The sequence below is a fragment of the Pinus tabuliformis genome, chromosome Q, assembly GCF_031772625.1.
Source record: "Pinus tabuliformis cultivar Carrire ecotype Pingquan chromosome Q, CPIR1, whole genome shotgun sequence".
Lineage (NCBI taxonomy): Eukaryota > Viridiplantae > Streptophyta > Pinopsida > Pinales > Pinaceae > Pinus > Pinus tabuliformis.
In genome coordinates this window covers 1,032,978,204-1,033,050,292 of record NC_142296.1, presented here as the reverse complement: position 1 = coordinate 1,033,050,292, position 72,089 = coordinate 1,032,978,204, and positions in this window count along the sequence as shown.

Sequence of the window (72,089 nt, the reverse complement as noted above, 5' to 3'; positions counted from 1 at the left end):
TCCCACCTCAAGTCCTGTACTTTTTACTGATTGTTCTTGAGAAATATCCCACTGGTTTATTCCACCCAGCTCTAGGATAGTCTCTTGGATTCTTTTCCTCATCTAAATCTCCCTTCATGGCAGATGGGTAACTGTCTTCTGTAACTGTTTCTTTCAATTAATGTAAAAAAAAATTCTTTTCGTTAAAGTATCTGGACTAGTAATTACCAATAATTTAGGTAACCAAATATATGTTTCTTGGCCTCCCAACCTTAGTCATTTATTATTAACATCATCAGGTAATAAAACTAAAGTAACAAATGGTAAAGATCCACTTAGTAACCACAATAATTTTTATGCATCTTGGGGTGTTACAAAATTGAAGGTAATAAAAATAACAAAATTCAATTTGTTATATTGTAATTTTCTTTTTTATTAATAAAATTAGGAACAATTTTTTAAATAAAAAAATCATAATATACATATCATATTAAAATATATAACATATAAATAGTAGGTATAAATTCAGATATATTTTACTATATAAGTTAAAATAATGATTTTGTAACCCTATTTAAATTTAATTAATAAGCATGTATAAAAACTTAATACTTACAATAAACTTATAATATAACAAAAAATTTAACCATTCATATTCACTTTCACTTTACTATAGATATTATTAACTTGTAAATAGGTTTTGTTACAATACTATGAGCCAATATCATGCCTTATTAGTACCACACATCCATAAATCATAACTCATTTAACAATCAAAATATTTTATTTTAATTAAATCTAAAAGAAAAAAAATTATAGTTACTTTTGATAATACCTAATCCCTCTATCCTCACTACTATTAAAATATTCTCTGGATATTTCATAGAGATTAAATCAATGTTTTAATAAAATTAAAATTGAGAATAGTTTTATATATAGAGATCTAAGATTTATATAATATAAATAATATTATTAAGAAGCAACATAGATCCATCTTAACTAAGGATATAATAAGCTATGAGAAGAATCAAATCTCTTGAGGTGAAAATCTTTCTTCAAGTTTTCCACTCAAAAAGAAGTTTGCATCTTGAGAGATTTGATCTCTCTCCGCCCTTGGTTGATCGAGAATTAAGATGGAGCTATGCTAGTATAATAACATAAATACATAAAAATATGCTCATATGCAATTTTCATTCAATTAATAGTGTTAATTTAATGTATATTAATTATTTAAAAAATAAGGGTGTAGAATAAGGTTATTATATTAATTAATGATAGAAAATATGCAAAAATAAAATAAATATAGTTACAATAATAAATAACACAAAGCATAGAATCATGATTATTAAGAAAATTGTTACAAGAGAGAAAACCCACATTCTAAACTAAATTCAATGTATTATTCAACAACTAAATATTTAGAGTGCACTACATAGTCTCCATGTTCTCGACAAGAGATTTCAACAATAACATAAGGATTTTGGAGAAACTTTGGTAACATATCAGTAAGTTAAATTTCACACTCTAGTACCCCTAGCATTTTTAATAAATAGGCATAACAAAAACCATAAACCATTTATGGTTTTCCAATTATGCATGTTGGAAACAACCAATAATTGATTGGCCAACAATTTCTTCTTATCATTTATTTCTTGCTAGTGATTTGCATTTATTCCTAGCCACTACTAAAAATACTTCCTCCACTACACTACAACTATTTGTAAATAGAAATTTCAGATTATCCATAGTAATATTTGAAATATGTCAACGTTTCGAATCCCTAAGAGGATCCATCATGACAATTAATGAAGAAAGATAAGGCAAAATATAGGAATAAATAATAATAAAAACTAAAAAGGAAAAAGAAAGAAATAAAAAACCTAAAATGGTTGGCTGAGAGAACCCTAAAATGAAAGGAAATATAATAAATAAATAAATAATTCTAAAAACATATTTACCTTATTATCATAATAAATATTTATTCTATAATCTAAATATTCATAATAAATCTCTCTCACACACACATGTATATGTATATATAGATATATGTAGATACAAATATAAATATATAGTCTTAAATAAACCTATAAATATTGCTATGTATAATACTAACAAAATATAGGGTGAGGCAAGAGTAGGAGGGGCACTATTTAGCTTTGATGGAAAAATTGGGTCGCAATTTACTTAGGGACTTGTTGTCATGACCAACAACCAAGCCGAGTTCTTTGCTTTGTGCAAAGGTTTGGAAATAGCTCTCGCAAAGAAAATAATATACTTATTGATTTTTAGTAACTCATTGCTAGATATTTTCATTACTCCCACCCACTTGATGTCAAGCAACACCTTATATCTCAGGATGAGGCCAAGCAAAGAGAGGTTATATTTGTGATGAGTAAATGGCATATATGGTTCAACATATGGTTTATACAAAGTATCAAGGAACCCTTAAGCTCTACTAACACATGCAATCATTCATGGCTCAAGCCCTTCAAGCCAATGAAGCAAAACACTTAAATCTTCATCAATTGCTCAACCATGTAGAGAAACAATTGTGTCTTATGGTAACCGTATGCACTTTGCTAGCCAAAAAAAATGGTGGAGTTCTAGTCTTTGTTGCTATTGACACCTCAAAGAAAAACCCTATAAGAGTTTCTACTGCTCCTTCCATCTAATTCATGACTTTTCTAGGTCTTAAGATTTTAAATTTGGTTCTCTAGCTCCTCTATTTTTCTCTTTAACATCTTATTATAATTACTGGATAATATAACTCCCTTACAAAAAAAAATCACACAATATTTTTTAGATTGTTAAACTTCACTTCACTTCAATATGTAACTATATATTTGTTTTTATAAAACAATAAAATTGGCACTCAACTTTCAAAAATATATATATATATATATATATATGAGATAAAATACCATTATTTATTATTTATATATATATATATATATATGAATGATAAAATATCATTATTCGTTGTTATTAAAATTATTTTACAATATGTAAATCTTTATACTATTATTGTGATTGTATAAAAGTGAAAAAAAAAAAAAAAAATTATATATAAAAAATCATATTAAATCACATTTAAAATTTATATTCAAATATATTAAATAAAAAAATTTATTTCATTCCGATGAACTTTTAATTTTGTTTTTTATATTATACTCATTTCTTTTTTAATAAAACAAATTATTTCGCATTTAATGTTCATTCTAATCGTAAAAAAAATAAAAATTCCTTTAAAGCTAAGCTTGCATGGCAAGAGCTAATGGGCATACCATGGAGCATTAAATGCCTGGCTACATGCCACCCCGATCGCTGTTTAACACACAAGATCGCTGTTTAACACACAAGCACGCGGTGATAGATAAATAAAAAATATGTTAAACAGTTATTGGGGGTACATGTAGCCAAACATTTAATGCGCAACGGTATGCCTGTTAGCCCTGGCCGAGCTTGCATACCCAATTTATTATTCCACCTTGAATATCCATTGCAATTATAAAAAGTAGACTCTTAAAACGAAGATTCAATCCACGTTCAAATTATATTATTTCGCCTTTAATGTTCATTCTAATCATAAAAATTAAAAATTCCTTTTAAAGCGAAGCTTCCGTAACTAATTCATTATTCTACCTTTGATATCCATTGCAATTATAAAAAATTAGACTTTTAAAATGAAGACTTAAGGTATGGATATTATTTGGGAAACCAGATTAATTCGAGAAAATTAATTCATTACTGTTATTAGGCAAAAATTACCTTGCTTGGAATTACCTCCTTGATAGTAAGCAAAAAAACCACCTTTCACTCCAAACAATTCTAATACATATTCCAAACCCATTTACTTATTCCAAACCTGTTTACTTGAAATGTTATATATTTACAATATTTTTTAATATAAAAACTATATTATATTTTATGAATTATAAATAAAATCTAATCTGTATTTGACTATTAAAATAATATTATAGGATGATGATGTAATCGGTAATCATTTAATAAATTTAATTGGGACTGTATTATTTCAATCATTTATTAATTTCATGCAATTCAATACCCTTTAAATTAAAAATGCGTATTGTCGAAAGTTTTTCAGAGAAAAAACCGGCATAGATTTATATTAAGGAAATATAAAAAAACCTTCATACATATAGCTGCAGATACAGCAGATAAAGAAACCTCCTGAGATTTAGGAATGAAACTCATATACATATAGTCCGAAGACCACCATAACAGAAACTGGAATAGCTAGACCTATATATGACCTCAAAATGGCCCACAAGGCCCGAAATTGTCCCAAAACAGACCCAGAACCAAAAAGGAGAAAGTCCACATATCCACATATTGATTACAATATATATTACCCATAGAAAGGAACAGACAGATCAGCCGAATAGCAGAGGACCAAATATTGAAGAGGAGATACCAGCAAAATGAGAAGAGAAGAATAAAAACGAAGCTAAGAAGATCTTCAGGCAAATAGCTGCGCCTTGCATAGATTGGCGTTCAGGCATCCTGGCAAAAAAAATCATGACAGGATTGGATTCGCTGAATAATGGCCTGAAGAGGGATCCCCGAACCATTGAAGATGTGATCATTCCGCCAAGTCCACAGAAACCAGCAAGAAATGATGAACAACGATCTCCGAGAAGAGGAATGCTTGCTCCACCAGCAAAAAGCTTCCTGGACAGAAGAGAAAATGGTGAGAGGAAAACCAAACTGCAATGACAAGACGTACCAGATTTTGAGAGTCGAGGCACATTGAAAGAACATGTGCAAGTTTGATTCCCCGTCGTTTAGGCACATAGAGCATCTGCTCGGCCCCTGCCATGATTTCCTCTGTAGAACCTCCCATGAAAGATTTTTATTCCAGAATAGCAGCCAAGAGAACAAAATCATTTTGAGAGGACACGCAGTCTTCCAGAAACAGGTGGGAAACTGCGGCTGAGGACTACCTTCCGTGTTGGAGATGAGATCAGCATATATAGATTTTACATATATTGACTGATTGGGATTTTTGGGGCCCCAAACCAGGGAATCTTTTGAACCCAATTGCAAGATTCCAGAGCTGCATAAACTCGTTTTTGTCATATTCCACTGGGAGAGCATGGATAGAGGGAGGTGCAGATCTTCACCCTCCTTCCAAACCGGGGAAAGACCCGACCACTCCTTTATCAGCTTATCCCAGGTAAAGCAGCCCAGCCTATGAAGGGTGAGGAGCAGCGGCTGAGGAAAAGAGATCTCCCGGGCACCTGTTATAGAATCATAACCAATAAGAATACTGGCCCCTGTGCATATATTCCAGCAGAAATACTTCATGAAGAGGTGTTGAATTTTCCTGAAACTGCGCCAGATGGACGATCCACTCCCGACACCGATAGATCTTCTTCTGTACCAATAAACAATACTCTTACCTCGAAGGTATTTTGCCTTTATAATTTTACTCCATGGGCCGATGCCAAAAATGCCACGGTGAAGTGATTTGCACAGAAGGGCACTTCCGAAGGTGCGCAGATTCAAGAGGCCCCATCCACCAGCATTTTTTGGCTTGGAAATAGCGGAAAGCTTGACAAGATGGATTTTGTCCTGAAAAGAATGACCACCCCACAGAAAATTTGCAATCAATCGGTTCATGTGGTTAATAATGCTAGCAGGAAGATAAAAAATATGGCCCCAATAAACTGAAAGCTGAACAAGAACCGCCTGAACAAGGATGAATCTGCCAGCCAGGGAAAGGAGTTTTAATTCCCATGATGAGATCCTTTTATAAAAACGATCTATTAGCCATAGCCAGTCCACATGCGAGTTCCCTTTTGCTTTTAAGAAAAACCCCAGATATTTAAACCCGTGCTTTATGGGAATAGAGGTGATATTCATCAAATCAGCTATCCAATTAATAATCTCCATGTTTGATTCATTATGAAATAGGAACGATTTTTCCTTATTGATAAACAGCCCTGTAGCTTTTTGAAAGTTGATGAGAATTTCATTTATGCAGATCCATGAAGCCTTGGTAAGCATAGCAAAGATTAGGACATCATCCACGAAAAGATTATGAGACAGAGAGACTTCTTTGCAGATCTTAACCGGCTGGCATCGCTGCTCCACAACTGCTTTATTTATCTGCATACTGAGGGAATTCATAACGAGAATGAAGAGCAGAGGGGAGAGGGGGCATCCCTGACGAAGACCCCTCTCAGCCTGGAAGAAAGGCGAAGGAATTCCGTTGACTAAGACCGAATATTTGACATTCTCAACGCAGCTCATAACCCAGTTAACACATTGAGTCCTCAGACCAATTTTAGCAAGAAGGATTCTTAAAAAACCCCAGTCCACACAGTCGTATGCTTTTTGTAAGTCGATTTTGAGAATGGCCGCATCCCTGTTTCTTTTTAGCATTGAGAACAGAGCCTCTTGAGTCATAGCAACCGCATCCAAAATAAAACGACCCTTTAAAAAAGCATGTTGATCTGCCGAAATAAAGGAATTCAAAATTGGCTTCATTCTTTCCGCAATGATTTTTGATGATATTTTAAACATGATATTGCAGAGCGATATAGGCCTGAAATCATGAAAAGTTTCAGACCCCTTTTTCTTTGGAATTAGAGCTATATAAGTTGAAGTGGTGGCGGAATGAATGCTTCCAGACATCCGGGAGGCATCGACCATGCTCAGCAAGTCCGTTTTGAGAAGATCAAAGAAATGGGAGAAGAATTCAATAGGCCAGCCATCCGGCCCCGGGCTTTTATCCTTTTTGAAGGACTTTATGGCTTTTAAAAGTTCCTCTTCAGTGATTGGCTTGATAAACTCATCGTTTGCAGCTTCATCGAACATTTCAGGAACCATCTCAATGCCCCACATAGCATCTTGAAAATGAACCTCCCTTCTTCTGTATTGATTTTGGAAAAAACTTACAGCCTCCATCGTGATCTCCTGCTGCGTTAAGTAAACATTTCCAGCTCTATCTTTTATGCTCCAGATGTAATTCCTTTCTCTCCTAGCATTAGCAAAATTGTGAAAAAATCTTGTATTCCTGTCACCCTCCTTGAGCCATATGGCTCTGCTTTTAAGGCGCCATGTAGCCTCCTCTCTTAGCAGGATGGTATGTTTTCTCTTCTCCAGTTTCCTTATCGTGCTTTTTAGATCTAAAGAGAGGTTATTTGGATCTGCTGTCTGTAGCAGGAGATCAAGTTCTTTCCGTATGTTTTCCAAGTCCTGTTTCTCCTTTCTCCTTTTAAGATTCTGCCATTCCTTTGTCAGAGCCCGCAAGCTTTCCATTTTAACACGAAAGGGCATAAACGGCGCCATTTCAGATTCAATGAGGCTCTTCCACTTGCTAGAGATTAATTCGTTATATGAAGAGTCAGTTAGATGGAGCCGATTGAATTTGAAAGGATAGCCAAGTCTGATCGGCATTTCCCTCCATTTTAGGAAGATGGGTCTATGGTCTGAAGAGTAATCGTTCCCAATGGATAAAAGCGGCATTCCCATTTTTGCGATTATGTTGGCATGCACAATGGCTCTGTCTATTCTTTTTGCTATATAGGCCTGGCCTGTCCTGCTATTGTCCCATGTTGGCCCCAATTTATCAGGGGCAATGTCCACTAGATCCCTACTTAGTAGTTCTTTCCTCATCCTATCAGCCAGTGGATCCTTTCCCCTGCAGTTGCCCCAACTTTCGTTAGGACTGAGAGTGAGATTGAAATCACCCACCATCAGAAGAGAGTCTAGCTCAAAAATGCGAGACTGAAAGAGGCTTTCCCAGAAGGGAAGTCTATTTTTATATGGAGCATAGATATTTATCAAATTAATAACAGAAGCTTGACCCCTAATATAAGCAGTTATAAGAATTCCTGCGCTGCATCTGAAAGCTTTTGCTCTTATCATTCCTGGGTCCCATAACACAACAAGGCCCCCTGACTGGCCATTTGCCCCCGTGGCAACGATATACCAGTGCGGGAACATTCTCCTAAAATAGGCAACTGACACATTACTAGGATGCATGGTTTCTTGTACAAAAATAATCTTTGGATGTGCCCTGAAAAAGACATCTTTAAGCGCATTAAATTTCGGAGCTGCGCCTAAACCCCTAATGTTCATAGAAACTAGGAAAGTCATTTTGATGATTCCCCAGCCGTACATGCTCTAAGCGGCTGAAATTCAGGAGAGTGAAAGACAGGAACTTCCACAAGTGATAGATTCCTTATTCCATGATCAGTAGCTATAGTTCTGCCTCTGAAATGACGACTTCCTCCTTTAGTTTTTTTCCTTACCGTTATATTTTTTGCTGAATTTGGACTTATATTAGGCGATGCAGCAGAACTCGGCTTATGGATCGTCAGAGGTTCAAATTCCAGAGATGTTCGATTTAGAAGATGGTCAATGTCACTATCAGGCATGTTAGTAGGAGAGACAGCGACCGATTTATCCGGGGAGATCTCATGAAAATGCTCATTCGTAGCTGGATTTTTTAGTTTGGAGAAGTCAGACCGAGATTTAACAGGCGAAGGAGAGGATGAGGATATCTGAATTGGGAGAGAACCAATAACGAAGTCGCTTTGATTCATGGGCGGGGGAGAGGGAACCGGGAGATCCTCATGTGGTTCTGGAATTTGGGCGATAATAGGAGGCGAAGAAACAGCATGCGATCGACCCTGAGAATCATGAAGGGAGCTGCTTGGATCAAGCTGAGAGATAGATTCATGGAAATGAATCTCGTTTTTTTTTATGTGAGTTCCAAGATTTTGATCCATCTGAATGGGGGAATCCCTAGCCTGTAGAGATCCCAGAGAGTGATCGGATTCAGACCTCCTGGCCAAATTGAAAGAAGATTTTTTAACTTTTCTAGGTGCCCGATGACAGCAGTTTTTGATAAGGTGCCCAGTTCTATGACACCAGGAACACCTGAAGGGAATGCCCCAAAAGTCTAATCGTTGATGGATTTTTGTGCTACCCCAAGCAATCTCCAGGTGATCAGGGTATCCTCCTTTGTAAGGTCTCTCGATGAGGATCCAAGCAATTCGCTTGTCCTTCTCTCCTCTACACCAGGGATCTACGTAAACAAACCTACCAATCGCATTGCCAATTGTAGAGAGAGTCTCTTCTGACCATAGCTCCAGCGGCAGATTCGGGAGTTTCACCCAAATTAAGTTGTTTGATGGTGTGTTCTTTAGAGGATCAAAGCCTATATACCATCGAGAAAGAGCCAAAAAACTTCTGCCAGAGACCCAGGGAACATTTAGAATCATCTCAAGATCAGATGTGTTTAAAAAGTGGAAAGAGTACCAATCTTTCATAAGCCGGGAGATGATGGGGGTATACCCTAACAGAGGGGACCATTTTTCCGATAACCATTTCCTCATGACCAAGTCATCCATTTCTGGGAAGTTCCACTTCCCGACCAGTGCCAGGTTCTTCAGGCTGTCTATTCTTTCTGTAAGGGTGGCCCCATCCAAAGAAACGGCTTCCGGTGGAGGAATTGTTTTAACAGGATTCCTAGATTTGTTAAAATAGAGAGAAGGGGAAGCACCTTTACTAGATTTATCGCCTTTTGCCTTGTTTAGCACTTTACAGGCTGGATTAATTATCATGTCCTCCACCGTTGCTTGCCAGCCTGTCATGTTTGTTCCTTTTTCCCTCGTTTCCTCTGCTTGAATAGTGGCCTGAACAAATGCTCTCATGGCTGATGAGTCAGACTCGTCCTCCATCATTTATTAACGATAGGACATAGACAGGCTAAGATGGGATAAATGAAAGCTAGTGCCACAGAAAAGGTACAAGCTTTTATCGCCCATAGACCTTACATTTTAAATGCCCCAGATAGAGAAATGCCTGGATGATATGGAAATTTATTAGACAGATCAAGGAGAGATCTGTCCGTGAGCTCAATCCTGACAAAAGTACATAGCTGGATAGGAGAATTTAAGATCCTCTGCAGAGAATAAATCAGATTAGCAGGAAGAAGACTCTGGAAAGAGGAGAATGGAGGCGGACCTGATGGTAGACTAATAAAAGCTTACTGATGATAAGACAGGGTCAGGAGAGGACGAGAGAGGGAGTGTATAGTCAGGAAAAATTTGAATTTTCCGGTCATCGGAAGGATAGGGAGGCTCTCGACTGAATTCTGGTATACCGTCAGTCATCAAAAACCACCAAATTGAAACAAAGAGGATTCTGAAACTAAAAGCAGGAAGTTAATCCTGACAGATGATGCAGCAACAAATGGGCTGAAATACACACCACCAATCCCCTATTCTGATGCGAAAATCAGTACAGGGGCTATAGAATACTATGGAATTTTTTATCTTATTAAGGATTGTCTTCAGCATCATTGATCATATGTCAGTACTTAACTTATTTCTATACCAGACTGAGCAACAGAGTAATATCATTCTCGCATCAGAAAAATACAGAAACCATGATAAGAAACAGAGATACTAACCTCCTTATGCAATGGCCGGAGCAGCGGGAGAGAAAACGTCCACCAATGATCCAGAGAGAGCCACTCTGACCTAAATTTTATCCAGATGGGACTCGCTTACATCCTCCTTTCGCAATGAAAAACTACAGAGATTCAAAAGCCCATAAAATCCCAGATTTTGAGAGAAAAGAGCACATTTTAGTGTTCTGGAAATTGACTCTGTTTCTACCACCCTCCTTAACAAGATTGCAGAGACTCATAAACCCAAGAGCCTGGGGATAGAGAGGAAGAAAAAACGCAAAAGACATTTTGAGAGCTATTATAGGCACTACAGACCGACGTAAACTCTCACCTACCTATTTCCGGCAACCTACCATGCAATCTATAAACATCAGACGTGTCCAGCTGAGGGAAGAGAGTATCATGCATGAACCCTTTCCAGTACGCAGGGTGGCAAGGAACTTATGGACCTATCAGCACAGAAATTTTAAGATGACACCTGTAACAGTCTAGCTAAGCCTACCAGCTGCAAGTCTCCCAGGAGAATATCTGTCATAATCTATAATAGGTGGCAAAAACCCGTGAATACTTGCTGAAGTCCCCTCCAGTCCGATTGCTACATATATGTTAGTATTCCAGAATTCTTTCACCAATAACCAAGAGACACAAGGTGGCCCAATGTCTATCTAGCTTCAACAATCTGAATGATTACTAGCCAGATGTCTTTTACCTGACTGGATGCCAAAAACCTGATAACCTGTGCGTGGCTGCAATATGAGTTTGAAAAGCTCTCTGGATACCGCTCGCTCTCAATGAACTAAAATTTCTCTCTTAAATATTTTAGGATTTAATTTAGTCTTTAGAAAACAGAAATAAGTATCTTTTATTTGTTTATTAACCTACATAATTAATAATAAGATGCATGACATAAGTATATATAACTAATAACAAGATGCACGATATAAGTAATATATAATTAATGATAAGATGCATGACATCAAGTAACAGAAATTTATTTTAATTCTCAAATTTTTATCTTAATTTATTTATATATTTTTTTAATTAATATTATCTAATAAGTATATAAAATTATTTATATATATAAAAGTAATAAAATAATTTAAAATTAGGTATTTGGGTCTGGAGTATATTTTATTTTTGTAGTTTGGTTAAGAGTTTCTCTTAAACTAAGGAACGATCCAAGATCCATGGGCATTTGGTAGAAGTGAAATCCTGATCCCTTAAAGACCACTAAGAGGTTATTCCAAAGGCATCTGGTAGGAGTGAAATCCTGATCCCTTAAAGACCACCAAGAGGTTATTCCAGAGGCGTCTGGTAGGAGTGAAAAATTGACCCCTTAAGGACCACCAAGGGGTTATTCTAGGTGGGGTAGTTTTCCTTGAATAAGGATGATAAGCCAATCTCCCTTCGCCCATAGCAGCGAGATGAATGCCCTTACTATTGGTTTGACAACTAAGTTATAATAGTTTTCCCACCTTGAAAAAAACAAAAGCAAAATAATTTAAAATAAATATAAGAATAATAATAAAAGTAAATAAAGAATAACGATGGATTAGAATTTGAAGCCATTGATTCTTTTGTATGAATTGTACGAATTTAATACACACAAAACCAGAATTAAGTGCAGAAGTTTATGGCTAGTTTCAGAATTCCAATTCCACTTGACTGTCTAGATTCAATATTTATGTTATTGAAACTGAGCATGTACATACTAGTTTTGGCAATTTCATGGAATTTGCAATACTTGTCGATGATTGTCAATACTCATTTACTTCTATAAAATTGATCCTCTGATCTAATTTCACCAATTTTCATACCATTCCTTAACAAATCCTATCAGTTCCAAGATCATAAGATTTGCCTTCATGAAGGATAGTCTATTTTCTAGAAATTCTAGCAAATAAGCAACAATTCTATTTAATTTAATCGGTTCACTGTTCATTACCAATTTTCATTTTGTTACATCACAGATTGACTCATATGCATGCAATAATGCCTCTTCTTATGTCGATGCAAGTATTTTCTCAAGCAATTTGAATGCTAATCAGTCACGATTATATATATATATATATAGGGTCGAATAGCTGCCTCTCAGGTTGACTTCGTCTTGTGTTGATTCTTTGACTCAAAATAAAAAATTCCTTTTCTTTTTCTTTCAAAAGTCCAAATGGGACTTGACTCAAGTACATTTCTCTTAACTCAAAATATTTTCTTTATGACTCTATAAGCATGACTAACATGCTTTGACCAAAATGAAATAATAATAATGAATATAATAATAAATATCAATGATAAAAATTACATTTTATTAATAATATTAGCAATATTGACACTAGTTACATTTGTAGAGCTGAGGCTTCTGTGATCCATAATAACTTGTCCTAACGATGAACCACACTGGTTGGTTCGAAACGCGTCGACAAATGGTTTCTCATGTGATTTTCGCCGAAAAATCTCTCGCAAACTAGTTACATTTTTCAACACTTCCTCTAAACTAACGAGGTATTCATAATGACACAACAAAGTACTCTCAAGTTGAAATATTCATATAAGAAATGATCTGGATCGATAAGCATCAACAATGATTTACATCATCAGTAACAAGGCCTTGACTAACAAGTTCTATCCCTCCATTAGATCAGAGCACAATGTTGGGAGGCATAAATTTGGACACCACTACCTCTCTAGGCACTTAACCCACCAGGAGGTTCACCAGGTATGTCCTCACATGACCATTTCCTAATCCATTGTCTCAATACTTGACACCCGGAAATTTCAATCCTCATGACTATTCTTACCTTGGATTAATGTACTTGAATTATGGCTGTTAGTCCTAGTCAAAGTACAAATTCTCAAAGAATATCGGTCCCAGATGTTTATCCAATCCACCATTCTCCCTAGTGGTGCCTTTACTAGGCTTATGATTGTTAGTCCTGGCCATAGTACATGACACATGGAGAATATGGTTTCCACCCTCACTTCCTCTCAACTAGGGAGAACACATCCACAAGCATAAGCTTTTCTCAAGAATACCCATCCTTTTCATAGATAATAACATCATTAATTCATTTTCATCACATGACAACTTTATGATTAAGTATTCATAGATTTGTGGCAAAATATTTCCCCTTTTGTCATTTGTGATGAAAGAAAAGAAAAAAGTGAAAGCTAAAAGCATTAAAGATACACTAGAATGATGTATACAAGTCTAATCTCTAAGGTTGAAGTGAAAATTCATGTAAATGTTATATCTACGAGTTGTGCCAAACTTATTAAAACCTCATTCCTTAAGTCCTATATATAATAAAAAGAAAAAGAAAAAAAAACAAGGCCCAATGAATGGTAACTCATGTATTCACTCCCTCTTTGGAAAACATATGAATATATACATTCCTAGTCACACATGATCACATGTTTGTGATGGTTAAATCATGAAGTCCTCTTTTCCCTTTGCATTTTCACTTCATCATTTAAGCACCTAATTGAGGATCTAGGGAATGCTTGTTGCCTAAGGGTTTCATGTCTACTCTTGGTTTACTTATGTCACACTACGATCAATTTATGTGATGGAGTGAAATACTTAAGTTTGTGGAGTTATTAGAACAATGTATTAAGTTAGTCACCACACACACATGTATTACATCTCATTGATCCATATGTGTGAGTTGGAGACTCATTGCTTGAGCACTTTAATGGAGACTACTTTAGGTATTTGATGGTATAGCTTACAAAATCTCTTGGTAAACATTGTGATTCGTCCTTTCTTTTCCTTGAGAGACTTGATAATATTGAAGTCACTCCCAATAATCCATGGAGATGGGGAGTATAAATTACTTGTGCTGGCAATAGAATTGAGAAAGATAGGTTTGCCATTTGCGATATTGGAGTCATAGACATTGGATACGTGGTAGAAGCCCTCGATGTCAACTAACTTAAATCGTATTGTCATAATGCGAAAAGAGGTAAACATATTGGTAACCTTGATGCCCTGATCATTCTAAATAATAGCCATTCCAACCAAGTATCTCTAAGAATCAATCACTATTATTTGGAAATTCCTCCCCCATTTGCTAATTATATGAGGTAGAACCTCACTTAATATTTTTGTTTCTTGTATCAACAATATTGATGGGTGCTTTGTGTACCATTTTTCTTTTAGGAGTCTTTGTTTTCCTTTACTATTGAGGCCCCTCATGTTCCATGAGACTATTTTCATGGATAATTTACACACAAATGAAATATAATGTGAATAAAAAAAAACATGTTTCAAGATTTAAGTGCTTGGACAATGCCACTTTGTGACTCCTATATTTCCTTAACCCATGATTGAATGGTGAACTTGATGGCCTTGAGGGAAATTGACCAATGACAATCTCAAAGAGAGATCACTTTTAACTTTATCACATACAAGTTAATATACTAAAAAAAATTATCCATAACAATTTCATCAAGAAATGAATCATTACATTATAAAAGATAATTTATAAACCTTTTTGGAACTTTTTGCTAAACCATGCTCAAAACCAACATATTTAATATTAATATTTAACAATAATATGGACAATAACAAATTTTCATAAATTAAATAACATGTTATCAAGCATAAGAAATGTCACTAAAAGGCAACTAAAAAGCATGCAACTAATGGGAGTGACCACTCAAGGCCACCATAAGACAATTAATGATCCAAGTGGATGTTGGTGGCCACCCGCCTATCCCACTTGGACCCCCACAACTGTCTCTTTCCTTTTTCCAATTTCCTTAATTGTAGCGTAGTTTACTATTTTTAGCAGTTTTTTAGGTCCTAAACTTCCAGAGCTGTTTTGAGGCCCTAAATGACATTGTTTTGGCAATCTACCACCAATAACTTATTAAAAGTTGTTTTTTCCGTCATAGTCCTCGGAGAGATCTTTCCAACGAGGTATCATGCATGTCAAACGGAGATAATAGGACCAAGTCATGACCCCATGAAGTTGGCTGCCCAACTAACCCTAATGAGGCCCATAAACTCTTGGTGTTACATATCCTCGGGTTAGGGTTTTGGTTGTTTAGGGTTTGCTTTTATTGTTCAATAATAAAAAGGCCCTTAAGCCTCATTGTAAGGCAGTTCAGAGGCATGTAGACGCCACAGCTCTTCTCAGAGATAAGCTACCATCGCCCGAGCTATCTGATTTCCATTCTGTTTGTAAGCATATTTCAGTATTTTACATTAATGAAATGAAGTATTATTTCTACTGCATCTCTGTATTTATGGTTATAAATGTAATGTGTTGTGTTCTTGTTTAAATTCAGATCAATTAATCTATTAAGACCAAGATTAATGGAGACAAATATCTACAAAGGACAAAGGCAAACCTATTTTAAATTTATTGTTTTATTACGTGCAAGTTGAACATCTCAAGATATAATGAAGATCATAATGAATTTTATTGCATTAAGAAAACCAAAGCACATTCTATAACTTATCAAGGAAGAGATGTATAATACCCATCTAAGCGACACAACATGGCATTAAGTTATTTTTATAACTGTTGAAGGCAGAGTATATTGTAATCACTTTGAGTCAAAATGCTTTGACTTTTAATTAATTTGTAAATTTTTAGAAACTATTTCTAAAGTTTATTAAAGTTTTGGGAAAATTAAATATTAAACTCATTTTTTTAGAAATTGAAAATCACTTTCTGAATTATTCAAATTTGAATTTCTAATTTTTAATTGGTGGATGACTAATTTTATGTGGTTTAAAATCAAATTTTCAAAGCTAAAATTTATTATAAAAAAAAAAACCTCTAATCGCCAACATAAATTAGTCATCGTTCCTTATTTATGGATTTTTCCATAACAATATTTTATTTTCTTAAAAAACAAAAAGAGTTGACATTAATTTTTGGGCTTTTACTAACCATGGAAACTAACCTATTTAAAAAACAAAAGCAACAACTCTCCATATTACACTGATTTTTCCCTTAGTGATTTTTATTATTGAATGGATTTGGTTTTATTATTATTAGATTTATAAATTTGTTTAAGCATTCAATAATTTTATGTGTAAATATAATTCTGTAGATTTTTAATAAATAAGTGTCTATAAATATAATTATTGTAAAATCTAGATTTTATAGACACCCAACACAAGTTTCCATTATCATTGGGCCTTTGCAAAAACATAAAAATCAACAATGTTTCCTTTGCCAGCGATGAGCTCCTATGTTTCCAAATTATACAATTTCTTAGGACTTCAAAGCTATTCAAACTTTTCATTCTCTCATTTTGGTTTGGATTTCACAGTAGGCATTTGCATTTTCGTCTGCTTTAGATTTCACAGAAATCATTTGCAGCTTCGCTGCCTTTATGTAGCATTGGTTGGTAATGTAGTTATCAGAGTGTTAATTACAAGCCCTGATGTAATTTCCAATGGGAAATAACAATAATTTCCTTGTTCTTATTTGTAGCATTGATCCGGATTTAATAAGGAACGCAACAAATTACAGAGATAACCATAAATACATATATGCAGCGGAAATAATACTTCATTTCATTACTGTAAAATACTAAAATATGCTTACAAACATAAATGGAAAGAAACCAGCTAGGGTGATGGTAGCTTATCTCTTAGAAGAGATGTGGCGCTAAATGCCTCTGAATTGTGTTACAATGAGGCTCGAAGGCCTATTTATTGTTGAGAAATAATGGAAAACCCTAAACATCCAAAAACCTAACCTTTGAAGATGAAACGCCAAACTATGGGACCCGTTTGGGTAAATTGCTACCTCAACTTCCTGTGGTTGTAACTTTGGCATACGATCTCTATTTGACACGCACAGTATCTCGTTAGAAAGATATATCCAAGAACTACAACTTTGGGAAGAGAAACATTGGCCCATCGACCCATGTTGCTCCCATTTTTCCCAAAAAACGTTGTTTAGGGCCTCAAAATGGCTCCGAAAGTTCAGGACCCAAAAACTGCTAAAAATAGTAAACTGGGCTGCAATTAAGGAAACTGAAAAGGTGAAAGAAACAATGGTGGGGGTCCAAGTGGATTTGGCAGGTGGCCACCAATATCCACTTGGATCAAGCGCTGGCATAACAACCTTCAACTTTCCTGCTTGCACGAATTTCCATTTCTCGATTCTAAAGGTAAGCTTTTAGTTTTTTATTAAGGTGGTTTATTGGAATTTTGAGTGACTATTTTTTTCCGGGGAAAATAGAGTTCATAATTTCTATTAAGAGGTATAATAGAGATTACATGCTGTAGATGCCCGAAGGCATATGCTAAAAAATGTGGTATTACCACCGTTCAGTAGTTCCATAAGATCTGTCCCATATGTGTCACTATGGATACGATGGGCCTGTATCCATTTACAAAAAATTTTCAGATATACATGTTGTTCTGAAGTATGCAAAAAGTAAAAGAGGTATGGCCTCTGTTCGAAAAATTACATAATATGTCTGAAAAGAGTCAGTCCAAATATATACAGAGCATAGGCTAGAAAATTCAAAATTTCAAAATTTCAGTTGGGGAGGATTCCCCCCTGTAACAGTCCATCTATGTATGGTCGATGGTAGAAGACGTGCATCCCTTCTGGACTGTGTTCCTCGATCATCCAATCGCCTAGAGGCCGAGCCGCCGCTTCTTTCGAGAGCCGGTCAGCAGTTGTATTTCTTTCCCTGTAGATATGTGAAACAGTGATCTGGTCAAAATGTGTTTTGAAAAAAACAATTTCTTCCAAGATATGTCTCAAAGAGTATGTGTGACAATAGGAATTATTGTTTGCCCAATCAATAACAATCTTAGAATCACCAAATATTTGTATTTGTCTGCAATTTTTAGAAAGAGCGAAATAGAGAAGATGTCTCAATGTGATGAGTTCGGCATGATTGTTGGTCCCCAGGCCAAGACCCAGTCTCAGATGAAAGTAATGAGTTTCAGTAATGTGGAAAAGGATACCCCCACCGCACCCTTGTGCAGATGCGGCACCATCAAAGTATGCCCACGGCATGTTCCTGTTTATGAATTCGGAGGTGATCTGCCTGGGGGTATTTGCTTTAATGTCAAAAGGGATTTCAGTGTAGGCCGCACAGATGGATGGCGGAAGGTGCTGCCAGTTCTCCCTGCCTGCCGCAAAGATTATATCATTGCGCTTGTACCAGATATACATAGCCACTACCAAAGGCAGATTTCTTGCTTTCTCCGAGGACACAGCTGACCACCAGAGATCCCAGGCCGAAGAAATGTCATCTGCGTGCCAGTCGGCTGTGATGTTAAGAATTAGTTTGACCTGCTGCCAGATTTCCCTGGTGATTTCGCAAGAGAGAAATAGATGGTAAGTAGATTCCTCCGCCTTGTTGCAAAGGACACACCAGGTAGGACCAGCGAATGATCTCCTTTTTAGGTTTTCCCCCGTTGGTAATTTATTCGCCAGTATGTTCCACATTAAGAGCCTGGCTCTGGGCTGAGCTTGTAGCTGCCAAATATTCGACCACCAACTTTTTATCAATTCAGGCTTCTTGTCCTCAATGAGTTTTAAGTATCCCGACTTAGGAGAATATAGACCTGATTTTGCAGGTGCCCATATAAGTTCATCATCATGCTCATGTAACTTAATATGAGATTCGGTGAGTGCCTGTAAGTATCGCTGCCATAATTCCGCCCATTCATCTGTTAATTGCCACTGATGGTCCGATCTCCAAGCTTGAGAGAAGATAGTTGATCGGATGGGGTCACCGACCTGATCTAAGTATTTGATACCCATATAATTAAGATGATGGATCATATCTGCCGGAAGGAGGTGAGCGTTGCCAGACCCAGGCCATGGGTCCAGCCCAATTCGAACCTGGGTACCATTTCCAATCTTCCAGAGCAGGTTTTCCTTGATGAGGGGCAGAGCTTTTAGGGTGGCTTTCCAGATGGCCGACACACCTTGAAGTTGCCAAGAAGGTCTACGAATCCAGTCAAGGATGTTTGTGGGCCAAATGTATTTTTTGTGTATGACTTCTGCCCATAAGCTATCCATCTTGAGAAGAGACCATCCCTGCTTTGCTGTTAGGGCGAGTGCAAAATCGGGGAGGGATTTAAGTCCCCATCCTCCCCAGGGCTTGGGCATGGATACCAGGGACCATTTTGTCCAAGCAAAGATCTTACCCTTTTTGTTCCCATTCCACAGGAACCTGCTACAAATCTGTTGAATTTTCTGTAAAATGCCTTTCGGAACCCAGGTAAGGGACATCCAATATACCGGTGTGGCCTCGAGAACCGATTTGATCAGCTGTAATCTGCCCGCTTTTGATAGTAGGCGATGGTGCCAACAAGTTATCCTCTTTTCTATTTTGTTGATGAGCCACCCCCAGTGTCCAGATTTGTATCCATCCGGCCTTAATCTGAACCCCAAGTATTTGATACCATCCAGAAGCTTGTTTTCCTGGAAGGGAAAGAACTGAACAACCAATAGAGATTCTTGTTGAGTGCATCTCGTCACTGATCTGGTGGATTTGTCCCTGTTTATTTCCATACCCGTGGCTCTGCAGAAGAGTTGAAGGATCCGGTTAAGGGCCGTGCTATCTCTAACGCTGCCATTAAGGAATATGAGAATATCATCCACGAACAATAGGTGTGTGATGGAGAGCTGTTCGGTAATTTTGAGGCCGCTTATCTCCCCATTCCTTTTGGCTTCCGCAATAAGCCTGCTCAACCCTTCCATTACAATGAGAAAGAGTAGTGGAGAGAGAGGGCATCCTTGCCTGATGCCCCTGTTAATGTAAAATCGATCTGAAGCTGCTCCATTGATGAGAATGGCAAACGAGACTGATGTTACACAACCCATAATCCAGTTAATGAAAGACAGGGGGAAGCCCAGGTGTATAAGTGTCATCTTGAGATAAAGCCAATTCACCTTGTCGAATGCCTTAGTAAGATCAATTTTTAAAGATACACCTTTCAGGTTCTTCAGCTTGATGGAATGTAGGGTTTCCTGGGCAGTACCAATAGCCTCATAAATATGGCGATTTCGAAGGAAAGCAAATTGTTCAGCAGATATGTGGGAGGAAAGAATCGGCTTAATACGATTGGCAATTATCTTGGCAATGATTTTGTATAGGCAATTGCAGAGGGAGATGGGCCGGAAATAATTGAAAGAAGAGGGTTCATCAGCTTTGGGGATCAAGGCAATATAGGTCTGATTCATAGGGGGGTGGATGTGCCCCGAGAGCCGGCTTTCCTCAACAACAGCTAAAATATCCTCACCCATCTGTTCATAAAACGCCAAATAGAATTCCACCGGCCATCCATCTGGTCCCGGACTCTTCTCTTTCTTGAACCATTTTAGAGTATTCTCAAGCTCCAGAGATGTGACAGGAGCTGTAAGGTCTTCCAGGTCCTCCTGGCCAACAAACCGAGGGAGTTTTTCAGCAGTTCTAATAATATCAGGAAGATTGATTTCTGGTGGAGCTGTAAAGAGACCCTTGAAATGGGACACCCCAAGACTAGCCAATTGCTGGTGAGTAGTAGCCCATCCATCTGGCTCTCTAGGAAGTCTCCAAATGGTGTTCGAAGCCTTCCTGCCGTTGGCTAAGTTGTGAAAGTATTTTGTGTTGCAGTCCCCCGCTTTGAGCCAAATGGCTCTACTTTTAAGCCTCCATTGCTCCTCCTTTTCAAGTAGGATTTTTGATTTTTGTCCATACAGGCGGTTGAGCAAAGCTTTGGATTCATCAGTGAGGTAACCAGATCCTTTATCATCAGTTAATGAGGCTATCTGAGTTTCAGTATCCGTCAAAATCTGTTCATCTCTTTTCCTCTTGGCTGTCGCCCAGTCTTCAGTAAGAACTTTGAGTTTATTAAGCCTAACACAGAAATCATAGGCCTTGCGATGAGCCCGCAGAGGGGGCTGAGAAACCCAGAAGTTCGTGACCATATTATTATAATCCGGATCCTTGAGAAAGCCAGCAAAGAATTTGAATGGGGATCTCGGCTTGGGTTTATTATCACTAATCTGTAAAAAAATTGGAAGATGATCGGATAGACCCCCTATGCCAACCCATTGTCTGTATAGTGGGCAAATCTGTATTAGATCCTGGTGCATCATGAATCTATCTAATCGCCTCCCCAGTGCAGCCTCCCCTGTGCGTTGATTGTGCCAAGTGGGAAGTTTCTTATTCATGGGGATGTCCACTAGGTGATGAGAGTCCAGCAGTAGATTCATTTGATCCGCAATGGAATCCCACTGGGCATTATGACCCCAAGATTCACCAACTCCCAGAGAGAAGTTGAAATCTCCTCCAATCACTGTATGCGGAGTTATGTGGTTACCAGATAGAAAGTCTTGCCAGAAGGGGAGACGATGCTGGTTGGGACCATATATGTTAATAAATCTTATCGGGAAGCCCAGATCCCCAGCCATGATATCCATTCCCAGGAACCCTCTGCCCCCCCAGGTGGAGATTGACTTACACTTCCTTGGGTTGATACCGATGAGTAAGCCACCGGATCGCCCACATGCGTCCAGTCCATGCAGAGACCACCCCGGAAGAAAACCTTGCAGGCAATGCACCGCCATCTCAGCTGTGCATAGAGTTTCTTGCAGAAAGATAATATCACATCTTGATACATGAAGAAGTCTTTTCAGAGCCAGTCGTTTTTTGGGGTTGGCTAGTCCCCTGCAATTGAAGGAGAGCCAGATCATGATTCACCACAGTGCATGGGCTCGATAGCTCTAAGCGCCCTTTCGATAGTAGATTGTCTCCCCAAAGCAACGTCCGCCACAGCGTTTAACTTAGCCGATGAGATATGTGAAGGTCTGCCCCGTTTCTGTTTTTGGAGTCGACCCGGGGAAGAGCCCAGCCCTAGTATTCGAGGCCGAGTCCTAGATCTCAGGTGATAGTGGTGTGATCCGGATAGCTCCGGTGAAGAAGAGTGGTCCGCGTCCCCCAGGATCGGGTTGGACATGGGAGGGGTAGTAGATATGGATGGCGGAGGAGGGGCAATAGTGCAAATAATGGAGGGAATGGGAACAGATTCAGAGCGAGATGTTTGTATAAAAGAGTGAATATTAGATATCATATCATTAGAGCAAGATTGTGAGAGAGAGGGGACGGAATCATTACCCGGACGAGTAGGTACAGTCGCGGCCGGTTTTGTATTCTTCCCGGCAGTCCGTGAACGGGTCCGTGGCGGTCCAGGTGCAACCAGGTCCTTGCTGCGAGCAGATTTTGTTGTGCTATCCCCCTTCTTCGTGGTGGGGATCTCCTGCTGAGGCTGTACACCTTCCGATGGCTGGTGCTCTCCTTCATTTTGATTCACCGTGTTCTGTTGGCGAGGTCCCTTGGAGTCCTCCGAAATCCCCTTCGCAAGCAATGGGCAGTCCTTGAAAAGGTGCCCGACTTTGTGGCATCTCCTGCACCGATAAGGCACTCCTTCATAATCAAGGGGTTGTTTGCGCGAGACGTGATTGTGGTGCAGGGTGATCTTTTCCACCAGCCCAGGTCTGATATCCATATTAACCAGAATTCTTGCCATAGTCCTGATGCCCGTCTTTTCAAATGATCTATCATGCTCCAGATAGGTACCTAGAGTGTCCCCAATCTTTTTGAAGGTGAATTGATTCCAGTATTGCCAAGGTAAACCTGGAAGGCGAACCCATATGGGGCCTTCGCCAAGATGTTCGCGCTCTGGATCAAACAGAGGATCCCACCTTTTAAGTAGCACCGGCGCAAGCTCAATATGCCAATATTGGGTAAGTACCCACTGAGTATATTCGGGTCTCTGAAAGTGTAGGGCAAACCAGCCCCTTGTAAGCACCATAACCTCCGGGAGTTCTTTGAAGAGCGATCCCCAAATCTCGTTTACCCAGAGTTTGAGCCTCTCCGCAGAATAGGTTCGTCCTCTGACTCTGCCCACTAACACTTTTCGAGCCGCATCCATCACGTCCGGAATAGGATCTTCAGGTCCCAAGTTGATATTGTAGTCAGGATCAATGGAGCGGAGGCAGCGTCCCTTGGTCACCTTCTCGGAGCGCCTCCCAAAAGGAATTCCCTTCAGCAGGTTGCGGCACGGATCAGATGTGCTGTGCTGTGCTGATGCAGCTGAACGAACCGGGAGTGGAGTGGTGAAACAGCCTGAGGGAATCGGAGAGCGAGGGGAGGGAGAACCAGGACCCGGGAAGCCGGATACAGGGGGGATGAAGGGTTGCTGGAGGGATTGAGGCATAAATGATACGGAGGGGGAGTGGGAGCTTGAAAGGGGGGGAGGCGGAGGGGGAGGATGGAGCGCAGGCCGATTGAGTTCTTGTAAGGAGACGTCGAGCAAGGGGGATCCCAGGAAACAAGAGCCTAGTAACTGAGCAGTGGCTGGGGAGAGAGGAGGGCATGCAATAGGCGGGGATTCCGCTGTTGAGATAGCCGGTCCTTTGTTTTTATCAGCAGAAGACAAGTGTGGGTGCAGATTCGGGGCACCTGTCGCAAAACCCAAAGCAACGCTACGCGGAAGCAAATGAGGCCTGCTGGTGTGCGCCCATATTTCTTGATGCGGCCTAGGGTCCGCCTCGTAATCTACCAATTCCTCGTCACCCATGATAAACTGTCGGTTATGCGTCGCGAGCGGGGTTCGAGCTGTGGTCCGGTAGCACCGAGATCAGGGAGGTCAGAGCGGCAGTGGGCTCAGAGGTGGGTGCCCAGGGGGGACCGCAGTATTAACCCAATAATCCACGCAATAAACAAATAAACAGTGCCGCAGTCAGCCCGGCATTACAAGAGACCCGGAGACTGTCAGTAAACCGCCATGGGGTATGGTTCAGCAGCGCAGAAACTTGCTAGGGTTCCGCCATCCTCCCGCCTCCTTCCGATGTCATCCATTATGAGTAAGTTATTTTTCTTGAGTGACTATTGTTTCTTTTCATTATGGTTTTCCCATTCCCGAAAGATTAATGGAATTATTTGGATTCCATTGTTGTTAGCTTCATTGGCCTGGTTCCATGCATTACATATCCAACAATCATTGCACTCCATGAGATGACATTCCTTTTAGGCATTTGGTCAAATTGCTGGCATCCAATCTGCAATTTACCACGACCACGCCTGATTCAAATCCAGTTTAGCCATTAAAAGCAATTGCATAAATACTCTTCGTTAGTGACTCCATGGTGGATTTTAGCTATTGTTGTGAGTTTTTGTAACACATTTTATAGAGAAAAGAAATCATGTCTTTGTGTACCATATTTTGACTTGGATTCATTATATTGATGAGATGGCTAACATGATCAGTAGCATATAGACAAACCATCGATTCAACTATTTGAAAAATGTTTGTTGCAATTAATTTATCTTAGGATAGAGCCAATATGACAAATTGATGGAAGACTAAGAAAGAAACAAGGATATGGTACAAATGTCTAATGTCAATATTACTTGAATACTGCTCGACTGAATGTAAGTATCATATGTGAAGTCTCCATGCACTCAGAGTAACTTGTAGGTTTTGTCACATCCAACGAGAGTTCCAAAAAGTTGAACCACACTAAAGCTTTAACCATGATGTTCAAAAGTTGGTACTGTAAATTTGATTCATTTGAACCACACTAAAAGTAATTCAGGATTGAGGAAAACTTGCGGATTTTGTACTCTACAAATTTGTTTTTTATTTTGACTTGTTATATCTGTGATAAAAAGATTAGTTTCTCATACATTTTATAAAATGGTTGTAGACAAATTTTATGTTTGCTGCCACAGTACATTGCAAAAAGATGGGCTGTTAAAACTTTAAAATTAATCTTTTGCAGAACTTGATAATTTTTGTTATTTATGTTTACATTGTTGAAACAATTGGATTTGTAAAAGTATGTTTTGCGCATCTTTATAATGTAGCTCATTATATATATATATATATATATATATATGTTGGACACAGATTGTCATTGATGTCAATATGGCAATATTCGAGGAGAAAACGGAGCCAAGAGGAGCCAAGAGGAGCAGAACTCAAATATATGCCAAAATAGAGCTATCAGAGCTACAGAGGAGCCATATATGTATATGTCATATATATATGCCAAAGAAGAGGAGCACACAGAGCAAACGGAGGAAGCAGAGAAACAGGGTCATTAGAGAGCTTATATGCATGCAATTAACAGGGTCATCGGGAGCCATCGGAGGAGCAATGGAGGAGAAACAAAGGAAGCAGATGGATGCAAGACGCGTATATATGCTTTAACACTATCAGCGGGCAAAACTATGCATATACAGGCAAATACACTATTGGAGGCGGATTGCGGACTTGAAACCTTATACACGGGAGCACTGAGACGTATCGAGTTCGGTACCTCATATCGCATCGCTATAAAGGAGTGGTCTACGTTAAGGTCTAGATCTGGACCTTTGCGATGTGCAATCGCTGATAGCGATATCGCATCGGACCTCCACCAAAGGAAAAACCCTGATTGCGATGAACACATACGGACCCGCCACTACATTACAATATGACTTAACCTTCATCGCATCTGTCACAGATCGCACGCCGAGAAGCCTTGCTGCATGAAAGCGCTGATTGCAATAAGGTTGTGGACCTGACAGGCATATAAACCATGGTTTAATACCACATCGCATCCGGTTCATCAGAGTAGTGGAGGATCGGCCATCGGCCATCAGCAGAGTCATGGGTCCAAAATATAAAGGATCCTCGGGAGTCACGAATCACCGATTGCGATTTATTCACGGACCCGATGCAGAAATAAACACGGGTGTAACACACCCTGAAGTCCGCCCTTCAGTCATTTCCACTGTTTTTCCTGTGTAATCGTGTTTTTGGCCTACGCAGGGTTCTTAGGCCGAAAGGCCTATGATAACTGGTCCGTAACTGGTTCAATGATTCAGGAGGGTGTATCAGAGTGATGGAGAGTGTGATTGGGGCATAACGCCTCCATTTAAACCAAAGACAAAACTCTGTGCATGCCCACAATCATTATCAAAGGAGCATTGTTACAGTCGTAACCAGTAAGATGTGTTCTCTGTGGAGTTTTGGACCTCTCAAATGAATCTGCGTGTCCTCAGAAAGTCAGTGAACTTGCACAGCACAGAGGAAGTCGCAGCGACTGAGGAGGAAGCCTAAGAGGCGGTGTAGGCAGAAACGAATGGACAGAGGCATGGGAATGTATAAAACAGTAAAAAAAGAGAACTGTTGGTGCTGTTGTTGTGGTGAAGAACCAGAGTGTGAGGTAGCAGAAGTAGCAGAGGCAGAAGAGGCAGCAGAAGCAGCGGAGGTTGTAGAGGCAGCAGAAGCAGTAGAGGCAGGAGAGTAGGAGTGAGAGAACCTCAGCTGAATAGAGTGTAGCAGCATACCAGTTTATACCAAGGTTGGGTTGGAGCCCAAGAGGTTGGAGCCTCAGAACTGAACAGGACTGAAGTCATTAGGGGTAGGTGCTCCTAAGTGTAGAACCACTGCAAAACAGAGTTGGTGCTCTGGAGGTTGGAGCCTCACTGAAGTCCAAGTTGGAGCTTGGAAACTATTCACAATCAGATATATAGTTATATTGTATTTATTTCATTGCACTTTCTTGAGTTTTAATAAAAGCATTAATTCCAGCTGCTGATTTCTGTGTTCTGTGTATACATATACATATACATATACATATACATATACATATACATATACATATACATATACATATACATATACATATACATATACATATACATATACATATACATATACATATACATATACATATACATATACATATACATATACATATACATATACATATACATATACATATACATATACATATACATATACATATACATATATATATATATATATATATATATATGCTTTTGGCAATCACTAGAACAATTAAAAAAAAGTAAGAAATACTGATTCATCCCCCCCCTTAGTATTTCCAACAATTGGTATCAGAGCCGACTTCTTCATACTAGCCTAACAGCTTGAAGAAGGATCTACAGCCATGATGAGAAATCACGAAGCATCAGGAAGACCTCCTTTGTTCGATGGCACTAACTTTGGTTTCTGGAAGAAAAGAATGACCTACTACTTAATGTCCCTTGGACCTGAAGTCTGGCATTTTGTTCAAAATGAATACCAAATGACTTCCACTCTTCCAATAGACCCAGACGAGAGGAAAGCCTACATCGCAAATGCAAAGGCCTTGAACTCCATCACTAGTGGAATCACTGATTCCGAGTTTACAAAAGTCATGCACTGCACCTCTGCCAAAGAAATGTGGGAGAAGCTAGTTGGCTTGTACGATGGAGACTCAAAAGTCAAAAAGGCAAAGCTTCAAACTCACAAAAGACAATTTGAAAGTTTGAGGATGGAAGATGAAGAAGATATTGCAGCATACCTCCTCCGAGTAGCTGAAGTGGTAAATTCCCTGAAAGGATTGGACGAAAAAATTGAAGAAAGTACCATTGTTCAAAAGGTATTAAGGTCTCTTCTAGACAGATTTGACTCCAAAATAAGCGCTATAGAAGAAGCAAAGGATCTAGATACCCTCAAAATGGATGAACTCCATGGAATTCTCACTGCCTATGAAATGAGGAAAGGTGGCCCAAGCTCCAAAGATGAAGCATTCAAGGCCTCAAAGTCAAAGAATGGGAAAGAAAGGAATGACTGTAGTGATGAGTCGGATGTGGAATCCGAATTGGCTCAATTTGTACGAAAACTGAAGAGAGGATCTAAGCTTAAAGACAAGTATCCTCTTATCTATTTTAAATGTGGTAAAATAGGTCACTATGCAGCAAGATGTCCTCATAAACATGACAGTGATGATGAAGGAAATTCTAAAAGAATGGCACACAAAAAGAAAGGGTTCAATAAGAAAAACTTCTTCTCCAAGCAAGATGAGTTTGATGAGGATGAGTTTATGGTCATCAAAAAGAAATCAGATGAGGAAAGTGATCATGATGAAAGCCAAGAAACATTATTCATGGCACTTGCAGATGAAGATGACTCAGGGCTGGAAGGAAATGTAGATGAACTATTAATAAGCACCATTGAAGAAAATGAGAAACTATGGAACAAAATCATTTCTCTCAAAGTGGAAAACGAGGAAATAAGAAGGAGAGAAGATCTCTTGGAAGCAAAGCTTAAAGAAAAAGAAGATACCTGTGAAGAACGTGAGGCCGAAATAGTGTCTCTGAGAAAGGAGTTGGAGCAAATTAAAAAGGGCTGTAAAAACTCTCAAATACTTGAGACTATTATGAAAAATCAAAAACCTCAACATGACAAGTCTGGAATAGGTTTCAAAGGAGAATCCTCAAGCACTAAGAATAGTGTGAAAAGCTATGCCGATGCACTTTCCTGCAATCCAAAAGATGAAAAAGTATGTTATCAAAAGTGCATATCAGATCCCAAGAATGAAGAGAGAATTACTCCAAAGAAGAATGTGGAGTCGAATCATGGACACTACAGCAAATACAAACCTGTACTCCACCAAGGGCCCATCGCAAATCCAAAGAACGAGGAAGGAGTAATTCCTAAGGAGGATATTGACTCAAACCATGGCTGCTTCAATAGGTACAAAACCATCTTTCTTGGACACTGCTTTCACTGTAAAAACTTTGGTCATCAAGCCAAACATTTTATGGCTCGCAGAAGTGAAAATACAAAGCTAAAGGGCCGAATAATCAACTCATATGCCCCCAAAAAGGTAGGGACAAATCAAAACCTTCAATTCATTTGATCCCTTGACCAAATTTGATCTGATCTGATCTTTCTACTACAATAATGGACACTATGAACAAGACTGCCCACTCAAAGGAAGAAAGAAGAGTAACAAGAATTCCAGCATGGATAAATGCGGCTTGGCTCTATATGCTCAAAATAATGGAAACGATTGGTTTGTGGATAGTGGGTGCTCCAGACACATGACAGGAGACAGAAGGAAGTTTGTCTCACTGAGCAAAAAGGAAGGGAATGTGTCCTTTGGAAGCGGATATGGCAGAATTGCAGGAAAAGGAATAGTTACTCTGATCAATGGAAAAGGAAAAGCTCAAGATGCTTTGCTAGTTGACGGACTCAAACACAACCTCCTGAGTGTCAACCAAATATGTGATCAAGGACATAAGGTTGTTTTCAGCACCAAAGACTGTGAAATAAGGAACTCTGCCTCAGGGGAACTTGTGGCAAAAGGGGTGAGAACATCAGACAACATTTACATTCTGAACAAGATTCAAGAAAATAAATGCTACTTGAGTTAGACAGATGAGAGTTGGCTGTGGCATAAGCGACTTGGACATACAAGCTTCGAAAATCTGATCAATATCAGCAAGATCAAAGTTGTACGAGACATCCCAAGGCTGTTCAAACCAAATCAAGGAGTATGTGGTCCATGTCAACATGGAAAGAAGACCAGAACCAGCCACAAGACAAAGGAGCTCTCTACATCGAAGCCCTTGGAGATCATCCATGCTGATGTGTGTGGGCCAACTAGAAATCAAGGACTCCAAGGAGAAAGGTACTTTGTGTTATTTGTTGATGATTATACTAGAATGATGTGGATATATTTTATAAAGTTTAAATCTGACACTTTTGAGTGTTTTAAGAATCTAAAAGCCCTTGTAGAAAATGAAAAAGATTCAAAAATTAAGTGCCTCGAAACAGACCGAGGGGGAGAATTCACATCAAACGAATTTAGTGAGTTTTGTAATATTCATGGAATTAAAAGGGAATTCTATGCTGCCAGAACACCTCAGCAAAATGGGGTAGTTGAAAGAAGAAATCGAATAGTCCAAGAAATGGCAAGAGCAATGCTATTAGCAGCAGACTTACAGCCTAGATTCTAGAGAGAAGCAGTAGGGACAGCTGTCTATACATTGAATCGAACTCTTGATTAAGACCAAATTGTGAAAAAACTCCTTATGAGCTATGGAAAGGAAGACCTGCTTCGGTGAAGTACTTCAAGATCTTTGGAAGCAAGTGCTTCATAAAAATAAATGATGGCTCACCTGGAAAGTTTGATTCTTGGGTTGATGAAGGGATATTTCTTGGATACTCTACACCGAGCAAGGCTTACAAGTGCTACAATTATCGACTGAAGAAAATAGTGGAAAGCATTGATGTAAAGGTTGATGAAGATCTTCTAGAAAAGGAAATTGAAGAGCATGAAGATGACTTTCTCATTGAAGAAGAAGAACCTAAAGAAGAAGAAGAAGAGGAAAGAGAACCACCTAATACCCCTTCAAAGATGAAGTATGTCCAAAGACATCATCCAGAAGAGTAAATCATTGGCGATAGAGATGAAGGTGTGCAAACCCGAAGAAGGATAACAATCACACCCAAGAGAAAAGTCATTGCCCTCCTATCTATGATAGAACCATAAACATTTGCAGAAGCAAGTAAGGATCCTCATTGGGTAAAAGCCATGGAAGAAGAAATGTCCCAAATTGAGAAGAACAAGACATGGGAACTGGTACCTTGTCCAAAGGACAAAAACATAATAGGAACCAAATGGGTGTTCAAAAATAAAATGAATGAGGAAGTATAGGTTATCAGAAACAAGGAAAGACTTGTCTGCAAAGGCTATTCACAAATTGAAGGAATTGACTTTGAAGAGACATTTGCACCAATGGCCCGTATGGAAGCTATCAGGATGTTCTTGGCATTTTCTTGCTCAAAAGGATTCAAATCTATCAAATGGACATGAAATTAGCATTTCTAAACGGGGAACTCAAGGAGGAAGTCTACATGGAGCAGCCAGAAGGTTTTGATCTAACAGCAGGAAAGGACTTAGTCTGTAAGTTGAAAAAAGCTTTATATGGGTTGAAACAAACTCCTAGAGCTTGGCATGCAAGATTGGATCACTAGATATAACAACAAGGCTTCAAAAAGGGAGTGGCTGGAAGTAATCTATATATAAAGACAGATGAAGGTAAGTTACTAGTTGCTCTTGTTTATGTCGATGATCTGATTTTTGCTAGTAATAATGATGAAATGAGCCATGAATTTTCTCAAAGCATGTCAAAAGAGTTTGAGATGTCAATGATAGGAGAGCTATCCCACTTCCTTGGACTTCAAGTATCTCAAACCAGAGCAAGATTGTGTATATCTCAAACCAAATATCTAAAAGACATGCTCAAAAAATATGGAATGGAGGACTGTGCACCCATGAGCACACCTATGACCACAAACTACAAACTGAGCAAAGATGATGACTCCCCTCTAGTAGATGCAACTCATTATAGGTCAATGATTGGAGCCCTTCTATACTTAACAACTACAGGACCAGACATAATGCAGGTAGTAGGAATGGTGGGAAGATTTCAATCTGCTCCCAAACAATCCCACTTATTAGCTGTAAAAAGAATTCTCAGATACTTGAAAGGAACTTCTGATTTCGATCTTTGGTACCCAAAGAGCTCAACACTGACTGTCACTGCATACACTGATGCTGATTGGGCTGGAAGTATAGATGATCGGAAAAGTACTAGTGGAAATGCGTTCTTCCTAGGAGACTGTTTAGTATCCTGGCTCAACAAAAAATAGTCATCCATATCATTATCCACAGCCGAAGCCGAGTATATTGCTGTAGCAAACTGTTGTACTCAGATACTATGGATGAAGGAAGCTCTAAAAGATGTCGACATATGTACAAATCAACCGATTACCATCTATTGTGACAACACAAGTGCTATCAGTCTCAACAAAAATCCAGTGATGCACTCAAGAACCAAACACATACCAATCAAGTATCATTTCCTCCGTGAGAAAGTAGCTGAACAAAACATCGTCCTGGAATATATCAGTACTAAGGAACAAATAGTTGATATTTTCACAAAACCTCTTCCTCGAGAAGCATTCGAACATCTGCGTCAAAAGATGGGGGTTATCTCTTTATCATCACTCAAGTTCATTCATAAAGATGTAGCAGGACAGGGGGAGCAGTTTGACAGGGGGAGTCCGTATGCATTCCTTTGCCATTGATGTCAAAGGGGGAGAGCAGAAGAATATTGCCATCAATAACAAAGGGGGAGATTGTTGGACACATATTGTCATTGATGTCAATATGGCAATATTTGAGGAGCAAATGGAGCCAAGAGGAGCCAAGAGGATCAGAACTCAAATATATGCCAAAATAGAGCTATTGGAGCTACAGAGGAGCCATATATGTATATGTCATATATATATGCCAAAGAAGAGGAGCACACAGAGCAAACGGAGGAAGCAGAGAAACAGGGTCATCGGAGAGCTTATATGCATGCAATTAACAGGGTCATCAGGAGCCATTGGAGGAGCAATGGAGGAGAAATGAAGGAAGCAGATGGATGCAAGACGTGTATATATGCTTTAACACTATCGGCAGGCAAAACTATGCATATACAAGAAAATACACTATTGGAGGCAGATTGCCGACTTGAAACCTTATACACGGGAGCACTGAGACATATCGGGTCCGGTACCTCATATCGCATCGCTATAAAGGAATGGTCTACATTAAGGTCTAGACTTGGACCTTTGTGATGTAAGATCGCCGATAGCAATATCGCATCGGATCTCCACCAAAGGAAAACCCCTGATTGCGATGAACGCATACGGACCCGCAACTACATTACAATATGACTTAACCTTCATTGCATCCGTCGCAGATCGCACGCCGAGAAGCCTTACTGCATGAAAGCACTGATTGCGATAATGTTGTGGACCCGACGGGCATATAAACCTTGGTTTAATACCACGTCGCATCCGGTTCATCGGAGCAGTGGAGGATCAGCCATCGGCCATCAGCAGAGTCATGGGTCCAAAATATAAAGGATCCCCGGGAGTCATGAATCGCCGATTTCGATTTATTCGCGGACCCGATGCAGAAATAAACATGGGTGTAACACACCCTGAAGTCCGCCCTTAAGTCATTTCCACTGTTTTGCCTGTGTTTTCCTCTGTAATCGTGTTTTTGGCCTGCGCAGGGTTCTTAGGCCGAAAGGCCTATGATAACTGGTCCGATGATTCAGGAGGGTGTATCAGAGTGATGGAGAGTGTGATTGGGGCATAATGCCTCCGTTTAAACCAAAGACAAAACTCTGTGCATGCCCACAATCATTGTCAAAGGAGCGTTGTTACAGTCATAACCAGTAAGATGTGTTCTCCGTGGAGTTTTGGACCTCTGAAATGAATCTACATGTCCTCAAAAAGTCAGTGAACTTGCACAGCACAGAGGAAGCCACAACGACCGAGGAGGAAGCCTAAGAGGCGGTGTAAGCAGAAACGAATGGACAGAGGAATGGGAATGTATAAAATAGTAAAATCAGAAAACTGTTGGTGTTGTTGTTGTTGTGAAGAACCAGAGTGTGAGGTAGCAGAAGTAGCAGAGGAAGAAGAGACAACAGAAGCAGAGGAGGCTGTAGAGGCAACAGAAGTAGTAGAGGTAGGATATTAGGAGTGAGAGAACCTCAGCTGAATAGAGTGTAGCAGCATACCAATTTATACCAAGGTTGGGTTGGAGCCTCAGAACTGAACAGGACTAAAGTCATTGGTGTAGGTGCTCCTAAGTGTAGAACCACTGCAAAACAGAGTTGGTTCTCTGGAGGTTGGAGCCTCACTGAAGTCCAAGTTGGAGCTCGGCAACTATTCACAATCAGATATATACTTATATTGTATTTATTTCATTGCACTGTCTTGAGTTTTAATAAAAGCATTAATTCCAGCTGTTGATTTTTGTGTTCTATGTATACATATACATATCTATATATGCTTTTGGCAATCACTAGAACAAATAAAAAAAAGTAAGAAATACTGATTCACCCTCCCCCCCCTCTCAGTATTTACAACAATATATATATATATATAAAATTTTGATGTAGTTAGTGAATTTCGAATATATTAAATTATACATTTTATTTACTATTATGTTATAGGGATTGCAAATAATTTATTATTTTTCAATTTGTATACATTGTGGATGTTTAATTTTAAACATTATATTTAAAATTATTAATTATTTTTTTCATAAGAAGTAGGTAGTAAGCGCTCCATATTGCACTTGTTTATATCTAATTTAAACTTTTATCATAAAATCACAAACTAGCATGAAAGAAATGTTTAAAATCCATTTTTATAAAAACAAAATATAATTTTTGTTATAAAAAAATACCAAAAATAAATATATTTGTTTAGAAAAAAAAAATACTAAAACTAAATATATATTAAAAAAAACGAAAACAGTAGATCATAGAGAAAAGTACATGCATTAAAAAGAACTCAATATTTCATGTGACATTCATTCATATTGTATGTGAATTACAATTGTAATTCGAACTAAAGCTACCAATAACTCTTAATTTACCAATCGTGCATGGACATCATAAGAAACGTTCACAATAGAATATGAAGATGAAATGGATACCTACTTCATATGCATTAAAAAATGCTTCTACTACTTAATGTGAATTACAAGTGTAAACTTAGTTGGATCTCCAATATATCTTAAACCATATTTTCATTTTATTTTTTAGTACTATTAAATGTTATTATGTCCTACCTCATTTTATGGTTAGCATTGTAACAAAAATATGCATTGTGCTATGGAATTAATACTAACATGTAATATTGATTTTTTTTTCCAGAACGCTACAGGTAATGACTGCGAAGATGATGATACAGAGTATGTTGAGCTTACATCAGATATCAGAGATGATGATGATGAGGATGGAAATGTCATTGGTGACGATGATGTGGATGAGATTATCAGGATAGTCAGGATGATGATTTTGGAAATGACCTTGAGGATGATCTTGACTATGATTTTCGCAGTGCTAGCTAGCCATGTGTTATTTTTTATATTTAGTTGGGATATATTAATATGGTAATCATACATTTGAATTTCAGTTGATTTGAATAATGACGATGATACTATCGGTGGTATCTTGTTACCTTACAAATATGTTGAAAATTGTTTACATTTTTTTAATGAAGACTTATTGTGTATGATGAGATTCCTATTTTTTTATGGATGTTGTGAATTTACCATAGAATAATGATATCTATGAAACTTTTTGATTCGGTAATCATATATTGACTTTTAGTTTATTTGATTAAATATGATGATGATATTATCATTATTATCTTGTTATTTTATGTATATATTGAGAATTATCAACATTATTTTGATGGAGAATTATTGTGTATGATGATATTACTATCTTTGGATGGATGTGGTAAATTTACCTTAGAATAATGATATTCACGAAATATTTTGATATGATAATCACACATTTGAGTCTTAGTTGATTTGATTAAAGATGATGAGGATATTATTAGTATTATCTTGTTACTTTATATATTTGTTGAAAATTGTCATTGTTTTTTATGGAGAATCATTATGTATGACGATATTACTAGTTTTTGATGTAAAGTTATGAATTTACCTTGGAATAATGATATATGCGATAGATGTTGATTTAGTAGTCATATAAGTATATTGAAAATTTTCAATGATTTTTTTATGGAGAATTGTTATATATGATGATACTGCTCTTTTTTTATGAATGTTGTCAATTACACTTAAATTTGGTTATAAACATTAAGTTATCAATTTGAATTGTGGTATCTTCTTAAATGATATTTAGAAACTGTAAAATATTTCACTATGTAATTGAAATTAGTAAAATGAACCCATAAAGAGGGTCATAAATGGAATAAAAGTACAAATCTAAACAAGAAGCCAAAAGTCGATGTTATAATGGATGCAAAATTGGGAGTAGAATTGGATGTTAAACTAGCCATCAAAACAAGATGCAAACAATGACACAAAAAGGGTTTTAAAGTAGAATTAAAAAGGGGTGCAACATTAGACACAAAGAAGGGAACAAAATAGGGCATACAAAAGGATACCAAATTGGGCGCAAACAAGGATGTAAAAATGGACACCAAAATGAAGATGCAAAGAATGGTGTAAAATTAGGATGCAAAATTGGGTGCAAAAAATGATGTAAGAAATGACAGAAAACAGATAAAAATGAGATTAAAAAGGGGTGAAACCAAGGATGCCATATTGGATGCCAAAAATAATGCATGACTAGATGCAAATTCAAACTCAAATCTAGGTGCAAAATAAGATGCAAATGTGGTAGGAAAAAAGATGCAAATTTGGATGCCAAAAAGGATGCAAAATTGGACACAAAAGTAGAAAAAATGGTGCAAAACTGGGCATAAAAATGGCTCAAATTTGGATACAAATTGAGATGCAACATTGGATTCAAAATGAGGTGCCAAAAATGATGCAAAACTTGGTACAAAAACAAATGCAAAAGTAGACGAAAAAATGGCTCAAAATTGAACGTAACAGTAGACACAAAATGGGATATAAAGGTGGACGCATCACATGGTTCAACTTAGGATGAAAATTTAGATGCAAATTTGGATGCTCAAAAGGATGCAAAATTTGATGCAAGAAATAGTGTTAAAAATGATGTTAAATTGGATGCAACAAATGATGCAAAATTAGATGCAAAATAGGATGCCAAAAAGGGATACAAATCGAACACAAAATTGGTTGCAAAAAACGGTGCAAAAATGGATGCAAAATTGGTGCTAAATCAAATTCAACATATGGTGCAAAATTGGATGCACAAAATAGTGCAAAAAAAGGCACAAAAACTGACGCAACAATAGATGTAAAAATAGGTACAAAATTAGAAGCAAAAAGTGGCATAAGACTAGATGCAAAAACTGGCACAAACTTGATGCAAAAAAGGCACTAAATCGGATGCAAAATATGGTGTAAAACGCGATGCAAATAACGACACAAAGCTAGAAGAAAAGAATGGCACAAAACAAAAAGCAAAAAAATGATGCAAAAATGGATTCAAAAAATGGCACAAAACTAGAAGAAAAACCTATTGTAAAACCAAATACAAATCTTGGTGCAAAATATGATGCAAAAAAAGATGCAAAATTTGGCGTAAAAAAAGATGAAAAATTTGGGGCATAAAAGTACGCTTTAAAAATTGTAAAATAGAGCCGAATTTAGTGCCAGAATGCTCATCCCAATATAGAAAAAGATGCACTAGAATCTGGTGCTAAATTTGGCGCACATTGCATGCTTTGTTGTAGTGTGTGGAAACTGGTGCAGATGTGGGACATCGAACGGTTGCTCAAGAAGGCAGGGACACCATCAAGATTTTGAGACCGTTCTTTACAACTACCTTTGCTTGGGATAATCGAATGACAAAACATCCTCCCATCAACTAACATATAATCTAATGGCCGAGAGTGATGAGAAATGCGTTGGAGGAAAGTTTTTCTCAAAGGGAACGCCTTACGGCGTATTTAAATTAAAAACATATATTCTATAAGAAAGTCATTTTAGAGAATGAAAAGTATTTTTTTTATTTGTTTATTAATCTATATAATTAGCAAGTTTAATATGCAAGTGTCTACCTAATGCAATAAATAATTAATAAAAAAAACTATTGTAAATGGGGTAAACAATTCTTTATATTTATGACTATTTTTAAACATATTTTTCTACGTAGAAAAGTTACTTATATACATGCTATGTTAAATGGAATGAGAATCAAATGAACTTTATATTGATATTATGAATAAAAGTATTGTTATAGAGCTAGATGTTGTTTATGCAGTTGTCTATAATGCGATTTTTTGGAAGCCTTTCCGGTGGGTCTTTCCGGTCAAAATCCGGCAGCAATTTATTGGAATCGCAAGTTTGATAGCTAGTTTCTGCACAATCAAAGCGTCCCAGGGGTTTTCCAGGGTGTTGAATCCAAATATGTAGTTAAAAAACCATTTTAACTGCAACAAATCAAGATTTAACCTCAATTTCTTCCGCCGGATTCCGTCACCGGAATCTCCAAAAAGTCGCATTATAGACAACTCCGTTGTTTATGTGTCTTTTGTACATTATTGTTTTAATGTATGAAGCATGCATCCATGTTTTCACTACATAAAATACACATTCAAACTTCATAACATATATACAATGCACATCAGTGTATATCATAAATGTGGTGACATATTATATATTATTGATTTAATTTTACAGGGCTTTCAATATATAAAATGTCCATGAAAATGATTGAAAAATAGCTTTTATAAACTATTAGTATTTCAATTATTTGATGATTGTTGTTCATAATTAAAAAATTAATCATATACAATCAAATAAAGAATATAATATTATTGTTATGAAATAATCTTTAAATGCGATTTTTGGGAAAAAATTTAGGTTTATTTTCTGATTTAGTTGTCTAGAAACTTACAAAGATTCTAAAAAAATAACACTTGAAGCCTACTCCCATTTTGAAATAAAAAATATAATATTATTGTATTCCATTTACATTATCATTAATATCAATAATTATTAATTAATAATTTAATTATCTTACCTTTATATTAGAACTTATTTTACCTATTATTAAAATTTGAAATAAAAAATATAATATTATTATATTTCATTCCTATCATAATTTTTATTTTGTTTATTAAATATAAATTTCGTATTAACTTTTCAATTAAAAATATTACATTAAAAATAAAAAAAAATTACCACATTAACTTCAATAAGTTTATCATCATAGTCTCAAATAACAAAGTTATCCATAAAATTTTATGAATATCTTATTATTGTAAATTCGCATCAAATAAGCTATATCATGTGAAACAAATTCAAACCAATCAAATAAACTATGTCATTATCATCTCAAACAAATTCAAACCAACTTGCATATATAATGTTCTAATAAATCTATATAGTAACATATATATATATATATAAAATATGTAATTTATTGATATATTTATAATGTAATATAAATCTTGTATATTAATTTATTGATATATATACTAATAAATTTTGGTAATTAATTTATTGAATATATAATGTACTAATAAATTTTAGTGGATTCATGTCTAAAATTATTAGAGCATAGATATAAATCTAGTTGAAGAATAATGACACAAATTTGCAATAAGTGAAAAAAAAATTGGAATTGAGAATGAATTCAATTACTCAATATTGGTTTGTGAATTAATACACAAAACAACTAAGTTAAGCTTAGTTGTACATGCAATAACTACGGATAATTAAAGTTAACAGAAGCTGAGTGTGCCTTATGTTATGTTAATATGCACATGCACCACGTGCAAGCACTAGAGTTAACTAACTAAAATCAAGTGTGCAACACATGTAAGCACTTGTGTTAACTAACGCACATCAAATGCAAGAACTAGAGTTGAACTAAAGCTAATTAAGGCTAACTAGGTGCATGTTCACCAACAACCCCCCTTAAGCATAACTTAGGTGAGTTCGATGCAAAATGAATGGGTCTCGACAACAAGGCCATTTTATGTACCCATGTACAATGAATGAAAAATAGGAAAGAAGGAAAAGCTAGTGGGAAGAAAACCCCCCCTCAAAATATAATGCAAAAAGTAGAGAAAAGACAACTTCTAGGCAGTTGTGTCGTTCACCCTGGCACGATCTCACAAAAATTGAAACTTATGCTTAGTGAATGTCTTAATGAAGATGTCAGTAGTCTGCTCAGAATTGGGAGAGTATTGTAGATCGATGATCCCATCATGAATCAGTTCTCTAATGAAGTGCATGTGGATCTCGATATGTTTGGTCCGCTTCCACTGCACTGGATCTCTACAAAACTTTAGTGTACTCTGATTATCACACCATATGACAGTCGGACAATGGACACTAATACCAAGCTTAGAAATAAAATGTTGTAGCCAAATGGCATGAATAGTGGCATTGACTTCTCCTTTGTACTCGGCCTCTGTTGATGATAAAGCACTGGCAACCTGCTCCTTACTTAACCCACAAATTGGGTCAGTTCCAAACTAAGTACATAACCTTAGGTGGACTTTCGATCAAGGTTGTCGCCAACCCAATCTGAATCTTTGAACCCAATGAGATCCAAAGATCAATTAGCTGCATAATGGATCCCATAAGTTATTATCCCCTGGACATATCGAACGATGCACTTTACAATTTTCTAGTGTAACTCATGTGGCTCTTTCATGTATCTGGAAACTTCTTCTATGGCATATGAGAGATCACAACGAGAGTGAACGAAATAAAGAAGAGTCCCCATAAGCTGACGGGACGGTACAATGTGCAATCAACCAATGGTGTGTCTTTGCCATTCTCAAGCTTTATCCCTAATAAGAAAGATGTGGTTTTTGGCTTGCAATTACTCATGTGAAATCATGCCAAAATATCTCTAACATACTTTGGTTGAGAAATGGTAATCCCAGAACCACTATGATTGATTTCTATCCCAAGGAAATTTTTTTGCAAGTCCATATATGTCATAGAAAATCGATTATGCAATGCAATTTTAATCTCAGCATTGGAAGAAGTTGAACTACCTGTTATCAAAATATCATATACATAGAGTACTATTATCAACAAGGAGTCACTTTCCTTTAAAAAATAAACATTGGAATTATATTTACAGCATACAAAATTTTGAGATAACAAATAGGAATCCATCTTTAGGTGCCTGCTTGAGGCCATAGAGAGACTTCTTTAGTTTGCATACCAGAGATGAATTTTTCACATATCCCTGCGGTTGCTCCATGTAGATTTCCTCCTCAAGATCACAATGAAGAGAGGAATTCTTCACATCCATATGATGCACCTCCCGTCATCTTTCCACTGCAATGGAGAGAGCTAGCCGAATGGAATCCATTTTTTCCACTGGAGCAAAAGTCTCATCATAGTCAACACCATGTACCTGCTTAAAACCTTTTTCTACCAACTGTTCCTTATGTCGACTAACTTGGCTATCTGCTACTTTCTTGGTTAGGTAAACCCACTTGCACCTCACAAGTTTACGATTGGAAGGTAATGGAACAAGATCCCAAGTCTGGTTCTCAATGAGAGAGTTGTTTTCCTCATCCATAGTTCATTCCAATTCAGGATACCCAACTGCTTCTGAATAAGTTTGTGGATCAAATGCATGCATCATATAAGCATGCATGGCCATGCATGGATCCATAGATAAGAGTTCTTGTGGAGCTTCCTCAAACTGAGGTATAGTAGCAGGATCATCTAAAAGATCACTCATGTTGTGCCATTTTTGTGTTGAAGGTGGTAGAGAAAATTCCGAACTACATGAGGAAATATTATCTCTATTTTCAACAACTAGTGGTCTAACAGTGTCACAGGCAAAGGCTTATCTAGATCAAAATTCTGATCTGAAGTATCATTTGCGTACTCATCAACTAGTGAAGAGGAACACTTTGTAACAACTTCATTTGGTGGTGCATGTAAAGCATCTTCTTCAAACTTTACACTCCTTTTGATAAATAGCTCTTCAGTGTTTATATCAAGCAATTTGTACCCTTTGACTTCATCATAATATCCAACAAACATGCATGCCTTAATCTGAGGCTCCAAAGCCTTTCTCTTCTCTTTATGAATGTGGGCCCATGCTTGAGATCCAAAAATGAATAAATGACTCACTTTAGGTTGCATGTTAGTCCAAGCCTGAAAAGGTGTTTTCCTAGTAACATATTTATGAGGAGATCTCTTATGGATGTATGAGGCAAAATTGATAGCTTCAACCCATAACTTTTATAAAAGAGATCTTGGATGCAACATGCAATTGGTCATCTCTTTCCAAGATCTATTCTTCCTCTCAGCCACCTTGTTTTGTTGTGGAGCGTAAGGAATTATATGTTGCTATTGTATCCCTGCTTCATTACAATGATTTTGGATATCTTTGTTGACATATTCCTTCCCATTATATGTGTGGAGGATTTTGATGCGTTTTTCAGATTGATTTTCCACATGTTTCTTGAAAATCTTTAGATGCTGAAAAACTTCAGACTTGAGTTTCAAGAAATAAACCCAAGTGAATCTCGTGTAATCATATATAAATGACAAGAAATATCTTGCTTTTCTCATTGAAGGTACTAGAAACGGACCCATGAGATCACTGTGTACAAGCTCTAAGTGTGAATAAGCTGTCCATGCATGCCCCTTCTTGAAATTGTCTTGTTGATGCTTTCCAAGAGCACATCCATTACAAACACCATTTGAAAATTCAATGGCTAGAAATCCTTTAACCATCCATTGCTTTCTAAGTTGTTGCATGTATTTGAAATTCAAGTGCTCAAATCTCTCATGCCAAATCCTACTTTCTTCATTTGCATTCGTAAGTAGAAAAATAGAATTTGACTGAAGAACAAAATAAAAAAATTTATATAGACGAGATTAATCAATTACCTTGCCAGATGCAATCTTCGAGTTAGTTTCCATATCATAAATTCTCGCGGAATCCGAGGTAAAATCCACTTTCCTTCTATTGCATGTGTGTGTCATCTGATACACTGAAATAAGATTCACAGAAAGCCTTGGAATATGCAAGACATTCTCAAAACTTCCATCTTTGAATTGCACTCTTCCTTGTCCAGTTGCTTCAACTACAGAATTATCCCCCATGATAATAGGAGGTCCCGAGTATGCTTGTAGAGAAGAAAAGGGTTCCTTTGAAGAATTCATATGATGCGATGCTCCTAAATCGATGATCCATTCTTGCGGTGTAGAATGAAGGGAAATCAAAGCATGACCATTTCTCCTTGTTTTTTATGGTTTTTCCACTGTCTTCTTCTTGGCATTTTCTAGAATGTTATGACCAAGATTATTTTGCTAAAGAGTCTTTGTCATCGAATCAATAGTCTTTTGCATGAGAGAGGGTTTAGGATGATATCCTCTATTACAATAAGGACACCTGGATTTTCCTTTCTTTCCTTTCTTACCCTTGGAGTTGGAAGAGTCATTTGGAGGTTTTGGATTCCCTCCCTTTCTTGGATTTGGATCTCTTGCCTTTCCTTTTCCTTTGGATTGATGAATTGGTTTCATGTTAGACTTTCCTTTTTCATGCATGGAAAGTGCATGTGAATTTGAAGACTTTAATGAAACCATCTTGATGAGCTTATCATGCTCATGAATGAGAGACTCAATAAATGCATCAAGTTTGGGCATTTTCCATTTATCTCCAGTTGCAAGTCTAACTATATGAAATGTAGAAAAAGAAATATCATATTCATGATCTAATTTAGACAAAATAGAAAGGATCAATTGACCTTCCAGTTTGGATTTATCGATCCCATAATCCTGTAATTGTAGAAGCAATTATTTGAATTTTGTAAAGAAATCCTGAATGTTCTCAAAGTTGTTTGGATCTAAGGAATTTAGCTCATTTTCAAGAATATGAGCCCGCATCTCATCCTGCTTTCCAAATAAGTTCTCCAAGGTTGTCCAAACTTCATTCAAAGTGGTGCATGTGTCCACATGGAAATGTAATGCTGGAGATATGGTCAACAATAGAAGACCAAAAGCCTCGTCCATCTTGTTGAAGTATTTGGATTTTTCAATGGCGAAATTAGGTTCAACTTCCGTATTCATAACTATCTGATACAAGCCTTTGCCTCTGAGGTGAAGCAAAATCTCTGGCTTCCATTAGAAGTAGTTATACAGAGTAAGAATAGTTGAAGATGGGAACTCCATTCTTTCACCTTGTAGTTGTAGCAACAATTGTGGTAGTTCTCTAATATTTTGATCTACAAATCAAATCTCTGAACAATTTCCAATTCTTGATCTTCAAACCTACAAAATATTGTTTATGCACCTTCTCTAGACCCCTGTAGCTTTGATACCATGTAAAATTATTAGAGCACAGATACAGATCTAGCTTAAGAATAATGACACAAACTTGCAAGAATTAAAAAGAAATTTGGAATTGAGAATGAATTCAATTTCTCAATATTAGTTTGAGAATCAATACATAAAGCAATTAAGTTAAGCCTAGTTGTACATGCAATAACTACGGATAATTAAAGCTAACTGAAGCTAAGTGTGCTTTATGCTCTGTTAATGTGCACATGTACCACATACAAGCACTAGAGTTAGCTTACTAAAGTCAAGTGCACACCACATGTAAACATTTTCGGCAAGATTCAAGTACTAGAAAATCCAAAAATCCCACTAAATACATATATAAGTAAAAAAAAAAAGCATGCAAATGAATTTATTACCCCATTTTTTTTAATCGAAGCAACACACGCCAATAAATCTAAATGTTGAAATTCCTATTCAATTTATTTATTTATTAAAACCTAAAAACACAAGGCAATATTAGCACTGTAAATCTAAAATCTGAAATTCCCTATTCAATTTATTTATTTATAAAAACCATATAAAAAATTGTTACTATTTTGATTATTGGGATACATGAGCACTTAGTTTCAATGCAAACGTCAGATTGAATTCAACGATAAGTGAGCTCCTGAAGATTGGTGGTTAGCAAACTCTCCGGTTTTGAATGGCCACCACGTGGCGCCTTGTCTCTTATGCTTTCTATCTCAAATATTGATAGTTGGCATTTCGTTTTCATTGCTCTGACTGTACGTCATGTTCCAACGGTGAAATAAAAGAAACGTGGCAAGTGGTTGTTTTTTTTAATTATTATTTTAAATTTTTTATTATTATTATTTTTACTTTTGCCAAATAATTTTCCAATTTTTAAAATTAGACATTTCATTAATATGAGCTAACAAAAAAACTAAAAATTAATTTTAAATAATTTAAAAAATATTTTTAATTTTCAAAATATTTGTAATATTTAGTTTTTTCAAAATTTTAATAAATTTTATATAATCTATTTAAAATTTAAATTTTTTAGAACTAATTAAAAATCACATTATTTTTTTTACTAGAAATGATTACAATATAACTTACCTATCAACAAATATAATAATAAGATGCATGATATCAAGTATATATAATTAATAATAAGATGCATATATCAAGTATATGTAATTAATATTAAGATGTATGATGTCAAGTATATACGATTAATATTAAGATGTATGAGATAGGTATATATAATTAATAATAAAATACATTACATCAAGTAAAATAAATGTATCTTCATTTTAAGTCTTTGATATGAGGACAGAGTCTGTACTACTTTTTTGACTCTCACAGAGTTATTTTTTAGGAGGGTATTTCATTTGTGGTTTTGAAACTTTAATTTCCAAACAAGTATTAGGAATCTTAGGATTGTTTTGGGTTTTGCAACAGTCCAAGATATAGGAAGGCAATGGTAAATCCCTAGACTAGGAGGGGGTCAGTGGGAAGGTGGAAATGTTGCAGGGAGGGATGTACGCCGGACGATAGGTGGTGGTACTCGGCAACACATGGATTTTACCTGTCAACACTGTGGAGGGCCTAGGGAATGATGAATGGGGATCAGAGATATAGGTTAGGTTTGTCACTAGGGAGAGTTTACACCTTTCAGTTTACAACCACTCTCGTGATTCTCACTCAGTTGCATGTGCCTGTTGAAGGAGATAACAACAGTTTTAGTTTTTTATAGTGAAGTTTCATCCTACAGTCAAGGACAAGAAATGGTCAACCAACAGGAATGCAGGGATTTGGAGCACGAATCAGAGGATATCTTGTTGGTTTGGGGGTTGGATCTTACACAACAGAATCTAGCGAAAGCTATTTGTCTAGATAGACCGATAGCAGGGAAGTGGAGAGGCTCAGTATGTGACTAGTGCCAGGATGGAGGGTTAGGGTTGTTGGAAAATGGCATTCGATGTGATTCTAAGGAGGGGGTATGACGTCGGAGACAACAATGCTTTCAGCGGGAGGTGTAGCAGATGCGATGATAGAAAACCGGGTAAGCTTAAAAAACCCTGGTCATTTTCATTCAACGAGATTTCTTTCTGGAGGGCTAGAAGATATTGTTATCAACAACAGTTTTAGGGGCATTGAGGGGTTAAAGTCTTATTTGGTAGTGGATTTGGGTTAGTCAGAAATTGTTAGGGGGAAAAGGTTTGATAACACCCTTGCATGCAAAAGCACCTTGGAGCCAAAGGAAGGAGAGCCCTTCAAATTCCATGAAAACCCTTCTCTGGAGATTTTGGCAGGGGTAGCCATCCTCCAGGGTTTCAGTGTCCATCAAGAAGACATACCAAAAGTATTAGTGGTTTTTAGTGGACAAAACAATGAAGGTGCTTTTGTGCCCATCCCGAAGGTGTTAGTAGAAGAAGGGAATCAGGATTTAGAGATCGAGGCAACGAGTGACCGAATCCCAATCCTAGGAGGGGTAAGGCATCTGGTAGTTGCAGGGGGGCATAACAGCTGGAACCAAAGATGGGAGACACGATTAGGGCCACTCTCCGAAGAAGGTATCAATGAGAGGGAGGATCAGGTGGAGGCAAGGGAAGCATGAAGGAATAAAAACGTAGGGGCAAAGAGGAAGAAAGGGGAGCTAATTAAAAAGAAGGTAGTAAGTCTGAATCTGGTGTTGGGTGTTGACATACAGATCGATAGGGTCATGGAAGCTGAAGAAGTTATACTGGTTGGGAGACAAAAGGGGAAGAAATACTCGGTAAATCACATATCAAAATGGATATCAAAAGCATGGATAGAGGCTTCGGATAAACAAGTCAAAGTGACTACACTGGCTAGAGGCTAGTTCATGGTTAAATTCAACAAAAAGGAAACATCAAAATGGGTTTTGAGGCGCAATAGGTGTTTTGCGAGAGCGCCAACCTTTTTCAAAAGGTGGAATCCTTTGTTCAATGCCCAGAGAGAGAAGGTGGCTAAGATCTGGTTTGGGTTCGTCTCTTGAGACTGCTCCACATTTATGGACAAAGGTAGTGTTTAGAGCCATTGGAAATACCTTGGGTTCTTTTCTTGAGGCAGATATGACATTTAGGGAAACAAGGGACAAGAGTCTTCGTATAATTATAGTAAGATTGGATCTATGGGAGGGGTTGGCTGAGGAAATTAGTCTTCAATACCAAGACAATATTCACACCTAGATTATTGATTATGAATAGCTTCCCTTTCACTGTCATAGATGTTGTAAATATGGTCATTTAGCTCGGGACTGCCCTCCAGGGATCAGAAGGAGAAGGTGAACTAGAGGGGAAGCTTGAAATCTTGATCATACTCAGAATACGGAAGAGGAACTAGTTCGAGCTGAGGATTTGGGGAATTAGCAAGAAGGAGAACAAGTGTTGATAGAACCACAGGAAGTTCACGATATGTAGATAGAGAATGAGGTTGTGCAGGAGTAGATTGAGCCTTAGGAGACAATACATGAGGACCTGGAGGTACAGGCTACTATCGCCTCTGAGAGGCAGATGGAAGGTACTGTCTCTTCTCCCCTTTCCTATGCCATGAATCCTTTCAATCTTTGGAAAGAAATAGGGAGACTTTTGGGAAAAATCCAAAGCTGGAACGGGGAAAATATAAGTGATGCATGGCATAGATGGTGGAAGGATGTCTCAGAGGAAAACATGAAAAATTTCCCTCTAATAATATTGTGGGGCATCTCGCTGGCCTGAAACAAAAGCATTTTTCAGGATATGGCCCCCACACATGCCCCTATTGCTATAGAAAGTGCCTCGATTTATGATTTTTTACCTCCACCAAATCTTGCTAAGATGCCTAGAATCTTAAGAGAAGAACATATTAGAGGAGATATTACATGGGATTATTTTGATGGTGCATTTGATCCACAAGGAAAATGTGGTTTGGGACTTGTCATTTATAAAAACAATAAAAAAAAATCTAAAAAGCTTCAATGGGCCTTGGCCAGGGATCAAAAATTTTCGGTGAACTACAATCTCTGAATCTCTTACTCTGTTGGCTCATACACATGAGGATGGGATCAATACAAACTTTTGGAGATTCACAGTAATTTTTAAAGTATCTTTAATGATACATTGCTATTATCCGTACTCCTATCTGCTAGTTTATAACTAAATTTATAATATTAAATAATTCCCTTTCCCTTTTTATGCTTCTCTTAACCTTATACGTTATAATATGTTAACCTCATTATTATTTAATATTATATAACAACTTATTTTATTAATATTTATAACCCCTTACAGCTTTTTATTATTTAATATTATATATAATATCCTAACAACTAGTTTATTAATACTTTTAACTTATTCTTAACATCATCCTATCAACTAATTTATAACTAAATTCAAAATATTAAATAATTTATAACTAATTTTAGAAATACTAAATAATATATAGCTAAATTTAGAATATTAAATAATTCCTATCTACCTTCTTAAAAATTTTAAGAATTTTTTTTGTTTAACTAATCTCCAACGACTAGTTTTCAACAAGCTAACTTTGGGCAATGATGCATCCCTACTATTTATTCATGAAGATTGTATGATTTTTTCCACTTGTTATGAGGATAAACCATATTAGTTGGTTCAAAATGTTGACCCAATCTTAATAATATGATTAATCTGAAAGACATTTAAAAAATACAAAATTAAAATCTAAAATATTTAAAAATAAAATTTAACTGAAATTAATACAATGATGGATTGAAATCTATATTTTAACTTCAATGAAACAACTTTCAATTTTATTATTAAATATATGTTTTTTAATCGAAACAGTGTCGTTCTTTTACGGGAAAACAAATTAATAAAACAGTAGAATCTGATCTGAAATAGATAAATAATTATGTACAGAAAAATAAATTATTAAAACAATAAAATCCGATCTAAATTAGTCAAATAATTATATATTTAGGTATTGCTGTATCGTCATATGTTATTGTTTTTTTAACGATCAAATATAAATTTTATTTATTCCAATAAATAATATAACTTTTATATTTCAAAATATTGTTAAAGTATATCATTTTGACCAAATAATTTGAAGGCGGACCGAGTCTTTGTTGGAAAGGCATCTCTATTTTTATAGTAGTAAAAATGGAATAATGAGATGATCAGTTGCGTACGTAATCTCCGTTTTAAAGGAATCTTTGTTTTTTATAATTAGAATGAATATCGAATATGAAATAATAAGATTGTTATGTTTTGTACGTTTTATTTTCGAATATGAAAGTATTATTAATTTTAAAAATATTATTTAAGGACAAAACATTTTTTTTATGAAAATAATTTAACTTACTTTTAAATATACTTTAATAATATTTACTTTTATGTCATTATATCATTAATCATAAAATAAACCATCTAAATAATAATAAATTATAATATTCAATAAACAAAAACCCTAATTAAATTAAAATTTCCATTTTTGGGAAGGGACTAAATCACATCTCACACTTAAATATAAGTAGGTAATTTAAAAAAATATATTAAAACATTAAACAACAATATATTTTAAGTTTTATGCCTATGGTGTCTTGGATAGATGGTGATGGGTGTGTTTTGTGTTCATGGGGTTTTGGATAGATGGTAATGGGTGTGTTGTTAAGGTGCTCCTAGATGTTGAGTCATCCATTTAATTTCAGGCCTTATGAGTATTATTCTTGGACATGACCATGGTGTATCTTCACCAATACCGAACTTACAAAAAAAAATATTTTAATTTTTAAAAGATTTTAATGTCAAAGAGTTTGTTTGTTTGTTTGTTTGTCTTTTTTTTTTTTTTTCCATAGGAAATTTGAACTTTTTATTAAGGAAATAAAAAGTTACAAAGTAGATGCAACAAAGTATTCTAAGCCAAACTATGAATCCACCATACGTAGAAAGTGAAATCACAACATACTAAGAAAAGTGGAAAGTGCGCTTGCTCAATATTAATAACCATATGAAATACTATAAACTGCAAGCATAAACTTAGATCTCTCCAAACATTTGGAGAAAACAACCCATCAACAAAAATATAAAGTAGCAGTTTTGTGAATATCCAAGAGCCCAACAGTCATAAAGGAGATCCAAAATACCAATGAAAATGGTATTGCCCCATAGCAAAAAGATGTAGAAAAAAAAGACCATATACAAAAAAACGAGCCATTAAAAGTATGGAGGTTGATCTGACGCAGTCACCTGACCATTGTCAGAATCAATTATATGCCAGGAATCTTTTAAACCTTTTTTAGAAAAGTAATATGCTTACACGTTCCTTTTCCTTTTCCTGTAAATGTGACACATAGAGAAATCAACAAAGGCTGATTTAATAAAAGAAATTCGTTCTAATAAAGGAATCAAAGTAAGATTTTGATAGCGCTACATATTGTTTGTCCAATTAATCACATTTAGAGAGTCACCAAAAATATGTACTAAAACAATCCCCAATTGTCTTAGCCAACATAGAAGGATTTTTAAGAGTTTTTAATTCTACATAGTTGTTTGAACCAATTCCAATACCCACTGAAGCTTTTTGAAGTCTGTGATCATTTATGTGAATGATAATCCTTGCCCCGCATCTATCATGGGCATCTGAAGCCCCAAAGAGTTACTATGGAAATAAATTTAATAATAATTTATGTATTATCTAAATTTAGGCTTCTGTGATCCATAACATTGATTAAAGAAAATTTTCGGTGATAATCACATCAGAATTCATTTACTGACGCGTTTGGAACCATCTAGTGCGGTTCATCATTAAGGCAAGATGGAGAATCAGATATTGGCATTAGATTAAATAGTAAGAAATTTATGCATTGAAAATTATAAGTCTAGAAAAGTAACGACTAGTTCTTGCAGCTAGGAAAAAACCCTTGATTTAATAAATTAAATAATAATAAAAAATAAATAAATAAAAATAAAACAGTCAAATAAAAAATGGCCAAAATAAAATCAAGATCAATAATGAATAAATTAGATACCAAAGTCCTAAATATAATCATATGATAGGAGGTTAATAAACGTTAATTATGAGTACAAATAGAGAAAGAAATTATTAAAAATAAATAAAATTATAATAGAAACCCAAAAATGCAATATTGTGGGGCCAAATATAAAAATTAAAAATTAAAAATAAAAATAAAAATAAAAATAAATAATAATAATAAATAAATAAATAAGATCATATTTAAAATAAAGGTATTATAATTCAAAGTTTAAAAATAATTAAAAGATGAATTAAATAAAATAAATAAATTTAAATAATTAATTTAAAAATCAAAATTAAAAATTAAAAATAAAATAGAGAAAAAATAAAGTAAGTAAAAATCAAAGGGAGGTAAGGGCAAGGACCCAACAACTACTAATTTTCAACCATTGTCTCTATTCAAATTACTAGGCCTTCTTTCAATCTCTATGGCCTCCCTAAACTTCCGGTGATGAAAATGATCAACCCTTGCAATGACCTGAGCTTCTTCAATGCAGATGTGATGTTTTGTCTTATCCGCATGTTCAGCTAAGGCTGAGGAGCGGGTCCTCCCATGTTTGATGTCGGTTGTGTGCTCATGAATCCTCTCGCAAGAACATCGGATAACATAAACGCCTTTCATATTCTTGGGGTCAACTGGGTTTTTTAATAGATCTTAAGGAGCTTTGAATTGTGTTTAGGGGCCTAAAGGTTGAAGGAACCTTATGTTTCCACAGGATCTTAGAAATCCTGTTAGTGTTCCCTTGGATAAAAGGAAGATGCATAGTTGAAATCCGATCTTTGGGGTCTTTTTTAATGACAAAATATTTGTTAGCTTTGAGGAAACCTTTAAGACCTTGGTGCCTACTATATCCATTATTATTGAAGACATTAAGGAGATGAGCTTTCTCATCAATTAGGTGGTTTTCATCATAAATTCTTATCGCACGAGTAGCTAAAGTGTTGAGAACACCCAACTTTTGAGCAGGGAAATGATGGGACTTAGCATTAAGATACTGTTATGTATGAGTTTTCTTCTGAAATACCTGGTGGGAGAAAGAACCATCATCCTTCTTGGAAATAAGAACGTCAAGGAAAGGTAAGCTACCATTGACCTCACATTCCATAGTCAAATTTATGGAGCTAGATTGATTGATAATGTGTTGGAGGAAGAGATCCAACTTATCACGACCATGAGGCGAGATGATGTAGGTGTCATCCCCTCATTGGCCTTACAGAGTCCTTTGTCAAATACATCTCATTGTTTGTCAATGAGTTGAAAGGTATAAATTTTGATCCTGGAGATATTCTTGTAAGTTTCGATGGGGTCTCCCTTTACACTAATATCCCTATTAATGAGGCCATTAAGGTCATTAATCACATCACTGATCCTGATACAACTAAGTTGGTTGAAATTTATATCACTTCTTCCTTATTTTGCTTTGAAGGGGAGTTTTATGAACATACATGTGGTGTTGCTGTGGGTTCCCCCCTATCCCCTATAGTTTCCAACCTATTTATGGAGGAATTTGAATCTAAGGCTTTGGCCTTAGCTCTGTTCAAACCTAAGCGATGGAAGAGGTTTATGGATGACCCTTGCGTCATCTAGCCTCATGGTCGTGAGAAGTTGGATCTCTTCCTCCAACACCTTAACTGTCAATCTAGCTCCGTAAAGTTTACTATGGAATGTGAAGTCGATGGTAGCTTACCTTTCCTTAACGTTCTTATTTCCTACAAGGATGATGGTAGTTTCTCCCAACAATTATTTCAAAAGAAAACTCATACAGAGTAGTATCTTAATGCTAAATCACATCATTCCCCTGCTCAAAAGTTGGATGTTCTCAACACTTTATCTACTCGCGTGATAAGAAATTCTGATGAAAACCACCCGACTGATGAGAAAGCTCATCTCCTTAATGTCTTCAATAATAATGGATATAGTAGGAACTATGGTCTTAAAGCTTTCCTAAAATCTAGCAAAGATTCTGTTATTAAAAAATACCCCAAAGATCGAATTTCAGTTGTGCATCCTTGATTCGAATTGGATCCTAAAACACTCTCTAAGTTTTCATGAACTCTGTAAAATTCATGCCAAAGTTTCAAAGTCTTACAAAGAATGAGCTTATCAGAAATATCCTCGAAACAGTTGTAATTTGTGAACAGCGCGGAGCAATGAGGACCCTCGGTCAAGCGCACAGACCGTTGGCCCATGGTAACGCGCACTGTCACGAATTGGCAAAACGGGAGGTCTTTTTGAGAAACGGGGGTGGTTTCTGATAGGGAAAACCCCTCAAAGAAGGAAAAGCCTTGAGCAACCTAGACCCAAAAAGTTATAAAACATAACGGATATCGTGCCAATTCCGTCAGAGGCGGGGTCCCACAAAACCGGCAAGATATTGGAAGGGTTTCGAGGTGGTAAGTGGTTTCAACCAAGTCCCGCCCGATGCCACACAACGAGTGACATGCGTCCGACAAAAGAGAGAGAAAACCACTCACATCGGACGGGTAAACGTTGTGTTACTTACCCCCCGATATGAACGATGACCGTAGGATCTGGAGGCTCCAGATCGACAGCGGAGACGCAATCCGATGGATGACCGGATTCAACGGGGTAAACAGGCAGAGTTGTATAAGATTTGAAGTCCGACATGGACGATGCGTTGGCAGAGGATCATGTTCGCGGGCATTCTTGGAGTTAACGGTAAAAACGACTGTTTCAAATATGTCTAAGAGAACTGACACTCAGTTCGTTATGAAACAGGTGGCCACCTCCCTATGAGGCGTTATACAGTGATGATGACGCAGAACAGAGGAATTCAAACAGATAGAGGCAGGGGAACCGGAAAGTCGGGAAGCGAAAACGAACAGTCGGAAAGCAGATTGGCTTTAAAGCCACAGACTGACAGAGAAAGTAGGGGAAGCGAGTTAGCCAGAGTTAGTTAGATTCAGAAAGTTGAGAGCAGAGAGAAGAAGCTGAGCTGACCTGTAGAGGCAAAGGCAGCATTGAGCCAGACAGAGACAGAGAGAGTCAGAGAGTCTGTGTGCTCCAGAGAAGGCTTGAGAGGTTCAAGCGAACTCCTCTGTATATGCCTGTCATGTGTGAGTCTCAGATTGGGCTCATACTACGGTGACCAATAGAGGTCGAGTTTCAGTAAGGAGAGTCTGTGTACTCCAGAGACTTGGGGAATCCAAGTACAATCTTACTGATTTGTATCTGCTGTGTGAGACTCAAATTGAGCTCACTATTGTAAAAACTCTTCTTTTGAAAACATAATAGAGAGGCCACCACTAAAGGTTGGACCGGGAGACGTAGCCCAGGAGTGTTGGGTGAACTCCTTATTAAACTTGTTGTGTTTACATGTTTGCTTGTTATGTTTTCTCTAACTGCTTCAGTGCCTGTGTATTTCACAATCTTATTGATCCGTTGCATAAAATAACATAGGCACATCCATGCACATGAGTCTGTAATACCTTAATTGTTTGTCTTAGATCAATTTCAGATCAATCCTCCTTTTATCCAAGGGCCCATTGACATGATTGCTAAGATCTTTAGGAAACATAAGGTTCCTTCAACCTTTAGCCCCCTAAACACAATTCAGAGCTCCTTAAGATCTGTAAAAACCCTAGTTGACCCCAAGAATATGAAAGATGTTTATGTTATCCCATCTTCTTGCGTGACCCCCTACATTGGTGAAACATGTCGCTCAATAAATGAGAGGATTCATGAGCACGCAACTGACATCAAACATGGGAGGACCCACTCCTCAGCATTAGTTGAACATGCAAATAAGACAAAACATCACATATGCATTGAATAAGCTAGAGTCATTGCAAAAGTTGATCATTTTTATCATCGAAAGTTTAGGGAGGCCACAGAGACTGAAAGAAGGCCTAGTAATTTGAATAGAGACGATGGCTGGAAAACTAGTAGTTGTTGGGTCACTGCCCTTACCTCCCTTTGATTTTTATTTACTTTATTTTTTATCTATTTTATTTTTATTTTTTAATTTTCATTTTTAAGTTAATTAGTTAATTTAATTTAATTTATTATATTCGTCTTTAAATTATTTTTAAACTTTGAGTTATAATACCCTTATTTTAAATATGATCCTATTTATTTATTATTATTATTTATTATTTATAATTTATTTTATTTTATTTTTTAATTTTAAGTTTAATTTTAATTTTAATTTTAATTTTTGTATTTATTTTTATTTTTAACTTCTATTGGCCCCCAATATTGCATTTTTGGGTTTCTTATAATTTTAAATTGTTTTAATAATTTCTTTCTCTATTTATAGGTATTCAGAATTAATGTTTATTAACCCCCTATCATTTGATTATATCGAGGACTTTTGGTATCACTAATTTATTCATTATTGACCTTGATTTTATTTTGACCATATTTTATTTGACTGTTTTATTTTTATTATTATTTTTTTTCTTAGGGAAAAATCGAACTTTTTATTAAGGAAATAAAAAGTTACATAGCATATGCATTTAAGCATTCAAAAAATAATGAAATCACTCGGGGGGTAAAAGTGCAAAGCAACTTGTGTAAAAGTATGCCACAGTCCCAATTACAAAAAAGTTTTTCTATCCAGTAAAAAAGGCCTCCCCAATTTGGAGAAAATGACGCATAATAAGACAACAGTTACATAAAAATGTCATCGAGAACCAGATAATGGTGAGAAGGAAAAAATAATATGTCAGATCAAATTATATATCGTATGGCCAGTGGTCCGACACACAAATTGTACCATCGACTGTCTCAGTTATGCGCCATATGTCCATATCCAGCTGAAGGCCCTCCTTAGATAGGAGGTCCGTTGTTGTATTTCATTCCCTGTAGATATGGCAAACAGTAATAAGATCAAATGACATTTTTAAAAAGATAATTTCTTCAATGATAGGAATCAAAATGTGATTTTGACATCTCTGAGTATTGTTGAACCAATTTATAACATTCATGGAGTCACCAAATATTTGAACTGAACCAATCCCCAAGTGAATGAGCCAGCATAAAATAAATTTTAAAGAAAGTAACTCAACATTTGTTTCTTCCTGTTCCGATACCCACATAAGATTTTAGAGATCTATTTTCATTTATATTTATAACCAGTCCTTATCCACACCTATTTTGAGCATCTGAAGCATCATCAAAGTATGCTCATGGGATATCATGTCTAATCTGTTCTGCACTGATATTTCTAATTGATTGAGGGGGATCGGTGGAAGGGAGGAGAGTGAAGATTGAAGCACATTCTACAACAATCATAGAAGGAGAGGAAGAAACTTCTTTGAAGATGCCTTTATTCCTTGCTAGCCAAATCCCCCAGGAGATAATCAAAGGGATGTTTTTTATGTTTTCTTCTGAGGTCGTAGTCCACCAACTTTTCCAAGATGCCCCGCAACTTTCCCCATTCCAGATTGATCTGATGCCTAAGAGAGACAATGTTGTTTCCCACACTTAGATGGTGAACAATAATCTTAGAAATAAATGGTTGAAATATTCTTCAGAGTCCTTGCACAAGATACACCAACCAGAACCATGTTTGTTTCATTTCTGTAAATTGTCTCATGTAGGCACTTTGTTCTTTAGTATACAACAAAAGAACAATCTGGATTTTGTTGGGATTTTCAGTTTCCAAAGTAATTTGCTCCACCAGTCCTGAACCTCCCATGCCCTTTGAGTCATGAGGAAATAATATCCAAACTTTAGGGAGTAATGCCCTGACGGAGCATGAACCCATCGAAGAGAGTCTAACCAATCCTTGATCCTGACATTTGTTTGATGGAGTTCCCTAATGTAATTTTTCCACTCTTGACCCTATTAGGGATCTAATTGAATATCCTCTACAAATTTCTACCCTTGATGCTAGATTGTATTTATCCCTTCCTTTGTTATCTGGTTCAGGAAGAATAGGCCTTATGCATGAAGGGAGTCCATAACCCCTCTAGATAGTGCAAAAGCCTCATTGCACCCCACCCATGGGTCAATGTCGACTCAGATCTTTTCCCCATTTCCAACCTGCCATGCAAGTCCTTCTTCCACTAGCTTGAAAGAGTCTATAGTTTCCTTCCAAATGACTAATGCTTTGGAAGAGTCTTTTCTGGGCCTGTGTATCCAATCATCCATGGGGACCAGATCAATGTATTTCCTTTTTACCACCGTTGTCCATAAATTATCCTCTATCAGAAGCCTCCACCCTGTTTTGGCTGCTAGAGAGGATGTAAAAGGTTGAAGGTCCTTTATACCCCATCCTCCCCATTCCTTTGGACGAGCAATTTTGTCCCATGCTACCCAAGGTAGCACTACATCCTCCTTTGCCCCAACCCAGAGAAAACGACTACAAAGTTTCCTAATTTTGGATAGAATACCTTTTGGGACCCATGTGAGGGAAATCCAATATACAGGAATGGAAATAAGAATAGATTTAATGAGGACCAATATTCCAGCTCTGGACAACCATTTAAAACTCCATAGTTTGATACGATTCTCGATTTTTGACAACAGTCAGTTCCAATCCTGTTTTTTATAGGAATCAACTTTTAAATGGAACCCCATGTATTTTAGGTTGTCCCCCATAGAGATAAATTCATAAGGGAGTGTTGATGGTGCTAGACCCGCAAACATGTCAAGGCGATCTCCTTGGTAAGAAGTCCCAATTAGACTTCAGACCGTTTGGTGTAGGAGTCCTAGCAGTGGGTCGTAAGGTAATGCCTTGACTGTGATGTCGCACAGAGGCAAGTAAGATAACTCTGTCAGTAGCAAGGGTGTGACTAATGCAATGAGTCAAGGAATGAGTATGAGAGGTTCCAACACTTCAAAGGGAGAGGAAGGTGAAGGTGGGTTCCAGGTTGAAAGGGATCAGTCCCAACTCGACTAGGAACACACAACACAAAGGACATGCACAACTTCCAACAGAGCAGTCGACATGGATGCGGCAGTCCCAACATACAAGGTAAGATAACATGAACAACACTCACAGATCAGTCTAAGACGAGTGTGATGGTTGATATAACAAGGTTCAGAGAAAGGTTTGTCTGGTGTCCGGCAGAGCAGTCGACACGGATGGTGACAACATTAACAACATATGCAACACATTAACAACAAGATTCATATAATTGCATGTGAATCAGTTCATACACAAGTACGTAAGTTAAACAACATATATCATTAAGGCAACCAAAGCAGTGCAACTACAATAACAACATATGCATGAAAATGTGATGGATTTTATTATATAAAGAAGTGTAAGTCACAATCACACAATACACCATGTAAGCCTGCTAGCCCCATTAGTGGAACATTACAGCCACATCTGCTTGCTCCTCCAAAGAGTTGTACTAGCTCCATGTAGTGGAGAAGCCAAGGCGCGTTACAATAATGTCCAAGCCTTCTTTAAGATAGTCTTAGTATAAACTTGGCTGACCAAAAGCCCATACAATGAGTTGTGAGGGACTATTTATAGCAAAGGGTGGGGTGACCCTTGACATTCCCCTTTGTGACAGTTCAACTACCCTCATGACTCTTCACCTACTCTATGATTGTTATATCCAACTGTTGACACTCGACTTACACTTGACATGACTCAAAATTACAATGCACTTGTACTCATGTGAGACATCATGGCTTGAGCAAGCCTTGCAAGACATCACTGGCACTCGGTCCGTTGTGGTGAGACCAACTCTTTGACATGCTTGCGATGGTGAAGCTGGTGAGCTGATGCCAAGCTTGGTTGTCCGTGATGGTGTGCATGCACCTCATGGTGACATCTTGTTGAAGCTAAATCTTGCCTCCGTTGCAACTGGTGCATTAGTTCGGACCCTTCATCCAACTCGTTTGCTAACATGCACATGATCTTCTTGGGTACGGTTGAACTGGCAACACACTGATGCATAGTGTCCGTGTTGATCTTCAAGTGTGTGTTGGTGGTCATGCACATCACCTTGCCGAAGTGCATGTTCAGCGCCACTTGGACTTGCTTCTTGTCTTCACTTTGGTGAGTGTGTTGAATGGGTTGGATTGCATGTGTGCGTTCAATGACATGCATGTTGTTGGATCCTTAACTTGTACTAGCGCAGTTTCATTCGTGAGTGCATGTTGCACCCACTACTGTTCATGTTCCTATTGCAACTCATTAGAATGTCTATGCAGCTTCATGTTCTCTCTGAGTTGCTGCTTCAACACATGCAACTCCTTCTTTGTTCCATCTTCTGCCTTCGCGTGATCTTCATGTTGCGCCGTCACTGCATAGCCCGACTCTCCAAAGTTGATTTCATTATCAGTGGATCTACTTGATATTGCAACTTTGCTCCGCCTCTATGTTGTCAACAACCTTCCTCTTGCATTCACTGCATTCGTTGCGTTAGCTACATTCGGTATGTTGCCTTCAACTGTTGTTCATGATGCTACTCACTGTGATGTTGCTACTTGATGTCCTTGTCCATGAACAACTTGATGTCTTCATGAGTAGGTAAGCCCATGGACACTCAATCGACTGCATCCCCAAGCATGATTTGAACGATGTCTTCGTCTCTGCTCTCCTGGAAACCATTGTACCTGTACTGTTGAGAGGTAGATGAACACCCACGATACCTAGAGACATGGCAACACTCATAGCAAGAAATATGTCAGTCGAAAACCAAAATGAACAGGAGGACTGACTTGCAACATACCTGGGTGAATGATCATGAAGGTTGCACAATTTCGGCCGGGAGGTGGGGAGACCGACTGCCAAGACTGCACAAGGAATAGTCCAGGCTGCTAGGAGACTAACTGACTGTGGGAACTACAAAATGCACAATCCAGTTGAGTAGTTGGCTGCTGGGATTGCGCAATGAAAAATCCCAGCTGGGAAGGACTGCTGGCCCAGGGTCAAATTTGTGCAAATGTTTGGGCCAAGCAGCCACTTACCTCTAGAAATGCACAATTCATTCCAAGAGGCCAGTGCTGGGCTAGAATGCATAAATATAGAGAGGAAGGTGACCCTTCCTTCTCCAGAGTGCGCAATGCAGCCTTGGTGAAGGTAGAGACCGGGCCAAGGTTGTCCCGACTCACCGATGGGCAACTGAAAGCAAGTAAATCAATGAAATGCATGGCGACACTAAGTGATAAAAGAAGTGATAAACAATGCATGCAAAACATGAATGGAAGATTGAGCAAACAGATCAACACGCATGTGGGTGGGGTCGTTCGTCGGTTGGGCGAACGTCCATGCAAAGCAGTTTCATGCATGCGACAACAGTGAGATAGCAACGAAAATTGAAACAGAGCTAGGACAAGCTAGAATATATGTAAATGACAGTAGATGTTCAAAGAAATCAAGCAAACAACACTCACACAAGCAAATACACAAAAAGCGACAACACAAGGCATGGGAAGGGAGCTTACCCCAAAACAACTGAGCTGAATGTGCTGACTGCTCCTAGATGTGATGTGGGATGTCAGAGCTACAAGTTTGATGTGAGGAATGAGCTTTCTGACATCCAGTTGATGAGTTTTGATTACATCGAGGTTGTGATGCGCATGCCACAAATCTAGGGGAAGCGACACTTGGAGGGAGGTTTTAGAATTACTCCTTGCATGTAACCTCCAACTGCTAAACATAGATCCTTGAAACAAGGGATGCCTTTGCATGCTTCCTTGGGGAAAGTAGCCTATGCATGCAAGTCTGTTTTGCTCAGTCTCGGAGGGAACCAGTCAACTCAGCTGCCCATGCAAGCGACTACTCATGTGCTGGAGAAAAATGCGCATTTCTGATTGTAAGCCGGGCTGACTGCCCAAGGGGATTGCGCAATTTCTAGGCCCAGTGGTTGACTGCTGCCTAGATTTGTGCAAATCCTGGGTTGAACTGCCTGTTGATGGGGAAAATTGCACAAATTCTCCTGGGAGGGTTGGCTGGTAGGATTACACAATCTTGGAGCCCAACAAGCTTTCAGAGGGAATTGCGCACTTCCTAGAGGGAAGGCTGGTTTCCCTCCAGAAATGCACAAATTTCACTAGGAAGCTGCTTAGCCTGCAGCTGGACCAAGTTCAATTGAGCAGCCTATGAAGGGAAAAGATCAGATTTGGTTGACGGGCTGGATTTGAGCAAGAAAGACATTGAAGCTTGAGGACTTGACGAAGCAAGGCAAGTTGCTATGAAGGTTGGTAGGGAGGCTCCAAAATAGGCTAAGGAAAAATTTTGGAGGGTGGGTGTAGCGCTACAACACTTGGCGGCACACTGGTAGAATTTTAGCTCTCTGAATGGACCTTGTTCGTGAAAAGAAAGTATAACACCTCCAGAAGTATTGTTCAGCTCTCAGCTCGTCTTGGCTTAACACTAGCTTGATTGTAGGATGTAGCATCTCCTAGACTCTTGGTCGATTGACACACATTCCAAGCCAAGGAAACACATTTGTTTCGATTGGGGTTGAGGGGTATATAAGTGCACAAGTAGTATAGTTGTCAGAGTCTAAGTTCCATCTCTGGTGTTGCTCCACTGCCAACAGGCCTGAACAGTACCCCGGTGGAGTCACATAGGAACACAAGCATGGATCCACTACCAGCGAGCCTAGTCAGTACCCCGAAAAAGTTACTTGCATCACCTCCTTACATAGGAAGCCTTTCTCTTCTTTCGCCTTATTCATTTTTCATTTGAATTTTTTGACTTTTCATTTTTCAATTTTATATTTTTTTTTCACTGTGCATAACACTTATTCATTGCAGAGGTGGAAGAGGGATCTCAGCTTATTGAGATCAGAAGAGATTTTTCTAGCAAAGAAGTAGTTTATTGTATCTATGACATGCTTGTTAAGGTTTTCCCCCTCACCTTACTCTACTTGACTTAGCTGACAAGGGTTAACCCAAAAACAACCGACTAGAGCAGGTGACACTATTTAGCGCGCAAGCGTTGTGTTTACACCAAGGTTCACTTTGAAGAATACGTATTTTAACGTATCATGGAATAAGAGTAACAAGTTCATCATATAGAGGAAAGATGACAGATAACCAAGTAGTGATAGTTGTACAAAGCCTCTTGTACTTTACCCAGCTTGTTTCATGAGTCACACATGGTTTCATGTGAACTAACCTATGAACGAAACAAGCGAACGAACTAAGAATCAACAAAGAAAAGCAAGAGAAGAAGAAAAAAATGAAAGCGAAGCAAGTAAACAAACAGGCAAGCAGACAAACAAGCAATCAAAGCATGAAAGCAGACAAGAATGCAAGCAAACAAATGAAAGCAAACATACTCCTACTCCTATAATAACAATGAATGGGCCTGATCACATGAAGTGATACTTTCAATGCAGCCACCAGCGCATTAGTAGACCCATGTTGGTGAAGTCTTGGTCCATGAGTAACCCAGTTGTGCGGACCAACATACAAGAAAGATATAATAGTGAAGACAACCACAGTTCGTGTTTCAAAGTGCCCACAGGACATAAGTGAGTGCATGTTCACGATGGACAGTTCATGGAATTATCATGGTGTTGTGTGACACTACGTGATTGAAGCATAAACACATTCTTGAATGTGACATTCAAGCAAACGAAAGAAACAAAGATAAATTGCATCGCACATGATAAGACTCCTCTAATGCATGAGCAATGGGATCGTGCAGTTTGAGTGGAGGAAGTGTGATCTGAGTGTTAGATTGATCTTGAGTGCATACAAATGAGTGATGAGGAGCCTTGAGTGTTTGAACAATTTCCTGATCAGAAGCGAAACCAACCTCAGGACAACGAGGGCCTGACATAACCATCAGCTTAGGCTGAAGTGCCTCGATGGTCTGTGGGGTTTTGACTTCGTTGACAGATGGATCTTCATAGACCAGTGGCTTAAATGGATTAACAATGAGTGAATCAACATCGTGATCGGATGATGAGGTGAAGAGATCACAACAACCAAGATCAGAAAATTCAGGATGTTTTTCGACATCCTCATGATTTTATGAATCACACAGAGGGGTAGATGAGAAGGAAGGATGTTCACCCTTAGCTTTTCTGGAAAGAGCAGATGAAATATCAAGTGGATTTTCAATGAATGATTGGTCCTCACCATTGTTGGATGATGGGCTAACATACGGTGTGTCTTGGGAAATATCAACAATGGGTGCATCAGTGGATGAAGACACATGCAAAATCATGGATGGCAGGTTCACCAACGATGTTAGGAAAGAGTGGAGGGGGCTCGGACGAAAGGGATTCGTCCTTTTCCGAGTGTTGATGTTCAATCTCCCACTCATACTCTTCATGAATGATAGCGCATGTTGGTTATGCAACGCCAACTCTGTCAATGGGTTGTTCCTCATTCATAACAAGTGAAGAGTCCGGAATGGACGAACATAAGACAACATCATCCGGAGGAACACTTGAATGCAAAGACAGAGGTCGAAAAAAAGGAAATCATATGGGAACTCGAAGGACTCACAACCAACTCAGCGTGAAAATTGAGTTGAATGATGTTGGGAGGGTGTGAAGAATGAACAGATGTGCAAACATGATCCTCAACATCACTAGGCGATGGTAGAACTATTGAATGGAAGGGAGGCGGATAGTCCATTGAGATAGTGCCTACTCCCACATGGGATTACGCAGTTCCATCAACGAAGAAGGTTGAGCAAGACTTGACATCAAGCTTCCTCTTGGGACGGGAAAATTTCTTAAGATAGTATTCGAACTGGTCCCAGAGATAAGCGAACTTCATCTGGTTGGAGCTTGAAACTGTAGGTCCCGGAAGCGCTGCAAAAAATCAATAACGGATTCATGTGGAGCCCTCCGTTGTTGTAACAGTTTCCGGTCAATATGGTCTGGATCAAAATGATAGAACGTGTCTTCAATAAGATCACAAAAGTGCTCAAATGAGTGCATGGCGTCAGCCGGTAGGCTAAGCACCCAACGAAATGGAGATTCGCAAAGTGTGAATGCAAGCATCAGACTGTCCTATTCGTCAGTAAACTCATCTTCCTCATAAATCATGGAAAGAAAGTTATGTAAGTGCTTAGGCTAGGCCGCTTCACCTTCACCATCATACGTGTGAGTGGACAAGAGATTGAAAATCTTCCTCGAGATGGAGACATCTTCACGATTCGAAAAACACCTCGGGGAAGAAGAATGCAAGGCTCCATGAAAGATATGAAAAGGTTCAAAATTGGATGAGAGGACACTGCTTGTCATCAGGCCCTCCTTCTAGCGCCAGAAATGTTGACAGTACTGGACCCGCCAACATGTCAAGGAGATCTCCTTGGTAAGAAGTCCCAATTAGACCTCAGACCGTTTGGTGTAGGAGTCTCAGTAGTGGGTCGTAAGGTAATGCCTTGACTGCGATGTCGCACAGAGGCAAGTAAGATAAATCTGTCAATAGCAAGGGTGTGACTGATGCAGTGAGTCAAGGAATGAGTATGAGAGGTTCCAACACTTCAAAGGGAGAGGAAGGTGAAGGTGGGTTCCAGGTTGAAAGGGATTAGTCCCAACTCGGCTAGGAACACACAACACAAAGGACATGCACAACTTCCGGTAGAGGAGTAGACACAGATACGGAAGTCCCAACATACAAGGTAAGATAACATGAACAACACTCATGGATTAGTCCGAGACAAGTGTGACGGTTGATATAACAAGGTTCAGAGAAAGGTCTGTCTAGTGTCCAGCAGAGCAGTCGACATGAACGGTGACGACATTAACAACAAGCTTCATATAATTGCATGTGAATCAGTTCATACACAATTACATAAGTTAAACAACATATATCATTAAGGCAACCAGAGCAGTCCAACTACAATAACAACATATGCATGAAAATGTGATGGCTTTATTATATAAAGAAGTGTAAGTCACAATCACACAATACACCATGTAAACTTGCTAGCCCCATTAGTGGAACGTTACAACCACATCCACTTGCTCCTCCAAAGAGATGTACTAGCTCCGTGTAGTGGAGAAGCCAAGGCGCGTTACAATACTGTCCAAGCCTTCTTCAAGATAGTCTTAGTAGAAGCTTGGCTGACCAAAAGCCCATACAATGAGTTGTGAGGGACTATTTATAGCAAAGGGTGGGGTGACCCTTGACATTCTCCTTTGTGACAATTCAACTACCCTCATGACTCTTCACCTACTCTATGACTGTTACATCCAACTGTTGACACTCGACTTACACTTGACATGACTCAACATTACAATGCACATGTACTCATGTGAGACATCATGGCTTGAGCAAGCCTTGCAAGACATCACTGACACTCGGTTCGCTGTGGTGAGACCAACTCTTTGACATGCTTGTGATGGTGAAGCTAGTGAGTTGATGCTAAGCTTGGTCGTCCATGATGGTGTGCATGCACCTCATGGTGACATCTTGTTGAAGCGAAATCTTGCCTCCGTTGCAACTGGTGCATTGGTTCGGACCCTTCATCTAACTCGTCTGCTAACATGCACATGGTCTTCTTGGGTACGGTTGAACTGGAAACACACTGATGCATAGTGTTTGTGTTGATCTTCAAGTGTGTGTTGGTGGTCATGCACATCAACTTGCCGAAGTGCATGTTCAGCCCCAGTTGGACTTGCTTCTTGTCTTCGCCTTGGTGAGTGTGTTGAATGGGTTGGATTGCATGTGTGCGCTCAATGACATGCATGCTGCTGGATCCTTAACTTGTACTGGCGCAGTTTCATCCATGAGTGCATGTTGTGCCCACTATTGTTCATGTCCATATTGCAACTCATTGGATCATCTGTGCAGCTTCATGTTCTCCTTGAGTCGCTACTTCAGCACATGCAACTCCTTCTTTATTCCATCTTCTGCCTTCGCGTGATCTTCATGTTGCACCGTCACTGCATAGCAAGACTCTCCAAAGTTGATTTCATTATCGGTGGATCTACTTGATCTTGCAACTTTTCTCTGCCTCTATGTTGTCAACAACCTTCCTCTTGCATTCGCTGCGTTCGCTGCATTTGTTGCATTATCTGCATTCGGTATGCTACCTTCAGCTGTTGTTCATGATGCTACTCACTGTGACGCTGCTACTTGATGTCCTTGTCCATGAACAACTTGATGTCTTCGTGAGTAGGTAAGCCCATGGACACTCAATTGACTGCATTCCCAAGCATGCTCTAAACGATGTCTTCATCTCTGCTCTCCTCGAAACCATTATACATGTACTGCTGAGAGGCAGATGAACACCTGCGATACCTGGAGACATGGCAACACTCATAGCAAGCAATCTGTCAGTCGAAAACCAAAATGAACAGGGGGACTTACTTGCAACATACCTGGGTGAATGATCATGAAGGTTGCACAATTTCGGCTGGGAGGTCGGGAGACTGACTGCCAAGACTGCACAAGGAATAGTCCGGTTTGCTGGGAGACCGACTAACTGCGGGAACTGCAAAATGCACAATCCAGTTGAGTAGTTGGCTACTAGGATTGCGCAATGAGAAATCCCAGCTAGGAAGGATTGCTAGCCCAAGGGCAAATTTGGGTCAATTTTTGGGCCAAGTAGCCACTGACCTCCAGAAATGTGCAATTCAGTCTAGGAGGCTAGTGCTGGGCTAGAATGCACAAATCTAGAGAGGAAGATGAGCCTTCCTTCTCTAGATTGCGCAATACAACCTTGGTGAAGGAAGAGACCAGGCCAAGGTTGGCCCGACTCGTCGACGGGAAACTGAAAGAAATTAAGTCGATGAAATGCATGGCGACACTAAGTGATAAACATTGCATGCAAAACATGAATGAAAGATTAAGAAAACAGATCAACACGCATGTGGGTGAGTTCGTTTGCTGGTTGGGCGAACGTCCGTGCAAATAAGTTTCATGCATGCGACAACATTGAGATAGCAACGAAAATTGAAACAGAGCTAGGACAAGCTGAATATATGTAAATGACAACAGGCGTTCAAAGAAATCAATCAAACAACACTCACACAAGCGAATACAAAAAAAGAGACAGAAATGCAGCACAAGGCATGGGAAGTGAGCTTACCCCAAAACAGCTGAGCTGAATGTGCCAACTATTCCTAGATGTGATGTGGGATGTCAGAGCTATAAGGTTGATGTGAGGAATGAGCTCTACATCGTCCGATTGATGGGTTTTGATAACATCGAGGTTGTGACACACATGCCACAAATCTAGGGGAAGCGACACTTGGAGGGAGGTTTCAGAATTACTCCTTGCATGTAACCTCCAACTGCTAAACATAGATCCTTGAAACAAGGGATGCCTTTACATGCTGCCTTGGGGGAAGCAACCTATGCATGCAAGTCTATTTTTCTCGGTCCCGAAGGGAACTGGTTAACTCATCTTCACATGTAAGCGGCTGCTCGACTGCTGGAGAAAAATGTGCATTTATGATTGTAAGCTGGGCTGACTGCCCGAGAGGATTGTGCAATTTCTGGGCCCAGCAGCTGACTGCTGCCCAGATTTGCTTAAATCTTGGGCTGAACTGTCTGTTGATGGGAAAAATTGCGCAAATCCTGCTGGGAGGGTTGGCTGGCAGGATTGCGCAATCTTGGAGCCTAGCAGGCTGTCATAGGTAATTGCGCAATTCCTGGAGGGAAGGCTGGTTGCCCTCCAAAAATGAGCAAATTTTACTAGGAAGCTGCTCAGCTTGCAGCTGGACCAAGTCTAGATGAGCAACATGTGAATGGAAAATATCAGACTTGATCGACAGGCTGCCTTTGAGCAAGAAAGACACTGAAGCATGAGGACTTGACGAAGTAAGGCAAGCTGCTGTGAAGGTTGGTGGGGAGGCTCCAAAACAGGCTAAGGAAAAATTTTGGAGGGCGTTTGTAGCCACTACAACAGGGAGGGATGTGGAAGTCCTTTCTAAGTCATTTCTCGAGAGTCCTTCATGTGTTATTGAGGATTTCTGAGAATTTATTCTCATTCCTGTAGCCTTAAGGAATAGATCCAAGGAGAGCTTCTGTTGATTGAAATCTTCCCAAGATCCATTACTGAATAATAGAATGTCATCCACAAAGAGAAAATGAGAAATGAAAAGATTTGTTGCAACTTCTATTCCTTTTAGGTCACCTCTCCTCTTGGCCGAAAGAAGTAACTGACTTAGCCCTTCAACAGCCAATAAAAATAGGAGAGGGGATAAGGGGCAGCCTTGTCTAAGCCCTCTCTGACTGTGGAAAAAGGGAGAGGCAACCCCATTTATGAGAACAACAAAAGACACATTAGATATGCAACCCATAATCCAGTTGATGAAACCAATACTAAAGCCCAAATGGGTCATCAGTAGTCTCAGGTATATCTAGCTAATCCTATCATATGCTTTTGAGAGGTCAATTTTAACAATCATGCCTTTTTTCTTTGACTTCTTAATGTTGTGCATCATTTCTTGGGCCACCCCAATAGCTTCATGGATTTTCCTGCCATCAAGAAAACCAAATTGTTCTTTGGATATGTTACTTGATAGAATTGGTTTCAGCTGATTTGCAATAATTTTAGCTATGATTTTGTAAATGCAGTTGCAAAGGGAGATAGGTTTGAACTCTTCAAAGGAGACTGGGTCATCATATTTTGGAATTAGAGCCAGAAAGGTTGTATTAAAAGGTTCATAGATGAAGCCCCTTCTCCTTGATTCTTCCACCACCCCAACAATCTCTTCCCCAAGTAGTTCAAAGAAATGTTGGAAGAACTCCACAGTCCAACCATCAGGCCTTGGACTCTTATCTTTTTGCATAGCCTTCAAAACACCTTCAAATTCAATTTTCATTATAGGGGCCATTAGCCTCTCATTGTCTTCCTCCTCTACATATCTAGGGAAGGGTTCGATCAGTCGGATAACCTCAGTGATTCTTTCTCCCTCAAGAGCTTTGAATAAGTTTTGGAAGTGGTCTCTTCCCATAGTAGCCAGTTCATTGAAATATTTTTCCTTACCCTCATCAGCCCGACACATTTCCCGTATGGTATTTTTTTTTTCTCCCTTTTGTATAATTCTGGAAGAATTTCGTGAATTTATCCCTAGATGAAAGCTAGCTGGATTGACTTTTGATTCTTCATTGTTCTTCAATGTCATTCAAAATATTCCTCATCCTTATCTCCAGAAGTTTTATCATGTCCCTCTTCTCCTCTGTCTCATATCCATCTTCTTATGGATTTCCAACCCTTCCATTGCCTCCCCAATCCACCTAAGTTCAACTACTTCCCTGATATCTTTCTCTTTGGCCCAATTAATAGGCTCCACTTTCAACCTTTTAAATTTCCCATAAGAGATTGAGTAGGGGATATGTTTTGGGACCTATCCTGCGGTCTCCAAGTATCATTTACGAATCAGATGAATCTAGGCTATTCGAGCCAGCCAGGATTAAATTAAAAGGGGAATCCAAGATTATTCTTGGGACCTTTCAATGCCATTAATATTGGAGAGTGGTATGATTCCCCTCCTGAACCCACTCATTGCCTGAAGCCAGAGGTTTGATTTATAAATTCCTCATTCAAAAGAAAACAATATAGTCTCTTAGCCACCCTAGCATCCCCCACTCTTATGTTCCTCCACGTAGGGGTATTTTTAATCAGATTTATGTCTATGAGGTGTCCATCTCTGATTTTGTTCAAGAAGAAGTCAGCTAGGGGTCTGCTTGAGCCTGAGGACCCTAGGTTTCAGACAAGCCTAAAGAGAAATTGAAATCGCCTCCCACCACCAGATTGGGAGCATGCATAAAAGATTTTGAAAATAAATTGTTCCAGAATAGTACCCTTTCCTGGCACAGACCATAAATATTGACTAGAGTAAAGTCAAAGCATAATTCAGGTGAGTAAATCTTAGCCCCCAATACTAGTTCAAAACCCCAAGAATTTTTCAATTTTAAAACAAAGTCTTTGAGACCCAAATCCAAGCCCCTAATCTTCCTTTTGCATCAACAGTCACAAAAGTCCATCCTGGAAAATTTTTCTTAAGAGAATTCATGACTGTTTCACCGGGACCCAGGGTTTCTTGTAACATGATGACATCAGGACAATATTTTTGAAAGAGATATTTTAAGGCTAGCTTCTTACAGTTGCTAGAAAAACATGATAATTGAAGGATAACAAGATCATTTGGAAACAATGACAGGGGTTTGCGCTGCTCTAAGTGCCCCTTTAAGGGATAATTGTTTCCCATCGACTATGTCTAACTTGGATTTTAATTGTGCCTTAGACAGATCAGTCTTCCTTCCCCTGGTTTTCTGAGGCATAGTGTGTTCTGGAAGGCTTCCCAAACCACCTATGGGTTCTACTAACAAGGCCCTTTTATCCCTCGGTCGAAGATTGTAAGGGATTTTCTCAAGAGATAAGGTAGGGATAGATGTGATAATATTGTCCATGGAAAGTGATAAACTATCTAAACATGGAGGTTCATTCATATATGGCCTGGAGGGACTAGGCTTAGGGAGTGCATTTAACAAAAAATGTAGAGAATCTTGTATAGAGGAAGGGGAATGAGTGACAATACCTACTGAGAGTTGGGCCATTTCAATTGTTCCTGTGACTTCCTGAGTATGGTCCTGCTTCGACATGTGGGGGATCTCCAGATGTGCAGGCTGGTCTTCTTGCACCTCCATCAGCATCTTCCCTGAACCCTGTTGTGTCTCTACCCCTTCCATCTAAACCTACTCCTCCTCTTCAAGCTGTGCCCAACCCTCATTTCGGATGTCACCCCTCTGTCTTCTCCTCCTTCTATATCCCAGAGGGAAATCACGGGCTAGATGACCATTTTTATGGCATCTGTGACATCTAAATGGTAAGTGCTCATAGTCTATGATTTGGTAGTAGGAGTAACCATCGATTTGGAGTTGGATTTTGTCAGCCAATCCTTCCCTTGGGTCCAATCTAACCAAAATGCGAGCCACATTCCTGCATTTTTTTTTCCTGAAAACACATGTCGGCTTCCAGGTAGAGACCTAAAATGCTTCTAACAGCTCTGAAGACATCCTCTGTCCATAAGTGCGAAGGTAAGGCTGGTAATCGCACCCATATCAAAATCTCTTCCACTCTTTCTCTCTATGCATCAAAGAGGGGCGTCCACCGCTTAAAGAGTATTGGCGCAATACCAAAGCACCAGTTGTGATTTAAAACCCATTCCAATGTCTCACTACTGTTGAAACAGACCATGAACCAACCCTTGGCCAATGTGATCACCTCCATGACTTTTTCTGGCGCCTCACCCCAAGATTTCTCTATCCACTCTATGATGTATTGTGCAGAGAAAAAATTCCCTCTCGCTCTACCCACCAATATGAGCTCTGAGGCTACCATAGCCCTGTCAATCTAGATGTCGACCCCCAACACCAGGTTTGGGCATTCATATTTCTTTTTAATTATCTTCCCTTTCTTACACTTCGATCCATCCTATCGACCAGTCTCAGCTGAGCCTGTAAGGGACTGCCCCTCCTGTGCATGGTCATCCTCCTCCTCAAGTGGCCCTAGCCACTCCTCCACCTGTTCCAACCGGGTTATTGAAACCCTGGGTTCTTGTATTTGGTTCTAATTCGAAATCCTGTGGGATCTCCCCTGCCCTCTAGGATATGTATTCAAGTGGAGTTTCATTATTGAACCCTCAGAAAATAGTCAGAGGACCGCTCACTTGTTTCGTCCCTTCTGGGCCGAGCGGTAAGATGAAACAACCCTCCTTTTGTAACCATTTTCCCTGAGGAATAACTTCGCCCTGCGTCACTTCCAAACAATATGACCGCTCTGTGTATGGCTTTGAGGTTAATTGTTGGCATTCAAACCCTCGGTCAGCATAGACACAATTCAAAATTTTCCCCAAAACCAACTCGTTTTTCCACTGACCTTTGGCCAGACAAGCTTTCAACCCTTCATTTCTTCTTAGACCACTACTAATGACGATATCCTCCAACCCTCCCAACAAAAAACCAGATGCAGGAGTTTGCAGAGAATTTTCAGAACTTACTTGGATTTCTGCATGAACAACCACAAATGTTGTTGTCCCCAAGTCTTCCTAAAAGCTGATGTCAGAACCCCTAGCAACTGCCCTTGGACCACCAGTTTCACCTGCTTCCAAAAACACTAAACCGCCGTTGGATTCCACACAAACATTTTGGCTCCCCTTTTGCCATTTGGAGATCTAGCAGGGAG